Consider the following 71135-nt stretch of genomic DNA (forward strand, 5'->3'; position numbering starts at 1 on the left):
TATTGATTGATTGATGTATAATGGTCAATTTTGTCTGAACCTTATATACAGTATACACATTGATTTAAGAAATGGCTTTGTTTTCTATTTAACCCAAATACAGCATGCCAGGAGAAAAAATAAAATTCAGAAAACTTTTTTCTTCAATTAACGTGTCTCAGATTTTAATTTAATAACTTCTCAGTGCAGCCTCTCTTTCTTGACTTTCTCAAAATTGACCTCTTTGAAGAAGCCAGTGAGTGGTGCTCTGGTTCTGTGAGAAATGGTGGAGAGCTTACCAGATTTGATAAAACCACTTGAATTTAGCAATAAGTGGCTTTCAATAAGTGTTGGTTTCTTTATTTAATAAGCTGTAAATCAGTCTAAAATCTTCATTATTAAACTCTTCCTGCTTAAAAGAAAATCTATAGAATTTTTATCACTCATTATTGGACCTTCCTTGACCCTTTTCATGATAAACAAGTTCTCAGAGTGAAAAACAAACAAACAAAAATCTACAATCCCTTTCACACTATATTGTCCATACTAAAACACACACACACACACACACACACACAATAGTACTTTTTCTTTGTTGCTGTTTCATGTTGAGATTTGTAAGAAAACAGGGGACAACTTTCATGAATGCAGAATTATTTCAGACCCTCAACCACTATAAATTTTGGTGAAGTTACATTCCCAGAAATTTAAAGTGGGAAACAAACAAATGATCCACAGAAATAGTGGTGTAGCCATCACTGTGAGTAGAATACTGGGGCTACATTCATGTTGGTTTCTAAAGATAGTGACATCAAGGTTGTTGTTTGGAACTGGGGACCCTGAGAAAGAAGATACCTACCAAGAAGGACTCCTGGTGGCTAAATGGACTCAAATTTATAAGACAGACCCTTGCAGCCATTTCTTTGGGATGAGGGGGACTCACCAGGAGGGCACTTCAAGGAGAAGACTGCACTGAACTGGCTGCCTGCACTGTGTTCCTGCATCTGAGCCAGCCCTTAGAAAGGAGTCCCTAGAATATATTTCAATCTTTAAGACTGAGGCTTTCCCCATTCATTTGGAAATGTGCACTTATATCCTTATCAGCATTTTCACTAACCAATCAGAGCAGCTCCATTCTGACCAATCAGGACAGTGCTTTTTGGAGCAATCAAACTTTGAGGACTTGGAGTCTTCTCTTGCATGAGAATGAACCAATCCGAAACCAGGGGTGGGGACTTCTCTCTATTTAAGCCAGCTCTTTCTGGTTCTGAGAGCACACTTTCTCTTTCCACTCAAGATTGTTTCCTGGAGAAACAGGAAGAGGAAGATGGAATGGAGCAGGTGGAGCAGACCAGAGCAGAGCAGAGCTTGCTAGCCAGAGAGGGCCACCTTGCCCCCTGCTGCTTCATACTAGTAACTGAGCTGCATCACAATAGAACTGTTTGCACTGAGTAAAGTTTCCTTCTTCACTGCACCCTAAATTGGGGATTCCTGGTGGCATTGAACTGGCATCAATGACCATCAGCTGACAGGACTGTTTTATCTTATACTGGAGGTCCCTCCCTATCTCACAAAACGAAAACAAATGCACAGAAAAACAAAACCAATTTGGAGTATACTGAGATTCAGAGGGGCTAGTTTGCCCTCTAAGAGGTGATACATTATGTCATCTCAATGATTCACACTTAGGCAAGAACTAAGCCATCAGGTCCTTGCCAGAGATCTGAGTTCCCTAGACTCAAAAAGGTGCTCATCTCCTGAGTAGTCCACCCTCATCTTGGCTTCTACTGGCAGTGCCCAGACTCCTGCTGTGTCCGCCCTGCTGCTCCACCCCGCTTCTTCTGCCACTCTGCCCCATCACCCTGCCCTTCAGCGCTGCCCTTCTCTTCCCTCAGGCCCAGAGCTGCACCCACTTCAGGGAAAGCTTTCGCTGTGGGCATTGTTAGATCAGGAGCCCTCCCAGGCTGCACCCACCTCAGGGACTATTTAAGGGCAGTGCTTGCGCTGTGGGCATTTTCAGATCCCTAGCCACTCCCAGGCTGCACCCACCTCAGAGATTATTTAAGGGCGGTGCTTGCTGCTACAGGCATCTTCAGATCTTGAGCCCCTCCCAGGCACCAGCCAGCAAAGGGTGAGGTCAGGGCACCAGGCCCATTAGGGAAGTGGGACTGAGCTGGTGAAAGCTGCCCAGGGCTGGGATTTGCTAGCTGCCTACTCCTCGCTCAGCCCTGGCCTTTGGTGGCCTGGGTATCAGCAGCCCCTGCCCTTTCACTGGGATTGCTACCTGCACTGCTCATCTGAGCAGGAGGCGACACTGGAAACATCTTCCACCCCATCCCCTAGCCTGCTGGCCTGCAATGGACTGGAGGCTGCCTTGTGGCTGGAAGCCAGAGCCAAGCCTGAGATCATAATATTTTTATTTCTTTCTCCATTTCCTGCCTCCCTGAGCAGTTTGAGACAGTTTTTAGGCAGCCCAGGAGGCATAGCTTTTCATTGCTGTGGAGGGAGGGAAGGAGACAGGAAGAGAGGGAGGGAGAGAGAGAGGGAGGAAAGTATGGATGGAGGGAAGAAGGGAGGTATGGAGGGAGGGAGGGAGGGGAGGCCAATGTGACCCTAGAGATTACTTTCCAATAACAACAGTAATAACTCCATGTATTACTTACAGGGAAGCAGCAGCACAACTATCCTTCCTTGCCCATCTCTGTGGAAACAAGCTCTGAGAGAAGTCAGGATTGGTAAGCAGGCTTCTGGGCTGAGGAGGAAGGCCAGTCACCAGCGCCTGAGGGTGTCAGAGAGGATGCTTGTCCCCTGCTCCTGGTGGGCTGCACCCCGACCCTAAGGCCCGTGCTGGGTTTTCAATCTCTCACTTCCTATACCAGCCTCAAGATTTGGGACACTTCACCTCTCTAAACATTAGCAACTGAATCTTGAAAATGAGGAAAATTGATCACTTTGCTGAAACTTGCTTTAATGGGGAGTTGGTAGCTCTGATTTTCTAGTAGAAAATTATCATTTCTGGTAAAGGGTGGGAAATGTGTGTGCTCCCCCGCTGAGTAGGAAAGGCCCAGTCCTGGCTGCTGAGTCTGCAACGCAGCGCCCTCTAGGATCCCTGGGTCCTGTCCCAGGTCGCTGATGGATCCTTGTCCCGTTCCCACCTGTGAGCTCATGGGACAGTGCTCTTGCCCTCCTGAAAAAAGGAAAGGAAGTACAAGTTTCGGGTATTTCAGGGCGAGGAAGACGTGGAGGAATGTCATTGCCTAATTTGCTGGTGTGCTAGGCCTCTGTCCTGTGTTGTAGCCTCACCATGGAGCAGCTGAGCTTGGCCAACACCCGGTTCGCAGTGGACCTCTTCCGCACCCTGAAGGACAACAACCCCTCTGGGAACATCTTCATCTCCCCCATAAGCATCTCCTCAGCGCTGGCCATGGTCTTTCTGGGGACCAGAGGCACTACCGCGGCACAGATGTCCAAGGTCAGCAGAAACTAACAAAAGGAGTCTGGGTTCCCTGTGCATCCCTACTAGGAAGGCGTGCCTTTGAGCTCTTACAGGGTGATTTAAACACTGTACTTGTGTGTTCCACAGCTATACAGGACGAGGCCAGACTTCCAGAAAAGCCCCAAGAACAGTTCATTTATATGCAGGCTTTCACTCATGATTGAGTTCTTACTGAGCACATACTATGTGCCAGGCACTGTTTTGTGTTTGACTGAGGATACAGCAGTGAAGAAAGCTACGAAAGCCCCGGTGGTGTGCTGCTTCTGTTGCAGTGGGCAAATCTTTGAAGGCACCTCCTCTCAACTCAGATTTTTCAGTTTCTGCTTTGCATGCAACCCGCAAAGGGCGGTGCTTGCGCTGTGGGCATTTTCAGATCCCTAGCCACTCCCAGGCTGCACCCACCTCAGAGATTATTTAAGGGCGGTGCTTGCTGCTACAGGCATCTTCAGATCTTGAGCCCCTCCCAGGCACCAGCCAGCAAAGGGTGAGGTCAGGGCACCAGGTCAGCAAAGGGTGAGGTCAGGGCACTATATAGACATTAATAAATGCCTGCTATATAATGTTACGTTTCAGCACAAAATAACACAGGGAATGCACCACAGTGGAGAAGTTGGCGGTGTTGCCTTTTAGAGGGAACAGGGCACCATGGGATTATATACTGCTGAGGCCTAGCCCGGTGCCTGGCACAAGTGCCTGTGTGGGTAGGAGGGCCTGAAGGAGAGGAAAGAAGTGAGGTACGGCCGTTGCAGGGACAGGGCCAAGCCCTGGGTGGTAAGGCAGGTCCCTGTTACAGCGAGAAGAAGCAGTAATGCCTGACCTTCCACACGGCCTTCATGGGTGTGGGGCGCACCACTGTGCTGTGTGGTCTTTGGTGAATTCTGAGAGGGGAACTCTAGCTCTCCCTAAGTAGGGGAAATATTACAAGGTGCCAGTAACTGGGGAAGGTCCAGCCTTGGATTCAAGTTTATCCATCTGTTCCAGCTCCAAATCTTTTATTTCCTCATTTTATGAAAAACCAATGGTCGTTACCACTGCAGACATGAAAGCATTTTTATATTTTCCAAAACCCACTTTTCATTTTACCCCCTGGTAATAATGGTTAGTTGCTTCTTGCAGGGTAATGTCAGCTTGTATTTTGAGGTTTATCCAGGGACTGTATTACCTCAGCAAAAAATAGTTTTAAGGGTTCCCTGCTTTTCCATTAAAGCAGATCTATCATAGCAACTGTGCAAATATTCCCTATCTTGGTGAGTAACTGGACTTTGTACATTGCGTAAGTTTATTCTTTGTGTGTTAAAATAAGGAACCACCCAGGACTCATAAAACCATAAAAGGATTCTTGATTTGTAACATGAAAATTAAACTTTTGCTGAATGTTAAGTTTATAGATGTTATTTTTAAGTTACTGACAGTGTAGTTTAAAAATCCCCTCAATTCTGTAATATCTTTGTGCTCCCACATAGGGGATGATTCTTAATTTTACTGTTTATTTCTGAGAACTTTCAGTAAAACTCTCTTTGATACAGAATTTATATATGAATATACCAGTTATGGTTTTCTTTGGAGAAAAAGCAGACATAGGTAGATATTTAGCCTATTACCCACTTACATTCATGGGACTATTATTATAAAAAGAAGTGATATAAAAAGAGCTTATAATGTAATTATGTTTCACAAAGCTATAAATTTTAGATTCTCTATTCTTTTGTTCTCCAATGAAATTTTAATAAAGTATTGGGCTGAGATTATTAATAATTAGTAATAAAAACATTAATTTAATTTATAGAAGCAAATGTCAAGGAATCCGTTTCAAAATAAATGGCTTTAGAAAGAATGTTTTCTCTATTTTAGACTCTTCACTTTGATGCGGTTAAGGAGATTCATTCCAGTTTTCAGAGTCTGAATGCTGATATCAACAAGCGGGGAGCTCCCTATATTCTGAAACTTGCTAATAGGTTATATGGAGAGAAAACCTATGAGTTCCTCCCTGTGAGTACTTTACATTCACATTCTAAAACTCACGAAACAGTGCAGACATTTTCCAGCACAATCAAGTCACAGAAGTCAGTTTTTATTTTTATAAACATTCAGAAAACAATACAGAATTTAAACATATGACAGTATCCCCATTAATGATTCAATTTCATTTGATAGTCTTCACAGGAAAAGATTGACCCTGGCTGTTTTATTAAAGCAAGAGTGAATTCTATAATTCACTTCCAAGAACAATCAGTGTATACTTACTATAAAAATGTCACCCAAAGGTTAGAAAAGAATTGGTAAATTTTATACAACACCAACACAACTGAACTGTACACTTAAAATGATAAGGTGGTAAATTTAATGTTATGTGTTTTTTACCATTATGCAAAAAGTATAAGGGTTAGCATTTTTTTGTTACAATGAAATTTATATCTTTTAGGACAATTTCTATTGTTTTTAAGGATTTTAGAAAACCATTTCTGTATGTAGTAGGAGTTATTCGTGGGTTTTTTGTTGTAGTTGTTTTGTTTGTTTGTTTTTTAACTTTTTAATTTTAAACAGGAGTTCTTAGCTTCAACCCAGAAAATGTATGGTGCTGAACTGGCCAGTGTAGATTTTCAGCGAGCCTCTGAAGATGCAAGAAAGGTGATAAATGAGTGGGTCAAAGGGCAGACTGAAGGTAAGAGAGTGGGCCGAATGTAGTCATTCATTACACACTGGGTGTTCTTTTCCTCCTTCCACTTTCCCAGCCTGCAGATGATTCCCTGCCCTTTTCCTCTGTCCTCACCCTCTCGCTGGGGCTAACCTCTGCCACTGCCCAGTGCCAGACAGATTTTAAATGTGAAAATTCCTCAAAGTGGAAACTTCAACATGCTTTCATTGAAGCAGCTAAATATTTTCCCCATAAATTCACAAAACCATATTTTAAAATTAAAACTAACATTGAATGTAGGATAAAAAGGATAAAGCTTTGAGGAAAACGCATCCTGGCCAGATTATGGAAAAGAATCCTATACAAAGAAGCCTAATATGCTAAGTGCCTGGTCATCCAGTCAGTCGTCTATTCAACCAATCAAAGTGTAATATGCTAATGATATGCTAAGGCCACTCAACCACTCACTATGATGTGCACTGACCACCAGGGAGCAGACGCTCCAACTGGTTGTTTATTTTGCTGCTGGGGTCCAGCCGATTGGGACTGAGGGAGACAGGCAAGATACACCCAGGAAGCCTCTCCCAGTCCCTTTCTGGCTGGCCAACCTCCCAAATCCCTCCCTAGCCCCGATTATGCATCGGTGGGGTCCATCGGCTTGGCCTATGTCCTCTCACAATCCAGGACCCCTTGGGAGATGTCAGAGAGCCAGTTTTGGCCTGATCCCGCTCAAAGCAGGGGCTGCCCCTTGGTGATCATTGAGCTCCCACAGGGGGAGTGCCACTCAGCTAGAAGCTAGGCTCACAGCTGGTGAGTGCAGCGGCGGTAGTGGGAGCTTCCCTTGCCTCCACAGCAGCGCTGGGAATGTCTGACTGATGGCTTAGGCCCACTTCCCATGGAAAGCTGGGGGTCCCTAAGCCAGCAGTCGGACATCGGACATCCCCCGAGGGCTCCTGTACTGCGAGATGGCGCAGGCCAGACTGAGGGATGGAATTTGGTGCACTGGGCCTCTAGTCTGTAATAATAGAAGCATAATATGCTAATTAGAGCAGACGACCTTCTGGAGACCTGCCGGGTGAAGCTGTGGTAGTGAGGACTGAGGCAGCCACAGCAGCAGGGGCCAAGCACCTTGCACGATTTTCATACATGGGGCCTCTAGTATTCTCATACTTGTGACACAAACTGCTGTGGCCTTAAGTGTTTTGGCAAATGTCTTGTCTAAGCTGTCGGGGTGGCTCCATCTCAGCTGTTTTCCACGACAACTCTCTCTAACCTCGTCAAGATCTGAGTCAAGGCATCTACCCAACACCGGTCTCCCATCCAAGGCATGGCCATGCTGTGGTCACAAGGGAACTGGTGTTTCAGAGGCCTAACTGTCCTCGCCTTCTGATATCTGTTAAAATAGTTTCTGTGAGAGCAGCTTCCACTTGGAGGCTTTGAAGAAATGACTTATTTAAAAATCATTTTCATTAAGAAATATTTTTTATGCCTGCCAAAGAATGGCCATTCACAAAGAAGGCTCATTGTTTCTCATATAATGCAGAGAAGACTGTTCTGTTTTTAGCTTTTAAACCCTTTAGTTGGTTTATTTTACAGTTAAAACACACTGGTAGGGCATTCCTAACTTAATACATTAATGGGAATTAAATAAAAAGTATGAATATTTATTGCATTTCAATGCAATTCAAAAATGGAATACTGATATGTGATTTTTTTTAAAAAAAACTTACTTTATTTCTTTAGGGAAAATTCCAGAATTGTTGGCTGCAGGCATGGTTGATAATATGACTAAACTTGTGCTAGTTAATGCCATCTATTTCAAAGGAAACTGGCAGGAGAAATTCAGTAAAATGGCCACAATTGATACACCTTTCAGATTGAATAAGGTGAGATGATGTAATTACAAAATTGCTCTTTGCTCTAAGAGAATGCAGATAATAATGTGAGTGACTTGGTTTTTTCGACTATTCAGAAAGACACAAAAACAGTGAAAATGATGTATCAGAAGAGCAAATTCCCATTTGGCTACATTGAGGACCTTAAGTGCCGGGTGCTGGAGCTGCCTTACCAAGGCAGGGAGCTCAGCATGGTCATCCTGCTGCCAGATGACATCGAGGACGAGGCCACGGGTCTGAAGAAGGTAATGGCTCCCATGCTCATGCTTCATGTTTCCGTCTGACACATCGGTTCTGCCTGTGTGTATGTTGTGTGGTAGTGGCCCATCAATGTTTGCTACTCTGAAGCCCTAAGATTAGCTTTTTTTTTTTTTTAATATATTTTATTGATTTTTTACAGAGAGGAAGGGAGAGGGATAGAGAGTTAGAAACATCGATGAGAGAGAAACATCGATCAGCTGCCTCCTGCACACCCCCTACTGGGGACATGCCCGCAACCAAGGTACATGCCCTTGACCGGAATCGAACCTGGGACCTTTCAGTCCGCAGGCCGACGCTCTACCACTGAGCCAAACCGGTTTCGGCCCTAAGATTAACTTTTCAGCAACTGTCAGTGAACAGTTGTGGCGGGGGACATCTAAGGATCTATATTAAATTTAACATGTCAGTGGCAGCTCACAGAAATGTTCTTAAATGAACTTTAGAGAAAAGTGCAGTAAAATTAGAATTGTTTTATTGAAACCAATTTATTAAAATTAAGATTCCCAAAACATTTAGAGTAGGTAGCTTCATCTTGTACTATGACATCCTATTATTACAGTGCTCATTCTCATCACAATTCATATAGATTGTGAATTAAATTTCTAAGAGCTACATGGTAGAAAAGACCCATATGAAAGCTAAGCCTATTTTATGATATGAACTTTGTATGATGTTTCTATTTTATTTCAGTTAAAGGCAAAGACATTTCTTGTCAGGCTAGGACTAGGCTAAACTGTGAAGATTATGTTTTTTCTTTAGTGTCTCTAGCCTACTGTGTGGTTTTTCTCTACCCTCTCCCTAACCAAACTGTTATCAGGAAGAGGTCCAATATTAATTATTTGCATGTATAAAGTCTGTACTAAAATCAGTATGTTCCTTCTTTTAATTGTATTTTCATATTTGTCTCTTCCCTGATTATAAAGAGAAATTCTCCAGCCTCACAAAAGAGATAATCAGCATCAGTAGAACAAGTGGAATGATGGGTCCATTCTAGTCCAATAGTAGTAGTGATATGGTAATATAATAGCTGACATTCTTGTGGCAATTACTGTGTGCCAAGTGCTTTGCATACATTAAGTCATTTAATGCTCACAATAGTGCCATAAGAGGTAATATTATTAACCCTCTCCCAATTTTAGATGAGGAACTAGTCCCTTTTTTTTTTTTTTACCCAGAAGCTAAATCTATTAGAGATTTCTTCAGCACAGTGAGTTCACAGAAAACCACAGTGATCAGTAGGGTTCAGAATAGAAGAAACAGAAGAATACTTTTGAATTTTACCTTGCACCAATCAACCAGTTAAAGGAATAACAGCCATCATGGCCTATCACAGTAATCCAGTGTGGTAGGGGTTTAGGAAAACCTGGGTGGATGGATGGGTGGGTGGGTGGATGGATGGGTAGTTGAAGCATCTAATGTCCAAAGTCCCTGTTACTTGGGCCCTTGATGGCTTGGAACAGAGCTCTGTTCTATTATCACCAATTGCTGAAAAGAAATGAAATCCTCCAAATGGAATCTATTTTGGCACAAAGCATGAAAGAAACGAATTAGCAACTGATAACATGAGTCCATTCATGTAATTAATGTTTATTACCTTGCTTATGTGAAATAGTTCTCACCTCTTCTTTTGCCCATTCTCATTTCAGATCGAAGATCAATTGACCTTAGAAAAACTGCATGAGTGGACCAAACCTGAGAATCTCAGTTCCATTGAAGTTAATGTCCACCTGCCCAGGTTCAAGCTGGAAGAGAACTACAACCTCAACTCTCACCTGGCCAGCCTGGGTATAGAGGATCTCTTTAATAGCAAGTCTGATCTGTCTGGCATTTCAAGAGCCAGAGATCTTTTTATATCAAAAATTGTCCACAAGTCTTTTGTGGAAGTAAATGAGGAGGGCACAGAGGCCTCGGCTGCAACAGCTGCAATTCTCATGGGTTGCTCGCTTATGCCAGTAGAAAATGTTGTGGCTGACCATCCATTCATTTTTTTCATTCGACACAATCCCTCAACTAACATCCTGTTCTTAGGCAGACTTTCTTCTCCATAGAGACTGTGGAAATCCAAGGCCAAGCTCACAGCTTCATCACTGGCCCTTTCAATGGTGATAGTTTTCATATATCTTCTGCAACAAATCTACCATCCCAAAACAAATCTCTAACTTCCTTTGTAATGTCAGCTCTGTTGGCTGTTTACACCCATTAACTTTGGCATAGGTATCTATTTTCCTTTCTTTATATTGAAAAAGTTAGTGATTGCTTTTGAATGCACCAAGCAGATATGTAGATTCTTGACAGTGTAGTAAACTAAGAAACTGCTGTACTTTCTTGATAGCCATGAGAAAAATTATAATACTGTAATTTATTTCACAGATAGATTTCTGGGAGCTATGATAGAGAGACATTCATTGTTGAAGGGAGTCTTAAAAACAGACATTTAATTGAAATATAGGAAAGAGCCCAATAAAGGGTTGGATTATGAAGATAAATTTGCCTTGGCCAGTGTTTCTCACCCTTTGTTCTAAAGGATTGGTATTCTATTATAGCCCCTCTGATTTCAAACTAGTAAAGAGCTTATTTTCCATTCCACCTGGTTTGTAGTTTGTGTGGGATCACAAGGAATGAAGAAGTAAGTGTCTTATCTTAAAAGATGCCATGAAACCACAAAAAGAGAAGTGTAGTAGGAGAGACTGTTAAGCAAGAGCGGGAGCAAAGAACACACTGTTACCAGCTTCTTGTGTGTTTTCTGATAAGGGCTCCTGATTTCCATCGTCTAGTCCAGACTGTGATAGCAATGGGATGGCTTTATGCAATGCTGGATGGGGCAGGGGCTCTTTGATCATTACAAACCTTAGTCAAATGCACTCCTTGGAATGGGGCTTGAAATGCTGCATTTTCATGCTCCCACAAAGCTGGTGGGCTGGCTAATAATGTTTCCTAAGATTCTGCTAGCCGGACTGATCTCAGTCCTCTTCCTGTTCCTATCTGAACTCAGAAAAGACAGGACTAATGGGGTTCTTGGACTGACAATACTGACATCCATGATGATAGTAAGTGAATCCATGAAAGAAAAAGATTTTAGCAAATCTGTTGACAAGCTTTCCTTCCTTTTTTTTCTTGAAATACTCACAGTACTGGTTCCTACAATATTCAAGGTTCTCTTAGCTATAGGAAAAACAAGAAAAGCAAGTCATTGCATTCTGTAATCCTTCTCTTTGGGCTCTTATGCTAAAATCTACTCAGTGATTTAGAGTACATTGTGCTAATCAGGTAGAAACTGAACTGCCTGGTCCCATGCAACTCTGCTCAAATCCTTCTCTTTATATATGAGAGAACAGGCTAGTGGACTATAAATAAATTATTGAAGGTTAAAACAACTAGTAAATTTCAGAGCAGAAACTAGAATTCAATAAATATTTTATGTGGAGAACATCTAATTCTTGTAATGGTGAACTAGGTAACTCAGACCTTTTAACACAACCAAAAAACCAAACCGAGCAAGCATGAGCCCAAAGGCAAGGGAGCTGCCATGGTTATGAAGTACTCAGCAATCCGGTGTAAATTGGTGACTACAGAAACTGGGGCCACTTTTCCTCCAGGGGCATTTCCCAATCCAACAGGGTAAAAGGGCATGGAGCAGGGATTTTGATGATGTTCAAGGCCCGGCTGGCAGAATTTTGGCCTGTCAAGTATGGGGACTCCATTGTGACCCTGTGCTTTCATTTGGCAACATAAGAACTACACTCTAGGAGTATGACTGAAGCAGCTCAGAATGTAGCCCTGATGTAAGTCCTTGGAAGTCCCCCAAATTCCAGTCCCTTGAATTGGATTACATCTATTCTGGTTTGCTGCTATCCAGAGGCATATGGAAGAAGCAAACAAAAATCATCCCTAGGGGAAGATTACCCATAAAACTCAAATCCTACATAATAAAAGTCTAATATGCAAATTTCCCCCTCTGGTGGTGGTTCAACCAGGAGACGGAGAATTTGACCGCTCGCTATGTCATGCGCTGACCACCAGGGGGCAGCATGGAACATGGTGGGCATCGGCCATGTGGTGCTGGCAGCAGGCAGTAGTGGAGGGGCTGCTGCCCAGATGGGCCCCAACGTGAGCAAGAGCGAGACCATGGTGGGATGTTGGAGCAGGTGAGTGTTCGGCACCAGGCCAAGGCAGGTGCGACCAGCTGAGGTGGCAGCGGGCAGGACCGCCACCCGGCTCCCAGGTGCTGAGGGAAAAAGGGCAAATAGCAATATTAAAATATTTATTCTAATTATTTCCCTTTCAATGTGCAGGAGTCTGTGCACCAGGCCACTAGTTATTTTTATAATCAGCTTTTTAAACTACACTATTTAGCACATAATCAAAGATAAGTGGGATGGGTGAAGAGCTATGACAACATGAATAAAAATCAGGACGAAAAAACAGATAGTGCAAACAGAAGTACAGGGGTTCTAAATATTGGAATAATCACACACAAATTATAAAACAACACTTTTATCAAATTGATAAAAACCAAGGTTAAACATTTCAGCAGATAACTAAAAATTTAAAAGATACTGCATATTTGAATAAAAATGAAATAGAGCCCAGCCAGGTATGGCTCAGTGTTTGAGTGCTGACCTATGAACCAGGAGATCACGGTTTGATTCCCAGTCAGGGCACATGCCTGGGTTATGGGCTCGACCCCCAGTTGGGTGTGTGCAGAAGGCAGCCAAAAAATGATTCTCTCTCATCATTGATGTTTCTAGTTCTCTCTCCCTCTCCCTTTCTCTCTGAAATTAATTTAAAAATATTTTTTTAAAAAAGAACAAAATGAAATAGAAATCCTAGAACTCAAAAATATAACACATGAAAAACTAAATAGATAAATTTATCAACAAATTCAACAGAAAAAAAAAGTGAATTGTCAGACCAGAAAGAATTACCCATAATTTCTTCCAGAAAGACAACTATAATGAGTAAAGCCTAGAAAGACAAAAGAATGGAAAACATAAAAGGAAGGATAAGAATAGTCAAAATAGTAAGAAGATGTTTAACAGGAAAACATAAGGCAAGAGACAATATGCTGCGGGATAATATTTAAAAATCTAACACTCAAAATGTGTATTCTAAAACTTACATGTAAAAACATCAATTCACAGATTTTAGAAATCCTACTTATCCTCCAAGCAGGATACTACAAAGAAATCCATCTCTACTCACATTCCAGTGAAACTACAGAAAATCAAAGAGATAATCATGAAAGAAATAAAAACAGCCAAAGAAAAAAGACAAAGTATCCTCAGAGGAGCAACAGTTAGAAGGACAATACATAAATCAAGAGAAATTATGAGAATCAGAGATTATAGACTGATTTAACATGCTGAGAAACACCACCCAAAACTCCTGCCAGTCCAGAATTATTCCATACCCAGGAAAAATAGTCCTTAAGATATATTCAGACAAACAAAAACTGAGAGAGATTAGAAAAAAAATTCTAGAGAATATTATTTATGCCAAAGGAACATAAGAGTTGTAAGGAAAGAACAAGAGCAAGAAAAAATCCCTCCTATCTAATAAAGAGGGAATATGCTAATTTGGTTTCTCTTCAGATTGCATAAATCTCACCTTTTACTAATTGACTACCCCTCCCTCAAAGATGGCAGCGCCCAGAGCCAATAGGAGGCAATATGCTAATTGACTGCCCCGCCCTCAAAGATAGCAGTGCCCACAGCCACAAGATAGCAGTGCCCAGTCCCCTCAGCCTTGCCAGGGCGGAAGGCACGTGGCCTGGCTGCACCACGTGGCTTGCCTCAGGAGTTCCCCAGTCCCCTCAGTCCCCCAGCCAAGGCCAGCCTAAGGCGTAGGCAAGCTGTGGATGGCGGCTGCCCAGCTGCCCAGGTCCGCCTGAGGCTCAGGTAACCAGGGCCGGCTGAGGCTTGCGTTATGGGCAGTGGCAGCAGCAGAGGTGTGATGGGGCGTCGCCTTCCCCTGATTGCTGGGTCACCTCCCGCCCCTGAGGGCTCCCGGATTGTTTGAGGGCAGGCCAGGCTGAGGGACACCCCCTCCAGTGCATGAATTTTCATGCACCAGGCCCCTAGTTTAAATATAAATTTAAATAAATATTGACCATATAAAACAATAGTAATGTCTATAGAATTTCAAACATACACAACAATAAAATAAATGATACCTTTGATGTTGGGAAAGAAAAATAGAGGTAACATTTCTGGAGTCCTTACATTTTCTGTGAAGAGAATAAAAGTACAATTACCAACACTAGCTGCTTAATGACATTTTGGTCAACAACAGAGTACATCTACCATGGTGGTCCCACAAGATCATAACGGAGCTGAAAATTTCTTATTGCCTGGTGATGTTGTAGCCACCATAACACTATAGTGCAAGGCATTACTGATGTGTTCGTGGTGACGCTGGTGAAAACAAACCTACTGCACTGCCAGCCATAGAATAGTACAGCATATACAATTATGCACAGTACATGATATTTGATAATGATAGTAAATGTAGTTATTATATTATAACGTTTATCATTATTTTAGACTGAGTAATCTTTCTATTTATGAAAGCACAATGTTCTATAAAACAGTATGCACTGTTACAATGGCAGCAGCCTCATACATTTTGTGTTTATTGTGTTTCTTGATGGAATCATTTTCTCTTGTGCTGGACTTAACCTCATGCTGTTTTTTACAGTAACATGCTGTACAGAGTTTTTGCCTAGGAACAATAGGCTACACCACATTGCCCAGGTCTAGAGTAGACTGTACTGTCTAGGTTTGTGTAAGTGCACTTTATGATGTTTGCACTACAACAAACTTGCCTAACATGTTTCTTAAAACATATCCCAAAGGTAGGTGGCACATATCTGTACAATTATATTGGACTAGAGGCCCAGTGCACAAAATTCGTGCATGGGGGAGTCCCCTCAGCCCAGCCTGCACCCTCTCCAATCTGGGACCCCTCGGGGGATGTCCGACTGCCAGTTTAGGCTCGATCCCAGTCGGACATCCCTCTCACAATCCGGGACTGCTGGCTCCTAATTGCTCACCTCTCTTCTTGCCTGATCACCCCTATCTGCGCCCCCACCCCCCCGCCGGCCTGGTCACCCCATGCAGCCCGCTACTCAGTCATTTAGTTGGCCCTCACTAAACCCCTTCCCGGCCTGGTTGCCCCATGCAGCCCACTGCTCAGTCGTTTGGTCATGCCTCACTAACCCCTCTGCTGACCTGGTCACTCCATGCAGCCTGCTGCTCAGTCCTTTGGTCGGCCCTCCCTAACCCCTCCTCCAGGGTCTCTGCTCTCCAGGTGACTCTTCCATGCACATCGCCTCCCCTTTGTCGGGGGTCACCCCGTATAGAGCCCTGTTCCCTCTGCTGCCACTTTCTGGCCTCTCCTCTGTGTTCCTGGGACCCTCACAATGATGTCCGCCCCACCTCATCTCTGTGCTGAATCGCCAGTTTCCACTCACAAATCCAAACACTGCCGGTCCATCCCAACTCATTCATCAGCACACACTCATCCCGCGGGTCCTCCTTTCTGAGCGTGGAGCCTGGCCAGACCACATTGTGAGCCCAGGCAGGAAGGAATCCTGGCCAAGACTGGGGGACCAGGCTGTGTGGGTCAGGGGGCAGAGTGAAGGGACACCTCCTCTGGGGAGGAAGCAGCGCCCCCTGAGCATGTGGTGCTTGAGCCATCTACCTGGGAACAGGGGTCAGGGGTCAGAAGAGTGTTTTCCAGGGCTCAGGGGCGCCCTGTGGGGCTGGCAGGCTTCAGGGGGCAGCGTGGGGCGGCAGCAGGAGGCTGCTCCAGGTGGAGTAGAAGCCATTTCACTAACGGAGCTTTGAGCTTAGCAGTTTGATCTGCTGCCACTACCATACTTAGCCAATTACCTTAAGGTTTGGGCTTACTTTGGGGATGGACAGGAACAGTAAATAGATTTTCCTTTCACTGAAATATGTGTGAGCTATAAGATTTTTTAAAAGTTTACTTCAAAATTGACCCGTATCAGGGCCATAGCACTGCGGGGTATTGAAGCCACCTTGTCTTCATTCTCCGGCTCCAGACCCTGCTTCATGGATGCTGTTTCTGAAGCAAATGGCACCTTTGTCCTCCACCTTTTCAAGATGCTGTGTGAAGACAACCCTTCTCACAACGTGCTCTTTTCTCCTGCCAGCCTCTCCTGGGCCCTGGCCATGGTCCTCCTGGGGCAAAAGGGAACACCGCTGCCCAGATTGCCCAGGTCAACTGCCTCTCTGTGGCCAGGGCACTGGATGCCTGAGTTCTCAGGTGTTCTGCTCTGTTGTCTCCCAGCCTCATGCCTCAGGAGGAAGATGCAAAGGCAGGGCTGTGGTCTCTGTCCCTCAGATTTTTAGGAAAAGTTTCCCATTGATAACCTGGTAAAATGATCAAAACTCTTTCTATCACTTTGTCTTTATTAAAAAAAATGATAATGAAATCATTTGACATCTAAGCAGCTGAGATTTAATCTCATTTCTGGAATAAAAGACTGTGAACTATACTTTTCTTTGGTAAAAAAGGATAGATTAATATCTACCTCAAGTCACTGACATACCAACTTGCTGTCCTAGGTCAGGAAGGGTGTGAACAGAAATATGCAAAGAGGGCGAAAGGCATGTACCTATTACAGGTACAGACTTCGTAACTGCTAGTTAGGTGAGTTTAACAAATACTCAGTAAACATCTGAAAATGATGAAAGTTTCCTTTCTGTTTGTTCCCAGGGGCTTTTTAAGGTGGGGCGGGGGGAGGGGGGCAGGAGCCGGTGTCTGAGGCAAGTCCTACAAGCTGGCATCATAGCTGAGCTCCTGGCCAAGCACACACCTTCACTGTAGACTGTTGGTCAGTGGGGCTCTGTTTTCATATGAGGTCCTTCTCCTTGAGAATCCTCTTCAGTACAATCACTCATTTAAATCCCTTTCCAGTGCATGGGACGCAGGGGCGCAGGTATATGGTGTCCTTTAAACCTAGTGAGGTTTCCTGTGTTTTAGGCAAACCAGGCGGAGAGCCTCACAGGAGTGGTTAGAGCACCCAGACCTTCTGGTTTCCACACCAGAGCTCCTGACCCTCCAGTGCCCCAGGAGACAACGAATGGGAATCCAGAATTAGCTTTGGATTCCATTTAAGCTCTCAGAGACGCACAGTTATTCCCAGGATTACTGTATTTTGGCCATTTCTCTTCAATTTTTTTTAACACTTTAATTATATTTTTGGCTTTAAAATTCAGGGCTATGTTTTCTTCTACTGAGTGCATACTTATGGTTTTCCTGGGATGCAAGATTTAAAAAGAACCTCTTTCTGGACCCCTCTCATCCTTTTCATTTTTTCCTGTTGCTCATGTTCTAATAGATCAATTTAGGCAGAATAGCCAACTCCTTTACTCCCCTTTCACGTGTTCTCTCTTCTTCCCACCTCCCCTCCCTTTCTTTCTCTCTGTCTTTTCCCCTCTGATTCTTCCCTCCACCCAATGAGGTGGTGTTTCTCTAGCAATTAATGTAAAAGCTATGCCCTTTAAAGGGAAATTTAGTGGAGCATTTTGAGACCAACAAGAGAATATTGATCATTTTAAGTTATGTTTCCACAGGCACTCTCCTTGAGCACAGAGAAGGACATTCATGTGGGTTTCCAGGCCCTTCTTGCAGAAGTGAACAGACCTGGCTCTCAGTACCTGCTCTGATCAGCCAGCAGGCTCTTTGGAGAAAAGACATTTGAATTCCTCTCAGTAAGTTGAATCAGCAGAACAAGAAAAGATGTATTCAAAAAATAGAGTCTGAGAGAAAGACCCTAGAAACTTACGGTAAACACTAGAGGCCTGGTGCATGAAATTCGTGCATGGCTGGGGTATGTGTCCCTCAGCCCAGCCTGCACCCTCTCCAATCTAGGATCCCTCTCACATTCCAGGACTGCTGGCTCCCAACCACTTGCCTGCCTGCCTGCCTGCCTGATTGCCCCTAACCACTTCTGCCTGCCAGCATGATCACCCCTAACCACTCCCCTGCCAGCCTGATCAACGCCTAACTGCTCCCCTGCTTGCCTGATTGCCCCTAATTGCCCTCCCCTGCCAGCCTGATCACTCCTGACTGCCCTCCCCTGCAGGCCTGGTCCCCCCCAACTGTCTTCCTCTGTAGGACTGGTTCCCCCAACTGTTCTCTCCTGCAGGCCAGGTCCCCCCCAACTGCCCTCCCCTTCAGGTCTGCTCCCTCCCAACTGCCTTCCCCTGCAGGCCTAGTCACCCCCAACTGCCCTCCCCTGCAGGCCTGGTCACCCCTAACTGCCCTCCCCTGCTAGCCTGGTCCCCCCTAATTGCCCTCCCCTGCTGGCCTGGTCACCCCCAAATGCCCTCCGCTGCAGGCCTGGTTGCCCCCAGCTGCCCTCCCTTATGGGCCTGGTCCCTCCCAACTGCCCTCCCTTGCAGGCCTGAGTCCCTCCCAACTCCCCTCCACTGAAGGCCTGGTCACCCCTAACTGCCCTCCCCTGCCGGCCATCTTGTGTCCACATGGGGGTGGCCATCTTTGACCACATTGAGGCAGTCATCTTGTGTGTTGGAGTGACAGTCAATTTGCATATTACCCTTTTATTAGAAAGGATACTTCAAAAAATTCATAGTTCTCTAAGTGTACCTTGAGTTGTTTAAAATGTGACTAGTTCTAAAAAATGCATTTATCTGTTTCTGGCTATTCATGGCTTAGTGCTTACCCACTTATAAATTCTGATATTATCATATCTAGTCAAATAAGATATAGTCACTTTATGAGATGTAGGCTGTTTTTCATAAAAAGATGGAGTATTCAGATTCTTTGGGAGACTTGCTGATATTTGCTTTAGGAATGCAGCCTCGTTACACACTTTTGTCTCCAAAGACCTTTCAGGAGTCCTGTCTTCATTTCTGTCACGCTGAGCTGGAGCAGCTTCCCTTGGTCGAAGCTGCAGAAGGGCCCGGGAGTCATATCTACACCTGGTGTCAAAGATGACTGAAGGTCAGCACCCATGCACCACCCGCACCTCCTCCCCCTTCGCTTCTCCTCTTCCTTCACCTCTTCCTCCTTCTTCCCCTCCTCCTCCCTCTCTTCCTCCCAGTCCTGCTCTTCTCCCTTCTTCTCATCCTCACCCTCTTCTCCCTTCTTCCCTCCTCTTCCTGCTCCTCTGATTTTACTAGTGTTGCAGATGGTCAGAGTGATGTTGATGGGCTGGGCTGCGTGGCATATTTGAACTTTATTCACTCATCAGGGTTCCAATCCCATGCTCAGGTTTTCAATAATAGAGACTAACTTTTGTCCATTCTCTCAGGAACTTATTTGACTGATGTAAAGATCTGAAGAAACCCATAGGCCCCATTTTCTTTTTTGTAACTTACACTGAAGCATACTTGGTCAGTGTCTCTCACATGCTGTGTGAATCCATCATCTCTGTAGCAAGGACACTGATGGTCAAATCTTCCCTGAGTCGTGCACTTGGGCTCCATCACCACTGCCTTCACTGGAGAGAGGCCCTGGACTGCTCTTTGGAGGATTAGATAAAAGCCTCCATTTAACCAAGTGTGACAACCAAGGCCCCTCCAGCCCACCTCTCAGTTCTTGCTTCCTTGTTCTCCTGCCTGGTGCAGTGTTTTTCCTTGAGTAATGCAGGAGACTTTCACCGCCATCAACTCTGTGGATGTTCCTGGAGCACTGGTGATCATGAATGCACCTCATATGCATTGTTTTCCATTTCTGAATGTAACAGTGCAAACTCTGCAAATATGAAAAAGAATGTTTGGCTTTTGACAAATAATCAAGGACCTGCCAATAAATGTTATCAGGGCTTATTCATCATGCCTTGATAAAAATCAACTGGATATATTCTTTCCTTTTCCCAAAAGGCAAGATTCCTAACCTGTTACCAGACAACTCTATTAAAAAAGAGACCAGGCTGCTTCTTGTCAACGCCATGTGCTTCAAAGGAAGATGGAATGGACCCTTCCAGAAAACATGCACAAAGGAAATGTCTTTTAAAATAAGCCAGGTGAAGAAGCTTTCAAAAATCTTGCTAGTTTGATGAAAAAATTGAATGGGAAATTTTAATTTTGTGAAAGCATGAATGATTGGTTAAAATAGTCAAAACAACACATTCCTGAATGGAATTTTAAACTCAGTAAAAAAGAACTAGAGGAAACAATATTTTTTTACATTTCATTCCTCATCCTATTGTCTCTGTCAATTTTTATACATTCATTGCTGCCACCTATTTCTGGAAACTTAAGATATTTCTTCATGTGCAGGTTGTTAAATAGAAAGCAAAAATCAACAACACACAGGTGTTAAGGAAATGTGATACTTGTGTGCATTGAGGTATAGAGGGAGTGAATGTGAAAATATATTCATTAAATCATGTATTTTAAAACTGAAGTATAGACTTGACTTGCTGTTAAGTAATGTGTCATTAACTGTAAATTATTTATAAATTGCTACTATTATAACAACTAAGACTTTAGTCTTGCATTGAAATATAATAACCTCAATAAGGGCAGACACTGAAATAGTTTGCCAATCCTGAAATCCCTGAAAAATACCATTTCAGAAAATTGGAAATGTGTTCAGGTAATATCCCCCTCTTTTGTCTTTTTTGGATAAGGTGTACTTTAAATAATCAGCTCTCTTGTTGCAAAGCAAGGAGTGGAAAACTTTTCTAGCATTGACTTTAGAAAATATGTTAATTTTTATAGTAGATGGTCTGTAGCAACTTTAAAATTTCAGTTTAATAAGTCTAACACGTCCACTAACTTCTGCATGCATATACCTTTCCATAATATAGAAATCACCTCCCGGTAGTAGAGTATCAGACTTGGGAAAATTGAATGTAAATGCATGAAGACACATCTGGTTCTGGGTACTGGCTAAGAGACTATTTTCTGACAGGGCAGGTCCATCTATATTGCAGTCACACTGCTGGGAAAGTAGAAGTTTCATCCCACTTTTTCATAAACCCTTTTTCTAAGTAGATAGAATCCTTTGATCACATTGTTTTCTTAAATATATTTGCAGAGCAAGGAAAATCTGGCTTGTTCCTCTGGAAAATGCAGATTATCACACTGATCTTGCTGAATTACACATCTTCTCATGGGGCTGCCACACCTGCTCACAGCAGATGCCTTGCCATCATGACGGAAGGAGTGGGGACTTTCCAAGTGCTCCCTAGAGCAGGGATATTGTTTCCCCCATGGCTGCGAAGCACGCTCCTGGAGTCTGCGCTCATCTGGGAAGGTTATTGCCTTTTCCACCCTGTGCTTTTCCTTCAGGTTCCTCTGTTTGTTCCCCTCAGGAGGAGCAGAGGCCCGTGCAGATGATGTTCCAGGAGGCCATGGTCAACCTCGCCTACATAAAGGAGGTGAAGGCCTGGGTGCTGGAGCTGCCCTATGCCAGCGAGGAGCTGAGCATGCTCATTCTGTTGCCTAAACACAATGTGGACCTCAGCCAGGTGAGGTGAGCCCAGGGACACCCTCCTGCCCTTCCTCACAGGATAGAGCTCTCACCGGTTGTGTCTGGCTTTTAAGCCAGTGACTTGGGCCACAGGCTGTGGAGCACGGTGTGCAGCAGTGGGCTTTGGACTCTACCTGCTACTCAAGACCCACTTCTTCAGTATGACCTCTCCCAATTATTACCTCCCCCCACTCCCCTTTTCTCCTCTCTGAACTGGGGATAACAAGAACATCTGCCTGAGCGTTTTGATGAGGATAAAGTGGGGGTGATCCACGGACAAGCTTAGCACATTGCCTCGTACGATAAGCCCACTTGAAATGGGTCCTTATTACTGTCCTGATCATTGTTGTTAGCAAGGAGTATATTTTAAAGAGTAAGAGCCTTGTCTTTATTCAGAACCTGAAGCAGTGGGTGGGAACAAGCTTAGGCATTAAGGTAAGGAGGGGGAAGCCAGGAGGGCGGGGCAAGCGCTCAGGGCACAGAGCCAGGGACAGCCCCCACTGGCACTCATCCACCCCCCCCCCCTTGTTTTCTGTGAGCATGGGTCCTTGGGTGAGAGGATCCACCGCTGCCAATAGGCTGTGGCCCAGCACCTGGGTGGGCGATGTCCCGTGTCCTGAGGGCTGAGTGATGGGGGCTGCAGCCCTTGGTTCTGCCTGTGTCCATCTCCTGTGAAGCTGCTTCTCCACAAGGATATGGGTTCCCTGAGCTGACCTTTCCCTCTGGGGGCCCTTTATTTGTCAATCTTGCTGCTTCACAGCAATGTCTTCTCATCTTCAAGAATAAGCACATTCCCAGCTGGTGTGACTCAGTGGTTGAGCGTCAACCTATGAACCATGAGGTTATGGTTCCATTCCAGGTCAGAGCACATGCCCAGGTTGTGGGCTGCATCCCCAGTATAGTGTGTGTAGGAGGCAGCCTATCAATGATTCTCTCTCATCATTGATGTTTCTCTCCCTCTCTTCCTCTCCCTTCCTCTCTGAAATTAGTAAAAATATATTTTTTAAAAATAGAAAAGAATCGGCAGAGTGAAAAGAAACAAGTGCACAGTCAGCTGGGCATTGACTCTTGTTGGGATGAGAGCACACCTCTCAGAAGTCCTGGGAAGGGGAGGGCAGCCTGGTCTCGGTACCTCTAGGTGGTTGGAGATCGCCCCTGCTTGGTATGGCAGCCACATGTGTAACAGCACAAGGGTGCCCCGGCCCGCGGGGCAACAACGAGGGCACACAGGAACCACCTAAGAGAATGAAACAAACAAGGAACTCGAAGAACGGAGGCAAGACAGGGTTCTGATCAAGCCTCGTTTTTTATTCGAACATTGCGGTATATAAGCACTCAGGAGGGGAGGGGTAGGATAAGGAGTTGCCATGGGATGATTGGTTGGGGACTGGGTATCTGTCCTAGCTGATTGGTTATTCTGATGTGGGAGGTTCTCCTGGCCCTTGGCGCGCACGGGCTTCTTTGGCGCGCGCAGGCTTTCTTTGTTCTTGCTCAATCAGAAAGTAAGGCTGACCAAGAAGTGAGACCGAACTCTGCCTTTATAGATCCCGGCATCTCCTCCCTTTCTGTTTTTAAGTGGGAGTGGGCTTTAACCGAGCGAGGGAGTAGTGACCCGGCAGGCCAGAGAGCCTTCCCTGCAGTGGCTGCGCCTGTCTTAGGTCGGGAGACTCGGGATACCTGGTTTAACGCCTGCATTACCCGTCATTGGCCTAACTGAATCGCTCTGATCCAGTGCCTGTCTTAGGTTGCAGGTAGGGCCTATAGAAGAGCCCCTCAGCGTATGCCGTCTCCTCTTACCCGTCATTGGCTGCCAGCCAAGCTCACCAGGGCTTGCTTCATTAGAGAGCATCCGAGTAGGATGCGGTATGGGCATCTCTGTTGGCCATCTAAGAGAAAAAATTTGATAGATACCAACCTCTATGTAAGCTAGGTATACTCTCAGGGAAAACCAGAGGGGGTCGAAAGATTATGGGACCTTCCCTGCACTCAGCTCGGTGCCCATACCTTTCTCCTGGAGGGGAGTAGGTAAGCATTCCTCTGGTCATCATGCTGTCCCCGTAGGGAGGGAGCACTGGTAGAGGTCATAGTCCTGTTCACGGTCAGCCTCAGCTAAGCGGTGATAATGTACTTGTATGGGTTTGGCTATGAGGGAATCTATTTGTTGTTTGATAAAATGTGTGAGCCTTCTAAAGGCCCATGGTCCAAAAGCAAGGAGTAGGAGTAGACCAACTAGAGGGCCTAGGATAGAGGGTAATAGGGTTGAAAGCCAGTGGGGGGGGGGGGGTGTTAAACCATCGTTCTACCCAATCTTGATTTTGTTCTCTTAGCTTTCGCCTTTTCTCTAATCTATCTCTAACTTTTGTCAGTGAGTCTTTAATAACCCCAGAATGGTTAACATAAAAGCAGCATTGTTCCTCTAAGGCGGCGCAGAGGCCTCCCTGTTGTAGAAGAAGTAGATCCAGGCCTCGTCGGTTTTGGAGTACCACCTCGGCTAGAGACGTCATGGATTCTTGTAGATGAGAAATGGCACCTTCTAGACTTTTGATGTCCTCATCGATAGCTTCTTGTAATTGGTTGTAATATTGATTGGAAAGAACAAGAGAGGTTATTCCGACCCCTGTACCCGTGGCGCCGAGGCCTAAGAGGGTGGCCACCGTGAGGGTTGTAATAAGTTCCCTTTTCTGTCTGAGGGAAGGATCAGGGGAGGCATTGTCGGGGAATAACGAGTGGGAAAATTGTTCATCACTAAGATAGGATACTTTAGGAACTAAGGAAACTTGTACACAAAAGGAGTTACTGAGGAGGGGGGCATAGATGCACTGTGTCAGGCCATCACTGCAGGCCCACCATGTGTTATTGTTAGGAATTAAATATTCTTGATTATTCTGAGGGGTAATTATTTGATTACAGAGGTGCCGATGTGAAGTAGGCACGGGCCCTAGGCAGAGTCCCTATCCAGAGACAGCCTGGAGTGTTATTTTTCCCTGTCCACTGTGTTGCCAACGGCATTGAGTAATGTTCTGAACAATGGAGTAATTGTTGGACCTTGCTAGGCCTTCATAGAAGGGAGGGATGGCGGAGAGACACAACCAACAGGACTGGGTGATATTGGGGTTAGATTGGTTTAGGGTGTGGAAGGTAGCAGAGAGTAAGGATAACATAGAGTCCTTGGTGGATGGAGGTCTAATGGGAGGCAGTGTGGGAGCCAGAGCTGTGGGGGGAGTATTGGAGTTTGTTTTGGTAGGTAGTGGTTTCAGAGAAGGCTTATTCTTGTCAGCTAGGGGGATAGCTAAGTTAGGGCCGATACTGACCGGGGGTGTGGATGGCGTGGCTCGTAGTTTAATAGTGAGGACACCTCCATAGTCTGTCCCGGAAAGATATTGTCTAATTCCAAAATCTACTCTGGAAGTCCAGCCTGAATAAGTTTTGCCTTTATCTGTGAAGGTAATGAGGAGTCTGTTGCAGGGTTTTTGTGGCGTCTTTGGATTATGACCTTTAAGTAGATAATTATCGCAATTATTTATGGTCTGGGGATCTCTGGAGAAAATTACAAGGGCATCAGGCCTTGGATTTAACCAAGGTGCCTGTGATTCGCATCCCCAAGGTGCACAAAAGTGGGATTCAGTGCCTCCACATTGTCTAATTTTTGCTCTATTACCTCGGGTGCTGGGGCAGATGTAAAAATCTACCTTGCCTTGACTACAGGGGTTCCTGGCAGGCCCTGGTTCCATAATATCCATGAGATTGAAGTTGAGAGTGGGGAAGAAGGTGTTCAATGGGACAATGCGTGTGGTGGAATATAGTACTTTACCGTCAATATATGAGGTGACAGACCATGTTTGGTTGAAGGGTTGATGACGACAGCAGCTGACAGAGGCGATCGTTAGGAGGATGATGAGGGATGTAGCCATTGGGTGATAAATCTACTGTCTTTCTGGATCCCAGCAGGGGCAGAAAAGGTTGCCTCCTGGAACAAGCCTTGGGTCTCGGCGGCACTCGTAGAGGGCAGTGATAAAGATGATAAGCAGGAGAAGAATGATGATGACCCAGACGTACCAAAGCATTTCCAGCGGTCACTTCTCAGTCTGGCTAGGCGTTGTATTTTTCTGTGTCTTACTCCGATCTGTCTCACGGCGGGTGGGACCGTGGCGATCTAGTGCTGAGTCTTCATTCGTGGGTCCTCGTGGCGACTCTTGGGGGGGGGGGGGTGCCTGGCCAGGGCTTCTCTGGTAGACGTTCTCGTCGGGGGTCCCCAGGGTGCTCCACGTTGGGCGCCAATTTGCCCCGGCCCACGGGGCAACAACGAGGGCACGCAGAAACCACCTAAGAGAATGAAACAAACAAGGAACTCGAAGAACTGAGGCAAGACAGGGTTCTGATCAAGCCTCGTTTTTTATTTGAACGTTGCGGTATATAAGCACTCAGGAGGGAGGGGTAGGATAAGAAGTTGCCATGGAATGATTGGTTGGGGACTGGGTATCTGTCCTAGCTGATTGGTTATTCTGATGTGGGAGGTTCTCCTGGCCCTTGGCGCGCACGGGCTTCTTTGGCGCGCGCAGGCTTTCTTTGTTCTTGCTCAATCAGAAAGTAAGGCTGACCAAGAAGTGAGACCGAACTCTGCCTTTATGGCTCCCGGCACAAGGGCAAGATCTCACAACCCTCCTGGTAAGTAAAGGTGCCTCTAGTCCTGTGTGACTATCAGCACCCACCTATAGGAGAAGGAAGGGCATGTGAATGCTTCTGTGTGCATATTTATATGTGCTGAAGTACGAATTCTAAAGGCAAACTCTGGTCTTTCAGGTGGAAAAACAACTCACTTTTGAGAAATTCATAGCCTGGACCAAGCCATCCCGGATGAGGAGCACTGATGTTGAAGTTTTCCTTCCAAGATTTCAGCTGGATGAGGGCTATGACATGGCCCCTGTGCTTCAGCGTTTGGGAAGAGCTGATGCCTTTCAAGGGGCAAAGCTGACTTTTCCTCAATGTCAGTCAGGAAAGAGCTGTTTCTGACCAACGCTGTGCACAAAAGTTTTTTGGAGGCGAATGAGGAAGGCACCGAGGCCGCAGCTGCCTCAGACATGGACACGGCCATCAACTACTGTGGTGTTGTTCCGGCAAGATTCTGTGCAGACCATTCCTTCCTTTTCTTCATCAGGCACAACAAAGCCAACTGCATTCTGTTTTGTGGCAGGTTTTCCACTCCATAAGGGGGGCAGTTACTGTGCCTGTGAGCATTTCCCTCTTCCTATGTCCTCAAATCTCACTCTACAGCTCAGTCAATTCGCAGGGCAAAGGTGGGGGCAGAGTCCTCATCTGGCTGAATGATTGGCCATGCCTCTCCACACTCAGCTGTCCCTATACTAACCACTCATTATGCCACTTAATCAATATTATAGGGCAATAGACTTCAGTGGTCACTGTTGTATTCATAATACATGCCAGACCCCATAGGATGGCATGCAAAGTTTTCCTATATGGCTCCAGACTTATTTCTCACTCATTCCACTGGCAATGAATTCTTGTTTCATTGTGCTCTGTCTTGTACTCGCATCTTGTCACATACTTGCCTTAGCCAAACTGCTTCCATGGCAGTATATGCTGTAAGCTGTGGTTACTGTTTCATACTTTTTCTGGTGCTTGGACTTCTTAAGAGGTTTCTATAGTGTACATTTTTATTTTATCTTTTATTGACACTCACTGATCATCAAGTATGTGCCAACAGGAAGTGGGGACATAAACATGTGGAATCCTTTGACACCTCGTCATTCTTACCTGCGCCCCAATTATATAGCTTTTATGTCAACCTAATTGGACAAACTGATGTTATTAAACTTATCATGTGAGCCCCTTGTAATTAAACACCTCTCTTCATGTTATTGTGTTTCTCCAATGACAACTCTAACAATAAAAATAATATTCAACTCTTAAAAACTCATTTCCAATGTCATCTTCTGCAAGAAATTATTCCTTTTCTGTATAACCAGATGTGCATCTTTGACCTCTCATTAGATACAAGAAAGGGCATTTCTCTTATGGTAGTTGCTTTATTTATTGATCATCTCTGCTCTCTAACTAGACTTTAAGGTCATCAAGGTTTGAGACAATATTTTGCATATCTATGTCGCACTTATAGTGCATGATAAGTAATTTGGTCATAGATGAGCTCTGTAAATATTTAAAATAAATATTTGTATTGATTTCAGAGAGGAAGGGAGGAGAGAGAGAGAGAGAGAGAGAGAGAGAGAGAGAGAAATATCAATGATGAGAATCACCCATCAGCTGCCTCTTGCACACCCCCTACTGGGGATCGACCCCCAACACAGGCATGTACTCCAACCAGGAATAGAGCTGTGACCTCCAGGTTCATGGGTCCATGTTCAACCACTGAACCACACCGGCTGGACTGTTTTCTATTCTTTTGGGTATATATTAGGAGAGAATAGCTGGGTCATATGCTCATTCTATGCTTAATGTTTTGAGGAATCACCAAACCACTTTCCACAGTGGCTGACACATTTTACACCCACTGGCAAGGTATGAGTGTTCCAACATCCCTGCAACATTTCCAATACTTGTTATTTTCCTTTTTTAATTTTTTTAATTTATGGCCATCCTAGTGGGTGGGTGTGGAGAAGCATGAGACTTGGTTGGAAAGTTTGTAAGGAGGCTACTTGGAGAAAAGGGAAGTGTATGGAAGGCCGCCCACCCTGTTTATCAGAATTCTGACTTAGGGGAGTGCCAAAGGTGGCACCCCTAATTATTCCTTGTCCTTTCCAAACAAGTCTGTGTATGTGCAGACCCCCTGGTGTTTACTGGAATCCTTATACTTAATCTTTGGGTGTCCTTGCTTAAAGCACACTGCAAACACACGTGTCCTCCCAAGATTACTTACCCTCTGATTGTATCTAAAAGATAAACTTTATCTCAAACTGCTGCTACAATAAAAGCCTAACGAGGCAGGCAATCAAGGTTGTCTGGTTCCTTTAGCCAGGCAGTCTCTTAGCCCTCTTTCACAGGAAATAGTTGTGTTGGAGTAATCCATTCATCTGTCAGAGTCTGCTGGTCAGCCCTGGCAAGGGTGGGAAGTGGTATCTCAATGTGGTGTGTGTGGTTGTTTTTTATGTAATTCTTTTCATTGTGTGTTTTATTTGTCTTTCCCTCATGAGTAATAATGTTCAACATCTTTGCATGTGCTTTTTGGTCATTTGTATATCTTCTTTGGAGAAAAATGTATTCATGTCATTTATCCATTTTTTATTGGGTTTTTCATCTTTTTGGTGTCACTTTTTTGTCAATGGGTACTAGGCGCTCATCAGAGATATCATTTCAAATATTCTCTTCCATGCTTTAGGATGCCCTTTGATCTACAAAAGGTTGTAGTGTCCAGTGTATCTATTCATTTTTGTTGGTGCTCATACTTTTGGTGGCATATCTAAGAATACGTGGCCAAGGTCAAAGTCAAAAATATTTACAACTAACGTTTTTGTTTGAGGATGTTATTATTATAGCTTTTATATTTAGAATGTTAATCCATTTTGATGTACATGATGTGAAGTATCAGGGTCCAAATTATTTTTTTATATATGGGATATCCAATTGTCCCAGCATCTTTTCCATTTTTTTGTTGAAAAAGGTGTGGACAGTAGACAGAAAGGAACAAGGTAAAATATTAATATGCATATATGAGAATCAAAAGAGGATACTTAAAGGGGTTTCATGAAATCCACTGGTGATAGATTAGGGAGGTGGAAGAAAGCAGAGCAAGGAAACCTCTGGGATTGGATAAAAAGTAAAACTAATAGCCCTGCTCAGGGCTCCATTCCAGTAAGGGGTATACAGGAACAATGAATCAGTGATTCTCTCTCATTATTGATATTTCTCTCTCTCTCCCTCTCCCTTCCTCTCTGAAATCAGTAAAAACATATTTTTTAAAAAAAGAAAAGTAAAACGAATAGACATATACTTCCTTTACCTTGATGGGTACAGGATAGCTAACAATTAACATTTACAGCACACAGAGATGGTATTCGGGGAACAAGATAACAATGAGGGGTTCTGTGGTCTGTGGTCTGTGCTCTGGTCCATAGGTTTTGCCCTGAGGGGTCTAGAAAAGATTACTCTGTCATTGCAAAGGTATGTTATCATAGATGCAAAAATAGAATAAACAGGTTACTCAAGGTAAAGATTGGCCTTTGTCAAGGAAGCTACAGGCCCAGGATGTGACAATTCACCATGACCAAATTTTAGTTAGGATTTTTTTTTAATATTTTTTATTGATTTCAGAGAGGAAGGGAGAGGAAAGATAGAAACATCAATGATGAGAGAGAATCATTGACCAGCTTCCTTCTGTACGCCCTCCACTGGGGACTGAGCCCGCAACCCAGGCATGTGCCCCGACCAGAATCGAACCCGGGACCCTTCAGTCTGCAGGCCGATGCTCTATCCACTGAGCCAAACCTGCCAGGGTAGGAATTTTTATGTTCATACCATTCTGTGTGGTAACTTCTTGTCTCTGAGTTTATACTGCCCACCATACTGGCCTCACCTGAACTTGTCAGGTATAGTACGCGGCTACTTTTTCCTCTACACTGTGAATGACATATAAGTAAAGGATTGAAGTTTATGCGTACCAAAGAGAAACACTGTGTCATTCTACACTATTAAACAACACTCCTGACACCAGTATGAGGGTTTTTCCACACCAAGTAGTTTTCTAATTCTCAAGACACTGACTAGTTGTTCTACAAGTCAAGTCAGTTCTGACACTAACTGCCGGAGTTAGTTCAGACCCCACAGATTAAGGGTTCAGTCTCATGAGACTTCTCCCATTTCAGATGCCAATTGCAAGTTTGTTTGTCATGTGTACTTCTGACTGACCAGCTTAAATGGGATTCCCACACCTTCTCTGTAGGCTCAATAATTTGTTAGAATGTCTCAGCACTCAGGAAAATGCTCTACTTTCTCTTATTAGTTTTTTATAAATGACAAACTCAAACAGCTGGTGATAGATACATAGGGCCTGGGGGAAGGTTGCACAGAGCTCCCACATTCCTCCACATGCAACACACTCCCAGCACCTTGACGTGTTCACCAACCTGGAAGCTTGTCATTTTGGAGTTTTCAGGGAGGTTTCCTCACGTAGGCATGATTGATGATTAACTCAGTCTGTAGCCCCTTTTTCATTGGTAGGTACAGGATAGCTAACAGCATTTACAGCACATAGAGATGGTATTCAGAGAACAAGGTAACAATGAGGAGTTCTGTGCTCTGGTGCAATAATTGTGCCCTGAGGGGTCTGGAAAAGGAGATTCCTTTGACATTTCAAAGGTATGTTAAGTTAGATTCAAAAAGACAATAGACAGGCTCACTTAAGGCAAAAATTGGCCTTGGTCAAGGAAGCTAAAGGCCTAGAATGTGACTACCCATCATGATCCACTTTCAATTAGGAGTTTTTATGTTTAGACTATGCCAAGTGGTTACTTTTGATCTCATAGTTTGTAGGGTCATCATATTGGCCTCCCCTGAGCTGGTCAGGGTTAGGATGTGGCCACTTTCATCCATGGAGTTGAAAGGAATTTTAGAGACAGGAAAGGCCGTTTTCAGGAAGGGGGATCCTTGGAAGTAGAAGACATACATAATGGGTAGAGACAGCTCCTAGTCACCAGATTGCTTCTCTTACACTCACAGAGGACAGAGCAATGTTACAAGATAAGGGGTCGGAGAAGGGGGGTGGGGGCACCGAGTGAGCTATGAACATTTGGAACTAATACCATGTAAGGAATAAGGAGAAAGTATCCAATTAGGAAAGCATGGCAGACATAAATTAAGGAAGAGTCCAATTAGAAAGTATCATGTTCAGACAAAGAAGTTACCAGCATATATAAACCAATAGACAAAGAAACTCAGGGGACTAGATTTTTTCCATTAGAGAGAGAAAGCAGGTTTCCCAATTTGGGGACCCCTCCCCAGAGGTAGTTTGTATAAAATTATAATAAATTTCTACACTTTTGCCTAAAAATCTTTTAGTTTGAGAATTTTATTCTTCAAACTTCGTAGGACAAGAACCCACAATGAGATTTTGAGCTTGCCGAATTCCACATCTCAGAGTGAAGGGATTATGTCCTTATATGAGCACTGATTTTAGGTATTAACTACATGGACCTGAAATTAGTCCCTAAAAAAATACATTCTTCCAAAACTGAATCAGTAAGAATCAGAAAACCTGAATAGGCCTATAATATCGATGAAATAGAAGCAGTAATAAAAATAATTCCCAGCAAACAAAAGGCCTTGTCTATATGTCTTCACAGGGAATTTTTATCAAACCTTCAAAGAAGAACTAACACCTATACTCCTCAAACTATTCCAAAAAATCAAAGAGGAAGAAACACTTCCAATCTCTTTTGATTAGCCCAGCATTGTACTAATTCCAAACCAGATAAGCACACTACAAAGATAGAGAATTATAGGCCAACTAGAGGTTCAGTGCACAAAATTCTTGCACTGGGAGGGGTGTCCCTCAGCCTACCTGCACCCTCTCCTATCTGGGACCCCTCAGACATCCCTCTCACAATCTGGGACTGCTGACTCTCAACCATTCACCTGCCTGCCACCCTGATCACCCCTAACCACTCTGCATGCCGGCCCTATAGCCCCCAACTGCCCTTCCCTGCTGGCCAGGTAACCCCCAACTGCCCTCCCCTGCCACCCTGGTTGCCCCTAACTGCTCACTCCTGCTGACCTGGTCTGCCCCAACTGCCCTCCCCTGCAGGCATGGTCCCCCCAACTGCTTCCCCCTGCCGGCCTGGTCAGCTCTCACTGCCCTCCCCTGCAGGCCTGGTCCCCCCCAACTGCCCTCCCCTGCAGGCCTGGTCACCCACAACTACCTTCCCCTGCTGGCCATCTTGTTGCAGCCATCTTTGACCACATGGGGGTGGCCATCTTGTGTGAGGGTGTGAGGGTCAATTTGCATATTACCTCTTCATTATATAGGACATCCCTGATGAACATAGATGCTAAAATCCTCAACAAAATATTAGCAAGTCAGACCCAGCAATCCTATATAATAAAAGGCTAATATGCTAGGTGTCCAGTTGACCGGTTGACCTTTCAACCAATCAAAGCGTAATATGCTAATGATATGCTAAGGCCACTCAACCACTTGCTATGATGTGCACTGACCAGCAGGGGGCAAACAGTCTACCAGTCGACCAGTTGCTATGACGTGTGCTGACCACCAGGGGGCAAACGTTCCAACCGGTAGTTTACTTTGCTACTGGGGTCTGAATGATCGGGACTGAGTGAGAGAGACTGGGCCAAACATGCCCTGGAGCCCTCCCGAGGTCCCTCCCCTGCTGGCCAACCTCCCGTGTCTCTCCCCGGCCCTGATCATGCACCAGTGGGGTTCCTCAGCCTGGCCTGCACCCTGACACAATTGGGGACCACTCAGGGTATGTCAGAGAGCTGATTTCAGCCCGATCCTGCAGGCCATGCCTAGGGACCCCACTGATGCACGAATTTGTGCACCAGGACTCTAGTATATTAAAAAGATCATTACCATGACCAAGTCGCATTTATCCCAGAGATGCAAGGTTGGTATAATATTTGCAAATCAATAAACATGTTACATCACATAAACAAATTGAAAGACAAAAATCACATGATTATATCAATAGATGTAGAAAAAGCTTTCAACTAAATCCAATAACCATTTTTGATAAAAACCCTCAGCGAAGTGGGAATAGAGGGAGCATGTCTCAACATAATAAAGGTCATATATGTCAAACCTACAGCCAACATCATACTCAATAGGCAAAAACTGAAACCATTTTCCCTAAGAACAAGAACAAGACAAGGATGTCTACTTTCACCACTGTTACTCAACATAGTACTGGAAGTTCTAGCCACAGCAATCAGACAAGAAGAAGAAATAAAAGGCATCTAAATTGGAAGGAGGTTGTAAAACTCTCATTATACACAAATGGCATGATATTGTATATAGAAAACTCTAAAGACTCCACCAAAAATTACTAGGTTTAAAATGAATTTGGCAATGTAGCAGGATACATAATTAATGCCCCAAAATTGGTGGCATTTTTATACACCAGTAATTAATTCTCAGAAAGATAAATTAAACAAACAATACCATTTATCATTGCAACAAAAAAAATAAGATACTTAGGAATAAATATAGCCAAGGAGGTAAAAAACTGTACTCGGAAAATGATAGGACATTGAAAAATGATAGAAAAGATATAAACAAGTGTTCATGGTTTGATAGAATTGACATCATTAAAATATGCATACTACCCAAAGCAATCTAGACTCACTGCAAACCCTATTAAAATACCAATGGCATATTTCACAGATCTAGGAAAATACTTTAAAAATTTATAGGAACCAAAAAAAGACCCTGAATAGCCACAGCCATTTTGATAAAGAAGAACAAGTTTGAGGAATCACAATACCAGATCTCAATTATACCACAAAGCCACTGTACTGAAAACAGCCTGGTACTGGCACAAGAACAGACGTATAGACCAACAAAACACAGACCCCAGAAATCAAACCAAGCCATTACGCTCAATTAATGTTTGACAAAGGAGGCAAGAGCATACAATGCAGTCAAGCCAGTCTCTTCAATAAATGGTGTTAGGAAAATTGGACAGATACTTTCAAAAAAGGTACACTAGACCCCCAAACACCAAACACAAGAATAAACTCAAAATGGATGAAAGATTTAAACATAAGTTGTGAAACCATACAAATCCTAGAAGAAGCCATAGGCAGCAAAATCTCTTGTAGCAATATGTTTATGGATACATCTCCTAGGTCACAGGAAACTAAGGAGAAAATAAAAAAAAATGGGATTACATCAAAATAAAAGCTCTGCAAAGCAAAAGAAATCACCCACAACGTGAAAAGGGAGCCCACTTCATGTGAGAACATATCTGGCAATGATACATCTGATAAAGGCTTAATATCTCAAACACATAAGGAACTCTTACAACTTAACAAATGGAAGACAATCCAATTGAAAAATGGGCAAAGGACCTAAATAGACACTTCTCCAAAGTGGACATACAGATGGCCAAGAGACATATGAAAATGCTCAGATGCAAATTAAAACTACAATGAGGTATCACTTCACACCTGTCAGAATGGCTACCATCAACAACTCAACAAATGACAAGTGCTGGCAAGGATTTGGAGAAAAGGGAATCCTAGTATACCGCTGGTGGGAATGCAGACTGGTACAGCCATTGTGGAAAACAGTAGGGAGTTTGCTAAAAAAAAAAAAAAAAAAAAAAAAAAAAATTAAATATGGAACTACCATTTAACCCAGTCATTCCACTTCTAGGAATATATCCCAAGAGACCCGAAACACCAATGGGAAAGAATGTATGCACCCCTAAGTTCATAGCAGCACAATTTACAGTAATTGAGATCTGGAAATAGCCCAGGAGTCCATTGTGGATGAGTGGATAAAAAAGCTGTGGTTTATTTACACCATGGAATATTATGCAGCAGTAAAAAAGAAGAATCTTTTACCTTTTGAGACAGCAGGGAGAGACCTGAAGAGTATCATGCTAAGTGAAATGAGTCAGTCAGAGAAAGACAAGTATCACATGATCTCACTCATATGTGGAATCTAATAAACAAAATAAACTGACAAATAAAATAGATCTAGAGACATAGAAGCATAGAACACACTGTGGTATCTTAGAGGGAATGTGGGGGATGGTGGGTTGGTGGGTGGGAAGAGATCAAACAAAGAACTTGTATGCAAATATGCATAACCCAAGGACACAGACAATAGGGTGGTGAAGGCCTGGGGCGGGCTAGAAGGGGTTAATAAGGGAAAAATGGAGATATATGTAATAGTTTCAGCAATAAAGATTTAGTTTAAAGAAAGAAGCTTATCAAACCACCCAAAAATATTTTAAAAAATGAATAAAGTGGTAATTAAGGTAAAACAAGGTCACATGGGTGGGCCTTAACCTAATATGAGTGATGCTTTCGTAACAAAGAGGAAATTTGGACACAGACACAGCAGGAAGACCACATGAGGACATGGCCATCTACAAACCAAGGAGAGAGGCCTCTGAGGAACCAACCTTACTGTCACCTGGATCTTGTACTTTCAGCCTCCAGAACTGTGAGAAAATAAATTTCTGTTGTTTAAGCCACTCTGCAGCCACAAGAAACTAATTCAGATTCCAGGAAACACAGTGATTTCTTTTGGATTTTTAAAATGCAAACAAGTACCTAAACTGCAGAGATGATTTTCTCTTTATCCACATCATGTAAATATTCTGGGTCAAGATTATATTTCTGTAAGTTCAGATCTTTTGCCTTCCCCTTTTGATCATGTGTTTGTGGTCATGTTGATGTGAGAAATGTCCAAACTATTAGAAAATTTTTGTAAGAGTTTATTGGAGCTAAAAATGACAATTGCTAGAAAGCAAGATCTCAGATGCTTCAGAGAATAATAGTTTGCAATTTTTTTTATACATTTGGAATAAAGGAAGGAATGTAAGGAAGATTACATAAAGGTGGGAGAAAGCAAGGCAGGGATCCATTATAGGATAGTTAAGGTTATGTGTTCACTTGAGGGTGGTTACCCCTTTGAGGGATATTACTTCCGGTATTTCTAAGACATGTTAACATAGATGCACAAAAACACAGAGAGGGTTAGCTTAAAACCTTTCACTAAAGAAATTATGGCTCTGGGCCATAAATGTCCACCTTTGTCTGCCCTATTAAAAAATTATGATAAGATCACTTGTGAGGTTACCTCCCATAGAACTCCTCTTGTATACATAGTCATCTGGTTTCAATTACATCTGCTTCCTTTTGGAAGTAGAATAAATGGGTGAGATGATATATCAGCAGCTCAGGTTCTTCTGTCCTATGTACAGGAGGTGCAGGCCCAGTTCCTGCAGCTCCCCATGTGGCTGGGAAGCTGAGTGCGATCATTCCCCTCTCTGACAACAATGTGGATTAAATGTCATGAGTCATCACTTGGAATTGTGCTACCTGTTCTTGGGGGTTAGAGACTATTCAAAAATTAAATACAACTACCCTCTTGTCAGAGCAAGACTTAGTTGTTTTCTGGGATATTAGGATCCTGGTCTTACGGAGGGGAGGGCCTGATTTGTCTGCACAGCTCTGGGGTGTCATTTACATTGAATGTGTGTTGGGCATGTTATCCCTAGATGTGGGTATCTTCTGGCTCTGCTCATCCTCTGGATTAGTCCTGAAGCATTATTGAAATGTGCTCGAAACTGTGGGAAATGTGAAGGTCACCAGGAATTGAACAGGTGACCTCTTAGTACATGGGACAACTCTCAACCAACTGAGCCCCACTGGTCAGGCTGTATATATGATTTTTATAACAACTCCAGGCCATAGGCAAAGCAGGGACCATGATCTTTATTTACACATGAGGAATTCAGGCCTGCCTGGCCTGGCTCAGTCCTTGAGCATTGACCTATGAACCAGGAGATCACAGTTTGATTCCTGGTCAGGGCACAAGCCTGGTTGCTCGATCCCAAGTGGGGAGGTGTGCAGGAGGCAGCTGATCAATGATTTTCTGTCATCATTGATGTTTCTCTCTCTCTTCCCCTCTTCCTTCCTCTCTGATTTAAATTAAAAAAAAATTTAAAAAGAAGAATTCAGGACAATAATGTTTACTAACTTGCCCTAGAATTTATATGCATAACCCATGGACACAGAAAATAATGTGGTGAATGCTTGGGGAGGTTGGGGGCTGGGTGGAATAGATTAATGGGGGGAAAGGGGGCATCTATAACACTTTCAACAATAAAGATAAATTTTTAAAAATTGCACAGATAGTAAGTGGCAGAACTCAGGGCTAAAATTTAGGTGTCTGATTACAGAGAGAGACAAACAAGAGAGGAAGGTGGAGGTTAAGCTGAAAAACTCAGAAAAAAGACTAAGGAGCTGAACATCCACTAGGGTGTTCTAAGACAATGGTGTGGAAAGGAAAACAGGAAATGGTAATCAAAGGGACAGAGAAGCGATGAGGACCAAGGTGTAAGGGCTGGAATCATACTGCCTTTGTACTTAACTCCAGCCTCCTTATGGTCAATGGTGAAACATAACCTTGAAGGCTGGACCACTATTAATTCTTGTTTTTCCAAACCTCACCTGATTCCTGATATGTTAATCAAAAGTGCACTATGAATGTTTATTGTAAAAACCACTGAGGCCCTGGTTCAGAGGATGATCCAGTAACTGGACAAAGGTGGTGTGGGTGTGGGTGTAGAGGTAAGGAGGGCCTGAACCTGAAGTGGAAAGCCAACTTGATAGTGCTTTTGTTAGCATACGTAGCTAGTTATTAATAAAGGAAGGGAGCAAAGGGAATCAGACATTAATAAGCACAATAAACTAGGGGGCAGAACCTCCTTGGTTCCTGAGGAAGTTACAGCTTCACACACTCCCTAGGGAAACCCGCCATTCCGAAGATCACTGGGAGAAGGGATCTTACATAATAAAAGGCTAATATGCAAATTGACTGAACATCACAACAACCGGTCTCTATGATGTGCACTGACCACCAGGGGGCAGACGCTCAACATAAGAGCTGCCCCCTGGTGGTCAGTGTGCTCTCACAGGGGGAAGCCAGGCTCACAGGTGGCAAGCGCAGCAGCCTTGGCAGGAGCCTCTCCCACCTTCGTAGCAGTTGGACATCCCCTGAGGGCTCCCAGACTGTGAGAGGGCCCAGGCCAGGCTGCGGGACCCCCCTCAGAGTGCATGAATTTCATGCACTGGGCCTCTAGTAGAACAATAAAGGAGCAGGTGCATGTGCAATAGGAGCCAAGATGGTGACCAGAGAGGCTGTCAGTGTAGAAAGAGTGGTTTGGTTAGGGCATGGACCCATCAGAAACCTAGAAAGCTCAGGAAGTTGACTGGTTATTTTGAAAAAGCACCTGGTCCATCCTAAACCAAAGGTAATATTATCAGCTTAACAAAGAAGCCCTTCCACTTCTCACTCTCACCCGATAGATGTACTCGTCCCATTTGTCCGCATGTTTTCTCCATAGCAGCCATGTGGGACTAGCAGCTGCCAGCAGCCCCAGTGGCTGTGGGACTCGGAACTCAGTCCCCAGCTGAAGTGCAGCTGGGAACACTGGCTAAGCTATCCTGATGGTGAAAAAGACTGGACTGGACTAAAACCTTGGCCTGGTGCAAAATTCTGGACACTGGCCCTATTTCTGGGCCTGATGAAGGTAAGATTGAACTTTTCCCATGGAGGAACAGAGATGGGACATTGGGAACCCAGGGGAACGCCTTTGACTTTGCATTCACAATCCTCCCTGTGGGTCTCCTGGAATGCTTTCCTTGGGAATCAGCAAGGACCCACCTCCACTGACAACACTTTGTTTGCTCAAGAAGACAGTGTGTTTTGACCAGAAAGCTGCCTGTGGTCAATTGTAGAAAACATAATTAACCAAACTATTTCTTGCAGACCTTGAGTCAGAAGTATCTTTTTTTTTTTTCAGTTGCATGATTTAAAAAAAAAATAAAATAAAATAAAAGAGGGAGAAAGGGAAGAAGGGAAAGAGAAAGCAAGGAAGGAAAGGAAGAGGGAGGAAAAAAGGGAGAGACATGGAGGGAAGGTGGGAGGGAGGGAAAGATGGGAAGAAATTCCAACTATCACCCTTGGTTTGTTGACTAAATACAGATGAGCCCTAAAAAGGGGAATTTTTCATGTTCCTTTCTTCCACTTCAGCAGTAATCTCTCCTCCCACCTCAGGAATGAAATTCTGGGCTCTGTGCATGCCCTCATGCAAACAGAAAAGTAGTTTATAGCCTCTTGTTTATATTTGTTGTTCCTTGACACACATTTTCGGGAAGACCCACCAGACTTCCTGGCTGGATTGGGTCCCAAACAATTTACTTATATACCCCCCCTTTTCCCTCCCGTTTCTTTTTTTAAAATGTATTTTATTTATTTTTTACAGAGAGGAAGGGAGAGGGTTAGAGAGTTAGAAACATTGATGAGAGAGAAATATCTATCAGCTGCCTCCTGCACACCCCCTACTAGGGATGTGCCCACAACCAAGGTACATGCCCTTGACTGGATAGAACCTGGGACCCTTTAGTCTGCAGGCCAACACTCTATCCACTGAGCCAAACCAGTTAGGGCTCCCTCCAATTTCTTATAGTGAGTGGTCTGTACCAATGAGAGGGTCATTTAATTCCCACCCACTGAGCTGTCTGATCTACAGGTAGATGGCACCCAATTTGTCCAAAACTGAAGAAGGGCTTGGCACAACATGTGTTTTTCGTTTTTATCAATAATTGGTGAATTAACACTTCTCCTTGTAAAAGATAAACAAACAGAGCCACTTTAAAATGGAGTTGGAGTGGACACCCCAGAGGCTCACATGTCTTACAACCTCAAACCTTTAAAATGCTATAATAAGGCAGAATAACCTAAAGCTGCAAAGAAACAAGAAAGTAGTGTAAACCTCAAAAAGAAATATATCTGTTGAGCCCGGCCTGTGTGGCTCAGTGGTTGAGCATTCACCTCTGAAACAGGAGGTCACAGTTCGATTCCCAGTCAGGGCACATGACCTGGTCGTGGGCTGGATCCCCAGTGTGGGGTGTGCAGGAGGTACTTTCAAAAGTACCTTTCTGGCAGTCAAGCCACAAAATGTCGTGTCACAAAATGTGGCAGAAGGGCCAGCCCTAGGAAGAGGGGCAGAAGGACAGTGATTTGGGCAGCCTCATGGCCACACCTCAGCCACTGGCTTGTGGCACATCCAGCCTGGCCTTTTGCAGGTGACCCAAGTGGGAAGGGTCAGAAGCAATGACACAAAGTGCTGCACCCTCTCTGTCCCTCCCCACAACACACAACAGGAAATAGTATTTGGGGATGGGAGGGATAAGAAGAAGATACTTTGGCTGATACAGCTGAGGTCACATCTTTTTTAAAAAATATATATTTTATTAATTTTTTACAGAGAGGAAGGGAGAGGGATAGAGAGTTAGAAACATAAATGAGAGAGAAACATCCATCAGCTGCCTCCTGCACACCGCCTACTGGGGATGTGCCAGCAACCAAGGTACATGCCCTTGATCAGAATTGAACCTGGAACCCTTGAGTCGGCAGAGCAATGCTCTATCCACTGAGCCAAACCGGTTAGGGCTGAGGTCACATCTTTAGAACCCTTTTATTTTCTTCCTTACTAATCTTTGGATTTTCTCCAATTTTTATTGTGATATACATGCATATAACATAATTTTTACCATCTTAACAACTTTAAGCATACAGTCCAGAGACATTAAGTATATTCATATGGTTGTGCAACCATCACCACCATCCATCCACAGAAATATCTTCATCTTGCACAACTGAACCGCCCATTAAACACTAACTCCCCATCTCCCCTTCCCAGCACCTGGCAACCACCCTTCTATTTACACTTTACAGTCTATTGTCTCTGTGAATTTGACTGTTCTAGGGACCTCATAAAAATGAAATCACAGAGTATTTGTCCTTGTGTTATTGGCTTAGTTCACTTAGCATAATGTTCTCAAGGTCCATCTAGGTCATGGCATGTGTCAGCATTTTCTTACTTTTACCATTCCATTGTATGTATACAACACATTTTGTCCATACCCTTCAGAGGACACTTGGCTTGCTTCCCCTTTTTTGGCTATCATGAATGATGTTGCTTTAAACGTGGGTGTACAAACATCTCTTTGAGACCCTGTTTTTAATTCTTTAGGGTGTATACTCAGAAGTGAAAGACCTGGGTCAGATGGTACTTCTATATTTGAGTTTTTGAGGAAGCTCCTTGCTGTTTTCCATAGCAGCTGCATTATTTACATTCCCACTAAGAGTGTACAAGGGATCCAGTTTCTTCCAATTCTCGCTAGAGACCCTTTTGTTAAAAGATGTTTGTGCAGCTAACTGCTCATTTTTCAATGATCTTTTCTGCAGAACCTCTCTTCACATCACCTCCCACCCTCACCTTCCAGCAAGGCAGTTCCCTTTTGCTGCTTCCCCAAACCAGCCCAGAGCCTGCAATCCCTCGCCCTCCCTCACCTTCCAGCAAGGCAGTTCCCTTTTGCTGCTTCCCCAAACCAGCCCAGAGCCTGCAATCCCTCGCCCTCCCCAAAACACTGAGCAGTACAGCCATACCAAGTTCTTTATGTAAGATTGTGGAGCACGACTTCTGCGGACTCACCTGTCTTCCTCAGGCCCCTAACTCTAACTCAGCATCTAATAGAGTTCAAAGGTGCCCTTGTGCTCTGAGGAGGATCTCTTATTCTGTGGACACTTCAAAAACATTCCAATGTTTGTTTAGCCAAGTAACCAGCCTCTCTTTGAAGATTATCTACCGGTATATACATAAAGTAAAAATAGATTCTTACCCCTACTTTCCTAGAAATGCATTATGTGTTTAATTTTAATAAGTTAGGTGTCGTTTTTTTCCTTGAAAATTCAGTTGGCTCCCTTATGGTATAAATTGTTTGGCCATTTTATTATAGCACAGACTTTTGGGACCAAGTTTTGTTTTCATTTTGAGATAGAAGAAAATATACTAAGAAGAAAGCGTTTTAGCACTTCAAAATTACTCAAATAGCAGACAACAACTGGTGACAGGCTCAAAGGTATAGGCTAAAGTCTTTGCCAAGAAGATGAGAAATTCTTTACTGTCTGCTATACAGCAATCACTAACTAATAAACTATTTTTTAAAAATATTTTTTTTATTGATTTCAGAGAGGAAGGGAGAGGGAGAGAGAGCCAGAAACATCAATGATGAAAGAGAATCATTGATTGGCTGTCTCCCGCACACCCGCTAGCCCACAATCTGGGCATGTACCCTGACCGGGAATTGAACCGTGACCTCCTGGTTGATAGCTCAAAGCTCAACCACTGAGCAATGCTGGCTGGACAACTAACCAACTATTTTAAATCAACTTAAACCAGTTGTGGGTTATGAGAAACTCAAATATTCTTTAACTTCAACTCTATTTTGACCTGTCACTTATAACTCAACACCTGCCTATAGGGCCCAGGTGGCTGATGGTAGCTTACAGCAGGGAACTTGGGGACCTGGTATAGTTTCCAGGCCTTGAAATACCAGACAACAGAGCTGGTGGGTAGAGGCCACTTATCTTGGGCCTCAAAGTTAAACTGCTGAAATTATTTTCTAATGAGATTATATGTAAAATCACAGAGATAGATACACTGAAAAGCTGTACAGAAAATACTAACATACAAAAAATTGTAAAATATAAGCATATATATATATATATATATATATATATATATATATATATATGGCTAAGCAACTATCCAACTATCGACTGGCCAGTAAATATGATGTGCACTGACCACCAGGGGGCAGATGCTCAAATGCAGGAGCTGCTGAGCTGTGGTGACTTGACAGTGGAGGTTCTCAGGTGATGCACCTTGGAACCAGAGAGGAGGAAGCCAGATTTCTTGCGGGCCCTGTGATTCCACCAGGCTATGGACCCCACCTGCCAGAGAGACTCTTCTCACTCCACAGATGCCCTTCAAGCTGTGGTGCCACCCCAGGTGCAGCTGGTTGGGGAGGGACCACAGGAGGTTGGCTCCAGGGTGTGCCTGGCCTGTCTCAACCAGTCCCGCCCCACCAGCTACCTTCTAATTAATTTCTTTTGAATGTGCATGAATCTGTGCACTGGATTTCCATAAAAAACTATATAACTACATTTTATAAATCCTCTAGTTAGCTTGGGGATTGCACAACAATATTGCACTGCAGTTTAAAGAGCATTCATTTGTTAAATATAAAATTTTAAAACATATCATAATGTTTGGCATTTCATTATTTTCCTATTAAACCAGGACACTGAAAAAGTTAGATTGGTTGAATTTTTCTGAACCCCTGCAAGGCCCTACTTCATGAACAGAGAACTGCAATGCTATAGCCCTGGGTAATTACACAGAGAAGCAGTGCAGGCCTGAGTGGTCAACACATCTGGACCCTATTTTCCAGCTGGAAAATGAGCTCATGCATTAAAAACTCAGCAAGAAGAGCAAGGCAGGTACAATGGACAATGAAGGTGAAGCATAGTAACCTCCATCTTGTATAAAAACTACTGTTTGAAATTCTCTATTATTGTTAAATAGTCCTGGTTGCCCCTAGCTGCTCTCCCCTGCCAGCCAGGTTGCCCATAACTGCTCTCCCCTGCCAGCCTGGTTGCCACTAACTGCTCTCCCCTGCCAGCCATATTGCCCATAACTGCTCTCCCCTGCCTACCTGGTTGCCCCTAACTGCTCTCTCCTGCCGACCTGATCACCCCTAACCACCTCTGCCTCGGCCCCTGCCACCGTGGCTTTTTCCGGAAGGACATCTGGAAGGATGTCTGGTCTAATTAGCATATTACCCTTTTATTAGTATAGATGCCTGTATTCCTCTATCCTTTTCAATTTCTTCTCATTACAGCAGTCCCTTTAGCATTTCTTGCATTGCTGGTTTGGTGCTAATAAACTCCTTTAGCCTTTATTTTTCTGTGAAGTTCCTAATTTCACTTTCAATTTTGAATGATAGCCTTGGATAGAATAGTTTTGGATTCAGTCCCTTGCTTTTCATTATTTTGTATACTTCATGCCACTCCCTTCTGGCCTGATGCATTTCTATTGAGAAATCAGCTGACAGTCTAATGGGAGTTGCCTGGTAGGTAACTTTCTGTCTCTCTCTTGCAGCATTTAAGATTCTTTCTTTGTCTTTAACATTTGCCATTTTATTTATTTTTTTTTTAAATATATTTTATTGATATTTTACAGAGAGGAAGGGAGAGGGATAGAAAGCTAGAAACATCGATGAGAGAGAAACATCGATCAGCTGCCTGCTGCACACCTCCCACTGGGGATGTGCCCGCAACCAAGGTACATGCCCTTGACCGGAATCGAACCCGGACCCTTCAGTCCGCAGGCCGACGCTCTATCCACTGAGCCAAACCGGTTTCGGCAACATTTGCCATTTTAATTATGATGTGTCTTAGTGTGCTCCTTTTCAGGTTCAGGTCGATGGGGACTCTGTGCTTCCTGGACTTGTATGACTTTTTTCTTCCCCAAGTCATGGGAGTTTTCTGACATTATTGCTTCAAACAGGTTTTCTATTACTTTATCAACTTCTTCTCCTTCTAGTACCCTTATTATGCAGATGTTGCTTTGTTTCATGTTGTTTCCTTAAACTCTCCTGCTGCTTTTTAATTATTTTTTTCCTAATTGCTGCTTTGATTGGGTGTTTTTCTACCTGTCTTCTAACTCACTGATTTAATCCTCAGCTTCTTCTAGTCTACTGTTGAATCCTTCCAGTGTGTTCTTTATTACAACTATGTCATTCTTCATTTCCTCTTGATTCTTACTCCTGTTATATTTCTCATTCAGCTCCTTATAATTCTCATTAAGTTGCTTGCAATTCTCACTCAAATGTTTGATCATTTTTATAACCATTACTTTGAATTCTTTATCTGACAAATTACTTGCCTCCATTTCATTTAGTTTATTTTTTGGCAATTCCTCCTTTTCTTTCAATTGGGAGTTTCATTTCTTTGTCTCTCCATTTTTACTGTCCCTTTGTACTTGTTTCTATGTATTAGATCAAACTGCTATGCCCCCCAGATTTTGTGGGGTGGTCTTATTGTAGTAGGTGTTTTATGAGACCCAGTGGTGCAGTCTCTTAGATCTCCTGAGACAGATGCACTAAGAAAGACACTTACTTTAGTTAATAGCGTTCTGCTGTTGTAGATGAGTTTTGAATGTTATTGTCCTGTTCGTGGATGGATTCTCTTCTTAGGCTGGCTGGCTATGTGGCTCAACCCCAACCACGTCTTGCAAGTTGTTGTGGAGATGCTGACCAAAGAGAACAAAATACAACAAGACAAAACAAAAAACTGTAGAAACAAAACAATGATGTAGACAAGACCTTTATAGCACCAACAAAAACAACCAACAAAGGAGTGAGAATTTGGAAAGAGAAAAGAGAGCAAGAATGATAGGAAAAAAGAAAAAAAGGTTTGATGTGAAAACAAACAAACAGAAAAGCACAAACAAAAGCAACAAGAAAATTGGGGCGGGAGGGTGGGGCAGAATATGTAGTTGCAGTGCTGAAATAAAGAAAATAAGAATAAAGAATTAGAGGAATAAGGGAAGGAAAATGGTTTATAATAAAGGAGGGATAAAGGAAATGCAAAGACAAGAAAAAAGGTTGGCAAAGGAAAATAGAGGAGAAAGTATTTAGACCTAAAATAAGAAAAAGAAGAAAAATGTGAAAGCAGGAGAAAGGAAAAAAAGGAAAAATTGTGTAGTAAAAAAAAAGAAAGAAAAATTAAGTAGGAAAAGGGAAGAGGAAAGTTAGATGTATGAATGAAACAACAGAGACTAGAATAAGAACAAATCAATGAAGTAAATAGATAAAGAATATACATTTGAAAGAGACCAAAGGTGATTGTGGGATGGAGGCTCTTCCTTTACGTCTGCAGGTAAACCAAGATGGGCACTTATAAGTACATCCAGGAGCTATAGAGGAAGAAGCAGTTGGATGTAATGCACTTCCTTCCCAGGGTGCGCTGTTGGCAGTACTGCCAGCTCTCTGCACTCCACAAAGCTCCCCACCCCACCCAGCCTGACAAAGTACACCAACTGGGATACAAGGCCAAGCAAGGTGATGTCATATATTGGACTAGAGGCCCAGTGCATGAGATGCACGCACTGGCGGGGTGGGGGTCCCTCTTGCAGACTGGGAGCCCTGGAGGGATGCCCAAGGGGAGCAGGCCTAAGCCGTCAGTCGGACACCTTAGCGCTGCTGCAGAGGTGGGAGAGGCTTGCGCCACTTCCGCTGCACTCTCCAGCCCAGCCGTGAGCCCAGATTCTGGATGAACAGCACTCCCCTTATGCAAGTGCACTGACCACCAGGGGGCAGCTTCTGAGTTGAGCGTCATAGCAACTGGTTGTTCTGCCATTCAGTCGATTTGCATATTTACCTTTTATTATACAGGATTAGTGTGCATTGTGGTGGTCGCAAATGCCCTGTTCCAATGAGTGCATCCTACTGCTAGCCTGTTCATCATGGTGGTAACCAGCTAAGGTTTGCTTGAAGTCTTCAGTCTGTTGCTGAGGAGTGCTGGAAGCCACTGTGGGGCTCTGAGAGTCCTGAATTCTTACTGGGTTGGTGAATATTCCACATACAAATTTTTTGAGGTTCTCTTCATTGCTCATTTCCATAAGGCTATCAGAAGAAATCCTGACACCTAATGGATCACCAAACCAGTCCACAAGCACAGGGAGATGCGAGGCCTCACATCTGCAGGCCCAAGAGCTGTGGCCTTGGGAAGGGCCACAAGCTCCACCATACTATACTATTGGTGGTTGTCACCGTGCAGCTTGGAAAAAGCATAATAGTCTCCAGCTCCTCCATTACTGCTAATATAAGTAATGTTTGTAAAATTCTTACCTAATTAACAACTTAGGACAGGAAAAAAAAAAGACAATAAATTTAAAAAGGGGGAAAAAAGAAAAGAGAAAAACTAAGAAAAATAGAAGAGAAGAAAAAAGGGAGGAAAAAAGAGAAAAGAAAAAAGTTAAAAACAAAGAAAGTGAAGTGCCCTTTGTTTCAGCCAAGTTTTTAATGCCCCATGGGAACTCACTTTGGATCCCACTCTTCTGCCAATTCTGGGCTTCCTGTTAGGTACTTAGCTGCTAACCACTGTCAGGCACTGTCTTTTGGCTTTCAGCAACCTGCTTGAAGCTCCAAGCGACCCACCCGTCCACTGCTTGTGTCTGTCTGCACAGGCCATGGCTGCAAGCAGGAGGGGCCTATCTGTCCTCTAAAGTAGGTTTGTTAGCAGCATGGAGCCCAGAGCTGGGTTCCCAAACTTCCCCTGGTTCCCTATGCTCCGCCTCTGCCCACCTTTGCCTGTCTGCCAGCTGTCAATCTTACTCAAAAGTCTGTTTCTGAAAGGGCTTTAGATTGGGGAAGTGCTGTTTGGCTTTCAGGGAATAAGTCAGGTACTTTTTCCTGTGTCAGAGTTACTCCTCTGAGACTGGCCCAAACTATTACTCTGCGCTTGGCTGGACAGAGATTGTATGGAGACCAATGGGGTCAGCTGGGAAACTGGAGTTTTTATCATTCTGATTCTCAGAATAGTGAGGTGGATGGCCCCTCCTCCAATTCAGTCACTGAGGACTTCTTGAGACAGTTCAGACCCACAAGCTTGGCCTCTGCCTTTGTTTTCCCTGAAAAGCTCAAAATGCAGGGTGTAGCATGCAGGGCTCCTGAAGATGAGGCAGGATGTATTACCTGCTTTGGGGTTACTGGGAGCAGGGCTAGCTCCTCTCAGGAAAAATGGCCATTTCAAAACTGCATGTGAATGACCAAATGCTGGACTCCTGGCTACTGCTTGTCCACGTCTCCCTGTCCTGCTTCCCACCCCAGCCTGACCTCAAGCACCTCATGTCTTTGCCTCCCTCCCTGCACCAAAGCCTCAGGTGAGTAGCTGCAAATGAAAATTCCTGTGTTCTGGGTTTAGAAGGAAAAACAAAAACAAAAACAAAAAAACAATCCTCCCTTCCTCTGAATCTGCAGCTTTCTCTCTCATCAACTCTGTTCTGCTGACTCCAGACTCCACTGTGGCCAGCAGCCCTTTGCCTTTCACTACTAGATGTTATATGTGCTGGGGCTTGGCTGTGGTGCTCTGGGCTGTGGAGGCTGTGAGAGGAGCTCTTTCCTCCCTCAGCCTGAGGGTCTGCCAGGTCTGAGAGCTGGTATGGCTCCTCTCACCACCTCGACCTTCCTACTGGTCTCCAGGTGTTTTCTGCCATCCTATCTAATAAAAGAGTAATATGCAAATTGACCATCACTCCAACACACAAGATGGCCGCCCCCATGTGGTCAAAGATGGCCACCCCTGCCGAAACCGATCATTGTCCCACTAATAGATGTGGAAATGCTCTGAAAGGTTGGAGCTAATCACTCATTGTTTAGTTGAGACATTGGTAGTTGAAGCAGCCTCCACCTGTTACTCCTATGTAAATTTCTGTTATTGGAATTTCCTGCCTAAAGGTTATGGGCGTATCCCATAGTCTCAATAAAAGGGATTGCAAGGCCAGAGCAAAGGGTAGTCCTTCCACTAGAGTTGGGCTTCCGCCTGGCCCCCAATATTTCCAAATTAATACTTTTCCGAGTCTCTTTTCATTTGTGTGCAGCCTTCTCCAGAACCCGAACCCTGAACCGGAACCCTGAACCACGCGGGACGTGAAAGGGGTTCCCACACACCCCCATGTGGACACAAGATGGCCTGCAGGGCCAGGGGGGCAGTTATGGGCGATCAGGCCATCAGGGAAGGGCAGTTAGGGGGGACCAGGCCTGAAGGGGAGGGCAGTTGTGGGGGACCCAGGCCTGCAGGGGAGGGCAGTTGGGGGGGACCAGGCTGGCAAGGGAGGGCAGTTGGGGGCTATCATGCCCACAGGGGAGGGCAGTTGGAAGCAATCAGGCCCGTAGGAAAGGGCAGTTGGGGGCGACCAGGCCTACGGGGAGGGCAGTTGGGGGAGACCCAGGCCTGCAGGGGAGGGCAGTTGGGGGCAACCAGGCCCACTGGAGAGGACAGCTGGGGGGATCCAGGCCTGCAGGGGAGGGCAGTTGGGTGGGGACAAAGCCTACAGGAGAAGCAGTTGGGAGGAACCAGGCAAGCAAGAGTTAGAAGTTAGGGGTGACCAGGTTGGCAGGGAAGGGCAGTTGGGGGTGACCAGGCCCACAGGGGAAGACAGTTGGGGGTGATCAGGCCCATAGGAAAGGGCAGTTGGGGGCAACCAGGTCCGTGGGGAGGACAGTTGGTGGGGGGACCCAGGCCTGCAGGGGAGGGCAGTTGGGGGGGACCCAGGCCTGCAGGGGAAGGCAGTTGGGGGGGACCAGGCCTGCAGGAAAGGACAGTTGGGGGAACCAGACTTGCAGTGGAGGGCAGTTGGGGGGGACCAGGCTTGCAGGGGAGGGCAGTTGGGGCTCAGGCCTGCAGGGGAGGGCAGTTGGGGGGGCAAGGCCCTCAGGGGAGGGCAGTTGGGGGCAAGCAAGCCTGTAGGGGAGGGCAGTTGGGGGCAACCAGGCCCGCAGGGGAGGGCAGTTGGGGGGGACCAAGCCTACAGGAGAGGCAGTTGGGAGGAACCAGGCAAGCAAGGAAGAGAAGTTAGGGGTGACCAGATTGGCAGGGAAGGGCAGTTAGGGGTGACCAGGCTTGCAGGGTAGGGCAGTTAGGGGTGACCAGGCCAGCAGGGGAGGGCAGTTAGGGTCGAACAAGCTGGTAAGGGAGGGCAGTTAGGGGTGACTGGTCCAGCAGGGAAGGTCAGTTGGGGGTGACCAGGCCTGCAGGGGAGGGCAGTTGGAGGTGACCAGACCTGCAGGGGAGGGCAGTTGGGGGCGAACCAGGCCTGCAGGGGAGGGCAGTTGGGGGTGATAAGGCCTTCAGGAGAGGGCAGTTGCGGGAGACCACACCTGCAAGAGAGGCAGTTTGGAGGAACCAGGCAAGCAGGGGAGAGCAGTTAGGGGTGACCAGACTTGCAGGGGAGGGCAGTTAGGGGTGACCAGGCCAGCAGAGGAGGGCAGTTGTGGGGACCGGTCCCACAGGGGAGGGCAGTTGGGGGGACCAGGCCCACAGGGGAGGGCAGTTGGGGGTGACCAGGCCCACAGGGAGGGCAGTTGGGGGCGACCAAGCTGGCAAGGGAGGGTAGTTAGGGGCGACCAGGCCTGCAGGGGAAGACAGTTAGGGGCAACCAGGCTTGCAGGGTAGGGCAGTTAGGGGTGACCAGGCCAGCAGGGGAGGGCAGTTAGGGTCGAACAAGCTGGTAAGGGAGGGCAGTTAGGGGTGACTGGTCCAGCAGGGAAGGTCAGTTGGGGGTGACCAGGCCTGCAGGGGAGGGCAGTTGTGGGGGACCAGGACTGAAGGGGAGGGCAGTTGGAGGTGACCAGACCTGCAGGGGAGGGCAGTTGGGGGCGAACAAGCTGGTAAGGGAGGGCAGTTAGGGGTGACTGGTCCAGCAGGGAAGGTCAGTTGGGGGTGACCAGGCCTGCAGGGGAGGGCAGTTGTGGGGGACCAGGACTGCAGGGGAGGGCAGTTGGAGGTGACCAGACCTGCAGGGGAGGGCAGTTGGGGGCGAACAAGCTGGCAAGGGAGGGCAGTTAGGGGTGAACAAGCTGGCCAGGGAGGGCAGTTTGGGGTAACCGGTGCAGCAGGGAAGGGCAGTTGGGGGTGACCAGGCCTGCAGTGGAGGGCAGTTGGGGCGACCAAGCTGGCAAGGGAGGGTAGTTAGGGGCGACCAGGCCTGCAGGGGAAGACAGTTAGGGGCAACCAGGCTTGCAGGGTAGGGCAGTTAGGGGTGACCAGGCCAGCAGGGGAGGGCAGTTAGGGTCGAACAAGCTGGTAAGGGAGGGCAGTTAGGGGTGACTGGTCCAGCAGGGAAGGTCAGTTGGGGGTGACCAGGCCTGCAGGGGAGGGCAGTTGTGGGGGACCAGGACTGCAGGGGAGGGCAGTTGGAGGTGACCAGACCTGCAGGGGAGGGCAGTTGGGGGCGAACAAGCTGGCAAGGGAGGGCAGTTAGGGGTGAACAAGCTGGCCAGGGAGGGCAGTTTGGGGTAACCGGTGCAGCAGGGAAGGGCAGTTGGGGGTGACCAGGCCTGCAGTGGAGGGCAGTTAGGGGAAACCAGGTTGGTAGGGGAGGGCAGTTAGGGGTAATCGGCCAGCAGGGGAGCAGTTAGGCTTGCAAGGGAGTGGTTAGGGGGTAATCAGGCCTGCAGGCAGAAGAGGTTAGGGGCAATCAGGCAGGCAGGAAGGTGAGCAGTTGGGAGCCAGCAGTCCTGCATTGTGAGAGGGATGTCCAACTGCCCTTTTAGGTGGAATCGGACCTAAATTGGCAGTCAGACATCCCTCGAGGGGTCCCAGATTGGAGAGGGTGCAGGTTGGGATGAAGGAAACCCCCCTCCCATGCACAAATTTCATGCAGCGGTCCTCTAGTTCCTTTATAATTTTACAGAATTTACCAGGCAAACGAAAAATACACAGGAGTACCAGAGATACAGGAAAAACCCATTTATTTTCAGCTGTTCCACATATACTAGTACAGTGACTCAGGGGAGACTGTTTCTCTCCAAATCCTGAGCCCCCCAATATGGAGGAAGTTCTCCCTTTATATCCCTTTGGTTTCTTTGTCCCCCAAATATGGATGGGCCTTCCAGACCTGTCACGGGCTTTGCAAAAAGCCCCGTGTGTTAGGATGGGGGTCATGAGACCACACTTAAAGGCCTGGCCTGGTGCCAGCACTGATAACCCCCTCTGGGGGTTGTATATTGTTCATGGTTTGTGGCCTCTGTAAAATGGGAGTACTTAGGTAAAGAGGTCTTACAAGACCAGATTATGAAGAAAGGAGCGGTGACTTAATTATAGGCTATCAAGGATGTACATTAGGTTACTGACACAGATTCAGATTGCTAGCCCCCCAAAATAAGCCTCCTCCTTGGCTGGACCTCAGTTGGTAATTCCAGGTGAATGTTCTCCAATTTAGTTGTATTTCTAGTCTCGCCCTGGGATGAGGTGCATGGCATGTATGCCTATTCGGCTGTCATTTTCCAACCCCAGAACAGAAATTTAAAATAGCTGAGATTAATATGCTAAGGGCTGTAAGGGAGAAGTGGACAGCTTGCAAGAAGAGATGGGTAATGTCCCAACACCCATTTTTGAAAAAAGCTCTCAGCAAAGGGGGAAGAGAAAGACCGTATCTCAACATAATAAAGGTCATACATGACAAACCTACAGCCAACATCATACTCAATGGGAAAAAAATTAAAACCCTAAGAACAGAAACAAGACAGGGATGTCCGCTCTCGCCACTCTTATTCAACATAGTACTGGAAGTCTTAGCCACAGTGATCAGGCAAGAATGAGAAATAAAAGGCATCCAAATTGGAAAGGAGGAAATAAAACTCTCATTATTTGCAGATGACATCATATTGTACTTAGAAAACCCTAAAGATGTCACCAAAAAAATACTAGATTTCATAAAGGAATTCAGCAATGTAGCAGGTTACAAACTTAACACCCAGAAATCAAAGGCATTTTTATACACCAATAATGAATTCTCTGCAAGACAAACTAAACAAAGAATCCCATTTGCCAATGCAACAAAAAAATTAAGATACTTTGCTGGGGTGTTATCCTGCATCTGGAAGGGTTCAGGAATCTGGAGAAGGGGCTGTGGTGAATTAATAAAGAGACTAGACATGAAATATAAATTTGGAAAGCATTCTGGGGGGCAGCCAGAGGAGACTTAGCTATAGTAACCAAGTTCTCCCTGAATCTCCATACCCAGGGCTTTTTATTCACACATTTTGGCCTATAGCAAAGCAGATATACATATCAAAGGTAAAGTTTGGTAAACAGTAAGATTATCAGGTTGGTGGAACTGCCTTTGGCTGTTCAGCTGTTTGGCCAGCAGCAGGTAATAACAAGTAGATTTTCAGGTTTGGGGAAATGGCCTCAGCTGTATGGCAGCAGGCAATAACATGTATCTTCAGCCCTCCTGAAACCTCAAAATTCACCAACCTTTTGATGAACATCTTGCATGTATGACCTGCTGGAATTAGCCCCCAGCAATACTTAGAAATAAACTTAACCAAGGAAGTAAAACTAAGGATAGTTTAAGTGACTTTTGACTATAGCAAGTGTAACAACACCTATTAATGCCTGCTTGGTATTTTCTCCTTCTAATGGATTTTATGAATCCAGCTGTGGATCTGAGACAAATGAATCCTGCATCTTCTTTATTCTGTACCTTGAAGCAGTGATTGATGTGTCACCAGAGTGAGAGTAGATAGGAAAGGATTTGAGCACAAGCCACTGACCAGAGTTAGGGGTAAACATGCTGGATGACACAAAGGGCCCCAACTAGCTTCCAACTTATTAATCCTGTTGGGTATGTGTGCAAGGAGGGGGAAGGAGAGACAGGAAATAGAACAATCACTAATGTTTAACTTTTTTTAAAAAATATATTTTTATAGATTTCAGAGAGGATTGAAAAGGGAGAGATAGAAACATAAATGATGAGAGAGAATCATCTATCGGCTGCTTCCTGCATGCCACTACTGGGTATTGAGCCCCAAACCAAGGCATGTGCTCTAATTGGGAATCAAGCCACAACCTTTTGGTTAACAGATCAATGATCAAACACTGAATCTCACAGGCCAGACATGTTTAACATATTTTGTTGCTACTATTTAATAATTACAGAAAAATAATAAATTATATGCACAACTCAATGCACTATGACAAAACTAGTACACTTGTGTAACCATGGATGAAAAGAAATGGCACATTATCAGTACTCCAGAAGCCATTCCCACTGTTAAAAATGGACCCAGAATTTGTCCTAATCAGGTATAGTAAGACATTTGACATGGAAATGGTTGTCACAAGGAGGAATATATATTCACAGATCCCTAAAAATTGGAAGCATTCAACACCACACCACATGGGACCTGGGAAGCACCCAGTGTGCCAGGAGGCATGCAGGAGTGAAGGAAAAGCCTTCTGGAATTCTTGCAGGAAGGAATGGGCATGGCAGGATAGGTACACTAGGTTTAAATTAGACAGTATAAATAATTTGGGGGCTGTGAGCTGCCTACAAAAGCAGTCTCTAGTGGTTTGGTACCTGTGTAGGGGTAGTTTAGAGTAGGGGGACTATTGGCTTTGCCTGTAAGGGTTTGATAAAGGAGATATTTGAGAGTGTGGTCACTGAATTTATATCAAAGGTACACTCAACGGGGAACCAGGGGGCCATTTACTTTCTCTGGGAATTAGCGCTGGTAGAAGTACTCTCTCCAAAATCAAGGCCCCAACTACCAGAGCATGGAGAACACAGAAAATACAGTCAGTACAATCCCCCTTGCTCTCCAAAAAGAACTCTCCCCTGACTTCAAACCTTATGGGTTAGTTCTGCCTGTTTTTGAACTTTCTATAACCAAACCACACAGCTTTTTGTGGCTGTTCTTTCATTTAACAGTGCAGCTGTGAGATGCAGCCATGTTCCTGTGCATTGCTGTAGTTTGCTCATTTTTATTACTGTTTATTATTCTGTTGTATTTATTAGACTGTTATTCTGCTGATGGGCATTTATGTGGTTTCCAAATGTGGGTGTAATACAAAGCATGTTGTTATGAACATTCTTGTACATGTCTCCAGGAGCACGTGTTCACTCACATTTCACTCTGGGAGGAAATTCCTGGATGGGAGCTCGGGTAAGCATGTGCTCATTTGGTAGATATACCCTACCTTCCTGAGTGAGTAAGTATCTCTGAGCTTTGATTGTGGCCATTTATATTTTAAATTCACAAGGAGAACACTCCAATGTTATTTGACAGAACAGTTACGTTGCCTCAACTCTAGACAGTAAATGTATTGATTGATTGATGTATAATGATCAATTTTGTCTGAACCTTAAATACAGTATACACATTGACTTAGGAAATGGCTTTGTTTTCTATTTAACCCAAATACAGCATGCCAGGAGAAAAAATAAAATTCAGAAAACTTTTTTCTTCAATTAACGTGTCTCAGATTTTAATTTAATAACTTCTCAGTGCAGCCTCTCTTTCTTGACTTTCTCAAAATTGACCTCTTTGAAGAAGCCAGTGAGTGGTGCTCTGGTTCTGTGAGAAATGGTAGAGAGCTTACCAGATTTGATAAAACCACTTGAATTTAGCAATAAGTGGCTTTCAATAAGTGTTGGTTTCTTTATTTAATAAGCTGTAAATCAGTCTAAAATCTTCATTATTAAACTCTTCCTGCTTAAAAGAAAATCTATAGAATTTTTATCACTCATTATTGGACCTTCCTTGACCCTTTTCATGATAAACAAGTTCTCAGAGTGAAAAACAAACAAACAAAAATCTACAATCCCTTTCACACTATATTGTCCATACTAAAACACACACACACACACACACACACACACACACACACAATAGTACTTTTTCTTTGTTGCTGTTTCATGTTGAGATTTGTAAGAAAACAGGGGACAACTTTCATGAATGCAGAATTATTTCAGACCCTCAACCACTATAAATTTTGGTGAAGTTACATTCCCAGAAATTTAAAGTGGGAAACAAACAAATGATCCACAGAAATAGTGGTGTAGCCATCACCGTGAGTAGAATACTGGGGCTACATTCATGTTGGTTTCTAAAGATAGTGACATCAAGGTTGTTGTTTGGAACTGGGGACCCTGAGAAAGAAGATACCTACCAAGAAGGACTCCTGGTGGCTAAATGGACTCAAATTTATAAGACAGACCCTTGCAGCCATTTCTTTGGGATGAGGGGGACTCACCAGGAGGGCACTTCAAGGAGAAGACTGCACTGAACTGGCTGCCTGCACTGTGTTCCTGCATCTGAGCCAGCCCTTAGAAAGGAGTCCCTAGAATATATTTCAATCTTTAAGACTGAGGCTTTCCCCATTCATTTGGAAATGTGCACTTATATCCTTACCAGCATTTTCACTAACCAATCAGAGCAGCTTCATTCTGACCAATCAGGACAGTGCTTTTTGGAGCAATCAAACTTTGAGGACTTGGAGTCTTCTCTTGCATGAGAATGAACCAATCCGAAACCAGGGGTGGGGACTTCTCTCTATTTAAGCCAGCTCTTTCTGGCTCTGGAAGCACACTTTCTCTTTCCACTCAAGATTGTTTCCTGGAGAAACAGGAAGAGGAAGATGGAATGGAGCAGGCAGAGCAGACCAGAGCAGAGCAGAGCTTGCTAGCCAGAGAGGGCCACCTTGCCACCTGCTGCTTCATACTAGTAACTGAGCTGCATCACAATAGAACTGTTTGCACTAAGTTTCCTTCTTCACTGCACCCTAAATTGGGGATTCCTGGTGGCATTGAACTGGCATCAATGACCATCAGCTGACAGGACTGTTTTATCTTTTACTGGAGGTTCCTCCCCACCTCACAAAACGAAAACAAAAGCACAGAAAAACAAAACCAATTTGGAGTATACAGATGAGATTCAGAGGGGCTAGTTTGCCCTCTAAGAGGTGATAATTATGTCATCTCAGTGATTCACACTTAGGCAAGAACTAGGCCATCAGGTCCTTGTCAGAGATTTGAGTCCCCTAGACTCAAAATGGTGCTCATCTCCTGAGTAGTCCACCCTCATCTAGGCTTCTACTGGCAGTGCCCAGACTCCTGCTGTGCCCGCCCCGCTGCCCCACCCTGCTCCTTCTGTCGCTCCGCCCCAGCACCCCGCCCCCCAGCGCCGCCCTTCTTCCTCTTCCCCTACCGCCCCCCAACCCCGCCCCGTTCCTCCTCCTGCCGGCCCAGAGCTGCACCCGCGCAGGGACTATATAAGGGCGGTGCTTGCCACTGCGGGTATTGTCAGATTCCAAGTCCCTCCCAAGCAGCCAGCAACGGGTGAGGTCCGGGCACCAGGCCCATTAGGGAAGTGAGACGGAGCCGGTAGGGGCTGCCCAGGGCTGGGATCTGCCAGGTGCCTACTCCTCGCTCAGCCCTGGCCTTCAGTGGCCTGGGTACCCGCAGCCCCTGCCCTTTCTCTGGAATTGCTGCCTGAACTGCTCATCTGAGCAGGAAGCGACACCAGAAACATCCCCCACCCAACCCCCTAATCTGGGGCGCAAGGGCCAGCTGGCCTGCCATGGACTGGATGCGGCCTTGTGGCTGGAAGCCAGAGCCAAGCCTGAGATCATAATATTTTTATTTCTTTCTCAACTCCCTGCCTCCCTGAGCAGTTTGAGACAGTTTTTAGGCAGCCCAGGAGGCATAGCTTTTCATTGCTGTGGAGGGAGGGAAGGTAAGAGGAAGAGAGGGAGGGAGAGAGAGAGGGAGGAAGGTATGGAGGGAGGGAGGGAGGGGAGGCCAATGTGATCCTAGAGGTTACTTTCCAATAACAACAGTAATAACTCCATGTATTACTTACAGGGAAGCAGCCAGCACAACTATCCTTCCTTGCCCATCTCTGTGGAAACAAGCTCTGAGAGAAGTCAGGATTGGTAAGCAGGCTTCTGGGCTGAGGAGGAAGGCCAGTCACCAGCGCCTGAGGGTGTCAGAGAGGATGCTTGTCCCCTGCTCCTGGTGGGCTGCACCCCGACCCTAAGGCCCGTGCTGGGTTTTCAATCTCTCACTTCCTATACCAGCCTCAAGATTTGGGACACTTCACCTCTCTAAACATTAGCAACTGAATCTTGAAAATGAGGAAAATTGATCACTTTGCTGAAACTTGCTTTAATGCGGAGTTGGTAGCTCTGATTTTCTAGTAGAAAATTATCATTTCTGGTAAAGGGTGGGAAATGTGTGTGCTCCCCCGCTGAGTAGGAAAGGCCCAGTCCTGGCTGCTGAGTCTGCAACGCAGCGCCCTCTAGGATCCCTGGGTCCTGTCCCAGGTCGCTGATGGATCCTTGTCCCGTTCCCACCTGTGAGCTCATGGGACAGTGCTCTTGCCCTCCTGAAAAAAGGAAAGGAAGTACAAGTTTCGGGTATTTCAGGGCGAGGAAGACGTGGAGGAATGTCATTGCCTAATTTGCTGGTGTGCTAGGCCTCTGTCCTGTGTTGTAGCCTCACCATGGAGCAGCTGAGCTTGGCCAACACCCGGTTCGCAGTGGACCTCTTCCGCACCCTGAAGGACAACAACCCCTCTGGGAACATCTTCATCTCCCCCATAAGCATCTCCTCAGCGCTGGCCATGGTCTTTCTGGGGACCAGAGGCACTACCGCGGCACAGATGTCCAAGGTCAGCAGAAACTAACAAAAGGAGTCTGGGTTCCCTGTGCATCCCTACTAGGAAGGCGTGCCTTTGAGCTCTTACAGGGTGATTTAAACACTGTACTTGTGTGTTCCACAGCTATACACGACGAGGCCAGACTTCCAGAAAAGCCCCAAGAACAGTTCATTTATATGCAGGCTTTCACTCATGATTGAGTTCTTACTGAGCACATACTATGTGCCAGGCACTGTTTTGTGTTTGACTGAGGATACAGCAGTGAAGAAAGCTACGAAAGCCCCGGTGGTGTGCTGCTTCTGTTGCAGTGGGCAAATCTTTGAAGGCACCTCAACTCAGATTTTTCAGTTTCTGCTTTGCATGCAACCCGCTACTCATTAATAAATGCCTGCTATGTAATGTTACGTTTCAGCACAAAATAACACAGGGAATGCACCACAGTGGAGAAGTTGGCGGTGTTGCCTTTTAGAGGGAACAGGGCACCATGGGATTATATACTGCTGAGGCCTAGCCCGGTGCCTGGCACAAGTGCCTGTGTGGGTAGGAGGGCCTGAAGGAGAGGAAAGAAGTGAGGTACGGCCGTTGCAGGGACAGGGCCAAGCCCTGGGTGGTAAGGCAGGTCCCTGTTACAGCGAGAAGAAGCAGTAATGCCTGACCTTCCACACGGCCTTCATGGGTGTGGGGCGCACCACTGTGCTGTGTGGTCTTTGGTGAATTCTGAGAGGGGAACTCTAGCTCTCCCTAAGTAGGGGAAATATTACAAGGTGCCAGTAACTGGGGAAGGTCCAGCCTTGGATTCAAGTTTATCCATCTGTTCCAGCTCCAAATCTTTTATTTCCTCATTTTATGAAAAACCAATGGTCGTTACCACTGCAGACATGAAAGCATTTTTATATTTTCCAAAACCCACTTTTCATTTTACCCCCTGGTAATAATGGTTAGTTGCTTCTTGCAGGGTAATGTCAGCTTGTATTTTGAGGTTTATCCAGGGACTGTATTACCTCAGCAAAAAATAGTTTTAAGGGTTCCCCTACTTTTCCATTAAAGCAGATCTATCATAGCAACTGTGCAAATATTCCCTATCTTGGTGAGTAACTGGACTTTGTACATTGCGTAAGTTTATTCTTTGTGTGTTAAAATAAGGAACCAACCCAGGACTCATAAAACCATAAAGGATTCTTCATTTGTAACATGAAAATTAAACTTTTGCTGAATGTTAAGTTTATAGATGTTATTTTTAAGTTACTGATGCTGATAGTGTATTTTAAAAATCCCCTCAATTCTGTAATATTTTTGTGCTCCCACATAGGGGATGATTCTTAATTTTACTGTTTATTTCTGAGAACTTTCAGTAAAACTCTCTTTGATACAGAATTTATATATGAATATACCAGTTATGGTTTTCTTTGGAGAAAAAGCAGACATAGATAAATATTTAGCCTATTAACCACTTACATCCATGGCACTATAATTATAAAAAGAAGTGATATAAAAAGAGACCATAATGTAATTATGTCTCACAAAGCTATAAATTTTAGATTCTCTATTCTTTTGTTCTCCAATGAAATTTTAATAAAGTATTGGGCTGGGATTATTGATAATTAGTAAAATAAGTATTAATTTAATTTGATAGAAGCAAATGTCAAGGAATCCGTTTCAATATAAATAGCAGCAGAAAGAATGTTTTCTCTATTTTAGACTCTTCACTTTGATGCGGTTAAGGAGATTCATTCCAGTTTTCAGAGTCTGAATGCTGATATCAACAAGCGCGGAGCTCCCTATATTCTGAAACTTGCTAATAGGTTATATGGAGAGAAAACCTATGAGTTCCTCCCTGTGAGTACTTTACATTCACATTCTAAAACTCACGAAACAGTGCAGACATTTTCCAGCACAATCAAGTCACAGAAGTCAGTTTTTATTTTTATAAACATTCAGAAAACAATACAGAATTTAAACATATGACAGTATCCCCATTAATGATTCAATTTCATTTGATAGTCTTCATAGGAGAAGATTGACCCTGGCTGTTTTTCTAAAGCAAGAGTAAATTCCATAATTCACTTCCAAAAACAATCAGTGTATACTTACTTATTTATGAAAATGTTAGCCAAAGGTTAGAAAAGAATTGGTAAATTTTATGCAACACCAAAATTACTGAACTGTACACTTAAAATGATTAAGGTGGTAAATTTAATGTTATGTGTTTTTTACCATGATGTAAAAAGTATAAGGGTTAGAATTTTTTTGTTACAATGAAGTTTATGTCTTTTAGGACAATTTCCATTACTTTTAAGGATTTTATAAAACCATTTCTGTATGTAGTAGGAGTTATTCGGGGGAGGGTTTTTTTGTGTTTTTTGTTTGTTTGTTTGTTTGTTTACCTTTTTATTTTAAACAGGAGTTCTTAGCTTCAACCCAGAAAATGTATGGAGCTGAACTGGCCAGTTTAGATTTTCTGCGAGCCTCTGAAGATGCAAGAAAGGTGATAAATGAGTGGGTCAAAGGGCAGACTGAAGGTAAGAGAGTGGGCTGAATGTAGTCATTCATTACACACTGGGTGTTCTTTTCCTCCTTCCACTTTCCCAGCCTGCAGATGATTCCCTGCCCTTTTCCTGTGTCCTCACCCTCTCGCTGGGGCTAACCTCTGCCACTGCCCAGTGCCAGACAGCTTTTAAATGTGAAAATTCCTCAAAGTGGGAACTTCAACATGCTTTCACTGAAGCAACTAAATATTTTCCCCATAAATTCACAAAACCACATTTTAAAATTAAAACTAACATTGAATGTAGGATAAAAAGGATAAAGCTTTGAGGAAAATGCATCCTGGCCCAAATTATGGAAAAGAATCCTGGGTCCATCACATCCACAATGACTGGAAGCTCAACCACACAGAAGTCAGTCCTGCAGTCAGGGCTGGGTTGCCTTAGCGACCCAGCACTGACTTCTATAAGTGAAAGCATGGTGACCCAGCACTGACTGCTGAGGGGGCTGCAAATCAGGCCTGGAGAGTGGCCTGAAGAGAGAAGCAGGGTCTGATCCATAGCCTCTGTGGCAGCTGTTGATCAGCACTTGCCTCTCTATTTCTCTCTGGGCCTGGCCAGCAATTGCACCTCCATTTCTCTCTAGGCCTCCACCAGGAATGCTGATCAGCCCCGCCTTTCTGATCAGGCCCTGTTGATAGGCCCAGAGATGCTGACTGGCATAGAAACGGACCAATCAGAACCAAATCTGGGTGAACTGTGAGGAACTGATGACTGCCTAGGAGGCAGAGCTTTTGATGATGACTGGCATAGAAACAGACCAATCAGAACCAAATTGGCTGGCAGAGGAGGGCAGTTGGGGGCAAGATAAGGCCTGCAGGGGAGGGCAGTTGGGGGTGAGATCAGACTGGCAGGGGAGGGCAGTTAGGGGTGATCAGGCTGGCAGGGAAGGGCAATTGGGGGCGAGATCAGGCCAGCAGGGGAGGGCAGTTGGGGCAACCATGCTGGCAAGGAAGTGCAATTGGGGGTAAAACCAGGCTGGCAGGTGAGGGCTGTTGAGGTCGAGATCAGGCCGTCAGGAGAGGGCAGTTAGGGGCAATCAGGCAGGCAGGAAGAAGCAGTTAGGAGTGATCAGGCAGGCAGGCAGAGAGGTTAGGGGCAATTAGGCAGGCAGGTAGAGGCAGTTGGGGGTGATCAGACAGGCAGGCAGGTGAGTGGTTAGGAGCCAGCAGTCCCAGATTGTGACAGGGATGTCCGACTGCTGGTTTAGGCCCGATTCCACAGGGATCAGGCCTAAACCAGCAGTCGGACATCCCCCAATGGGTCCCCGATTGGAGATGGTGCAGGCTGGGCTGCCCACCTCTGTGCACAAATTTTGTTCATGGGGCCACTAGTCCTATATAATAAAAGCCTAATATGCTAAGTGTCTGGTCATCCAGTCAGTTGTCTGTTCAACCAATCAAAGCATAATATGCTAATGATATGCTAAGGTTACTCAACCGCTCACTATGATGTGCACTGACCACCGGGGGGCAGAAGCTCTGACAAGTAGATTAGCTTGCTGCTGGGGTCCGGCCTATCAGGTCTGAGTGATATGGGCCAGACACGCCCTGGCACCCTCCTGAGGTCCCTTCCTGGCTGGCCAACCTCCCACATCCCTCCCCTGCCCCACGGAGGGACCTCAACAGTGCACAATTGGGGCCAGGGAGGGATGTGGGAGGTTGGCCAGCCAGGAAGAGACCTCAGGAGGGTGCTAGAGCGTGTCTGGCCCATATCACTCAGACCTGATAGGCCGGACCCGAGCAGCAAGCTAACCTACTGCCTAATGCCTGAAGAGCCAGTTTTTGGCCTGATCCTGCTCAATGAAGAGGCTGCCCTTGGTGGTCAGTGCATTGCCACAGGGGGAGCACCACTCAGCCAGAAGCTGGGCTCATGGCTGGTAAGTGCAGCAGCAGTGGCAGGAGCCTCTCCTGCCTCCATGGCAGCACTAGGGATGTCCGACTGACGACTTAGGCCCACTCCCTATGGAGAGTCGGGAGTCCCTAAGCTGTCAGTTGGACATCCCCTGAGGGCTCCCGGACTGTAAGAGGGTGCAGGACAGGCTGAAGGACCCCCCTGCTCCCCTGCGAGTGCACGAATTTTGTGCAATGGGCCTCTAGTCTATAATAATAAAAGCATAATATGCTAATTAGACCAGACAACCTTCTGGACAAAGCCACGGTGGCAGGGACTGAGGCAGCTGTGGCGGTGGGGGCGAGCCACTTGCACGATTTTCATACATGGGTCCTCAAGTATTCTCATACTTGTGACACAAACTGCTGTGGCCATAAGTATATGGCAAATGTCTTGTCTAAGCTGTCGGGGTGGCTCCATCTCAGCTGTTTCTCCACCACAACTCTCTCTAACCTCGTCAAGGTCTAAGGCAAGGCACCTACTCAACACCTGTCTCCCATCCAAGGTGTTCGTCATGGCTATGCTGTGGTCACAGGGGAACTGCTCTTTCAGAGGACTAACTGTCCTCGCCTTTGGATATCTGTTAAAATAGTTTCTGTGAGAGCAGCTTCCACTTGGAGGCTTTGAAGAAATGACTTATTTAAAAATCATTTTCATTAAGAAATATTTTTTATGCCTGCCAAAGAATGGCCATTCACAAAAGAAGGCTCATTGTTTCTCATATAATGCAGAGAAGATTGTCCTGTTTTTAGCTTTTAAACCCTTTAGTTTGTTAATTTACAGTTGAAACACACTGGAAGGGCTTCCTTAACTTAATACATTAATGGGAATTAAATATAAAGTATGAATTTGAATTGCATTTCAATGCAGTTTAAAATTGAAATGCTGCCAAAACCGGTTTGGCTCAGTGGAAGAGCGTCAGCCTGCGGACTGAAAGGTCCCAGGTTCGATTCCGGTCAAGGGCATGTAACTTGGTTGCGGGCACATCCCCAGTAGGAGGTGTGCAAGAGGCAGCTGATCGATGTTTCTCTCTCATCGATGTTTCTGACTATCTATCACTCTTCCTTCCTCTCTGTAAAAAATCAATAAAATATATTTTTTAAAAAAAATTGAAATGCTGATATGTGAATTTTTAAAAAAAAAAAAAACTTACTTTATTTCTTTAGGGAAAATACCAGAATTGTTGGCTGCAGGCATGGTTGATAATATGACTAAACTTGTGCTAGTTAATGCCATCTATTTCAAAGGAAACTGGCAGGAGAAATTTAGTAAAAAGGCCACAACTGATACACCTTTCAGATTGAATAAGGTGAGATGATGTAATTACAAAATTGCTCTTTGCTCTAAGAGAATGCAGATAATAATGTGAGTGACTTGGTTTTTTCAACTATTCAGAAAGACACAAAAACAGTGAAAATGATGTATCAGAAGAGCAAATTCCCATTTGGCTACATTGAGGACCTTAAGTGCCGGGTGCTGGAGCTGCCTTACCAAGGCAGGGAGCTCAGCATGGTCATCCTGCTGCCAGATGACATCGAGGACGAGGCCACGGGTCTGAAGAAGGTAATGGCTCCCATGCTCATGCTTCATGTTTCCGTCTGACACATCGGTTCTGCCTGTGTGTATGTTGTGTGGTAGTGGCCCATCAATGTTTGCTACTCTGAAGCCCTAAGATTAACTTTTCAGCAACTGTCAGTGAACAGTTGTGGTGGGGGACATCTAAGGATCTATATTAAATTTAACGTCAGTGGCAGCTCACAGAAATGTTCTTAAATGAACTTTAGAGAAAAGTGCAGTAAAATTAGAATTGTTTTATTGAAACCAATATATTAAAATTAAGATTCCCAAAACATTTATAGTAGGTAGCTTCATCTTGTACTATGACATCCTATTATTACAGTGCTCATTCTCATCACAATTCATATAGATAGCGAATTAAATTTCTAAGAGCTACATGGTAGAAAAGACCCATATGAAAGCTAAGCCTATTTTATGATATGAACTTTGTATGATGTTTCTATTTTATTTCAGTTAAAGGCAAAGACATTTCTTGTCAGGCTAGGACTAGGCTAAACTGTGAAGATTATGTTTTTTCTTTAGTGTCTCTAGCCTACTGTGTGGTTTTTCTCTACCCTCTCCCTAACCAAAATGTTATCAGGAAGAGGTCCAATATTAATTATTTGCATGTATAAAGTCTGTACTAAAATCAGTATGTTCCTTCTTTTAATTATATTTTCATATTTTTCTCTTCTCTGATTATAAAGAGAAATTCTCCAGCCTCATAAAAGAGATAATCAGCATCAGTAGAACAAGTGGAATGATGGGTCCATTCTAGTCCAATAGTAGTAGTGATATGGTAATATAATAGCTGACATTCTTGTGGCAATTACTGTGTGCCAAGTGCTTTGCATACATTAAGTCATTTAATGCTCACAATAGTGCCATAAGAGGTAATATTATTAACCCTCTCCCAATTTTAGATGAGGAACTAGTCCCTTTTCTTTTTTTACCCAGAAGCTAAATCTATTAGAGATTTCTTCAGCACAGTGAGTTCACAGAAAACCACAGTGATCAGTAGGGTTCAGAATAGAAGAAACAGAAGAATACTTTTGAATTTTACCTTGCACCAATCAACCAGTTAAAGGAATAACAGCCATCATGGCCTATCACAGTAATCCAGTGTGGTAGGGGTTTAGGAAAACCTGGGTGGATGGATGGGTGGGTGGGTGGATGGATGGGTAGTTGAAGCATCTAATGTCCAAAGTCCCTGTTACTTGAGCCCTTGATGGCTTGGAACAGAGCTCTGTTCTATTATCACCAATTGCTGAAAAGAAATGAAATCCTCCAAATGGAATCTATTTTGGCACAAAACATGAAAAAAACTAATTAGCAACTGATAACATGAGTCCATTCATGTAATTAATGTTTATTACCTTGCTTATGTGAAATAGTTCTCACCTCTTCTTTTGCCCATTCTCATTTCAGATCGAAGATCAATTGACCTTAGAAAAACTGCATGAGTGGACAAAACCTGAGAATCTCAGTTCCATTGAAGTCAATGTCCACCTGCCCAGGTTCAAGCTGGAAGAGAACTACAACCTCAACTCTCACCTGGCCAGCCTGGGTATAGAGGATCTCTTTAACAGCAAGGCTGATCTGTCTGGCATGTCAAGATCCGGAGATCTTTTTATATCAAAAATTGTCCACAAGTCTTTTGTGGAAGTAAATGAGGAGGGCACAGAGGCAGCAGCTGCCACAGCTGGAATTGCCAACTTCTGCATGCTTATGCCAGAGGAAAATTTTGTGGCTGACCATCCATTTATTTTTTTCATTCGACACAATCCCTCAACTAATATCCTATTCTTAGGCAGACTTTCTTCTCCATAGAGACTGTGGAAATCCAAGGCCAAGCTCACAGCTTCATCACTGGCCCTTTCAATGGTGATAGTTTTCATATATCTTCCGCAACAAATCTACCATCCCAAAATCTCTAACTTCCTTTGTAATGTCAGCTCTGTTAGCTGTTTACACCCATTAACTTTGGCATAGGTATCTATTTTCCTTTCTTTATATTGAAAAAGTTAGTGATTGCTTTTGAATGCACCAAGCAGATATGTAGATTCTTGACAGTGTAGTAAGCTAAGAAACTGCTGTACTCTCTTGATAGCCATCAGAAAATTTATAATACTGTAATTTATTTCACAGATAGATTTCTGGGAGCTATGATAGAGAGACATTCATTGTTGAAGGGAGGCTTAAAAACAGACATTTAATTGAAATATAGGAGAGCAGCCCAATTTATGAAGATAAATTTGCCTTGGCCAGTGTTTCTCACCCTTTGTTCTAAAGGATTGGTATTCTATTATAGCCCCTCTGATTTCAAACTAGTAAAGAGCTTATTTTCCTTTATCTACCTGGTTTGTAGTTTGTGTGGGATCACAATGAATGAAGAAGTAAGTGTCTTATCTTAAAAGATGCCATGAAACCACAAAAAGAGAAGTGTAGTAGGAGAGACTGTTAAGCAAGAGGGCGGGCAAAGAACACACTGTTACCAGCTTCTTGTGTGTTTTCTGATAAGGGCTCCTGATTTCCATCGTCTAGTCCAGACTGTGATAACAATGGGATGGCTTTATGCAATGCTGGATGGGGGAGGGGCTCTGTGATCATTATAAACCTTAGTCAAATACACTCCTTGGAATGGGGCTTGAAATGCTGCATTTTCTTGCTCCCACAAAGCTGGTGGGCTGGCTAATAATGTTTCCTAAGATTCTGCTAGCCAGACTGATCTCAGTCCTCTTCCTGTTCCTATCTGATCTCAGAAAAGACAGGACTAATGGGGTTCTTGGACTGACAATACTGACATCCATGATGATAGTCAGTGACTCCATAAAAGAAAAAGAAGATTTTAGCAAATCTGTTGACAAGCTTTTCTTCCTCTTTTCCTTGAAATACTTACAGTACTGGCTCCTACAATATTCAAGGTTCTCTTAGCTATAGGAAAAACAAGAAAAGCAAGTCATTGCATTCTGTAATCCTTCTCTTTGGGCTCTTATGCTAAAATCTACTCAGTGATTTAGAGTAAATTGTGCTAATCAGGTAGAAACTGAACTGCCTGGTCCCATGCAACTCTGCTCAAATCCTTCTCTTTATATATGAGAGAACAGGCTAGTGGACTATAAATAAATTATTGAAGGTTAAAACAACTAGTAAATTTCAGAGCAGAAACTAGAATTCAATAAATATTTTATGTGGAGAACATCTAATTCTTGTAATGGTGAACTAGGTAACTCAGACCTTTTAACACAACCAAAAAACCAAACCGAGCAAGCATGAGCCCAAAGGCAAGGGAGCTGCCATGGTTATGAAGTACTCAGCAATCCGGTGTAAATTGGTGACTACAGAAACTGGGGCCACTTTTCCTCCAGGGGCATTTTCTAATCCAACAGGGTAAAAGGGCATGGAGCAGGGATTTTGATGATGTTCAAGGCCAGGCTGGCAGAATTTTGGCCTGTCAAGTATGGGGACCCCATTGTGACCCTGTGCTTTCATTTGGCAACATAAGAACTACACTCTAGGAGTATGACTGAAGCAGCTCAGAATGCAGCCCTGATGTAAGTCCTTGGAAGTCCCCCAAATTCCAGTCCCTTGAACTGGATTACATCTATTCTGGTTTGCTGCTATCCAGAGGCATGTGGAAGAAGCAAACAAAATCATCCCTAGCGGAAGATTACCCATAAACCTCAAATTCCATATAATAAAAGTCTAATATGCAAATTGCCCCCTTGGGTGGTGGTTCCACCAGGAGTTCTCCTGGGAGACCAGGAGTTCGACCGCTCGCTGTGACATGTGCTGACCACCAGGGGGCAGTGTAGAACACGGTGTGCGTGGGCCATGTGGCACTGGCAACTGGCAGCAGTGGAGGCGCTGGCACTCTGATGGGCCCCGAGTAGTGTGTGAGCAGGACCACTGTGGGATGGTGGAGCAGGTGATTGGGAGGCACCAGGCCAAGGCAGGTGCGACCAGCTGAAATTGAGGGGGGCGGAGCCTCCGCCTGGTTCCCAGGTGCTTAGGGAGAAAGGGCAAATAGCAATATTAAAACATTTCTTCTAATTATTTCTCTTTCAATGTGCATGAATCTGTTCACCGGGCCACTAGTTATTTTTATAATCAGCTTTTTAAAATACACTATTTAGCACATAATCAAAGATAACTGGGATGGGAGAGCAGCTATGACAACATGAATAAAAATCAGGATGAAAAAAATATAACGCAAACAGAAGTACAGGGGTTTTAAATATTGGAAAAATCACACACAACTTATAAAACAACACTGTTTTATCAAATTGATAAAAACCGAAGTTAAACATTTCAGCAGATAACTAAAAATTTAAAAGATACTGCATATTTGAATAAAAATGAAATAGAGCCCAGCCAAGTATGGCTCAGTGGTTGAGCGTTGACCTATGAACCAGGAGATCACGGTTTGATTCCCAGTCAGGGCACATGCCTGGGTTATGGGCTCGAACCCCGTTGGGTGTGTGAAGAAGGCAGCCAATAAATGATTCTCTCTCATCATTGATGTTTCTATTTCGCCCTCTCCCTTTCTCTCTGAAATTAATTTTAAAATATTTTTTAAAAAAGAACAAAAATGAAATAGAAATCCTAGAACTCAAAAATATAACACATGAAAAACTAAATAGATAAATTTATCAACAAATTAAACAGAAAAAAGGTGAATTATCAGACCAGAAAAAATTACCCACAATTTCTTCCAGAAAGACAACTATAATGAGTAAAGCCTAGAAGGACAAAAGAATGGAAAATATGAAAGGAAGGATAAGAATAGTCAAAATAGTAAGAAGATGTTTAACAGGAAAACATAAGGCAAGAGACAATATGGTGCAGAATAACATTTAATGATTCAAAATGTGTATTCTAAAACTTTTATGTAAAAACATCAATTCACAGATTTTAGAAATCCTACTCATCCCCCAAGCAGGATACTACAAAGAAATCCATCTCTACTCACATTCCAGTGAAACTACAGAAAACCAAAGAGATGATCATGAAAGAAATAAAAACAGCCAAAGAAAAAAGACAAAGTATCCTCAGAGGAGCAACAGTTAGAAGGACAATACATAAATCAAGAGAAATTATGAGGATCAGATATTATAGACTGATTTAACATGCTGAGAAAACATCACCCTAAACTCCTGCCAATCCAGAATTATTCCATACCCAGGAAAAATAGTCCTTAAGATATATTCAGACAAACAAAAACTGAGAGAGACTTAAAAAAATTCTAGAGAATATTATTTATGCAAAAGGAACATAAGAGCTGTAAGAAAACCAGAGCAAGAAAAAATTTAAATATAAATTTAAATAAATATTGACCATATAAAACAATAGTAATAACTTCTGCAGAATTTCAAACATACAGAAAATTAAAATAAAGGATAACATAGATGTTGGGGAAGAAAAATAGAGGTAACATTTCTGGGGTCCTAGCATTTTCTGGAAGAGAATAAAAGTACAATTACCATCACTAGCTGCTTAATGACATTTTGGTCAACAACAGAGTACATCTACCATGGTGGTCCCACAAGATCATAATGGAGCTGAAAATTTCCTATTGCCTGGTGATGTTGTAGCCACCATAACACTATAGTGCAAGGCATTACTTATGTGTTTGTGGTGACGCTGGTGAAAACAAACCTACTGCACTGCCAGCCATAGAATAGTACAGCATATACAATTATGCACAGTACATGATATTTGATAATGATAGTAAATGTAGTTATTATATTATAACGTTTATCATTATTTTAGACTGAGTAATCTTTCTATTTATGAAAGAACAATGTTCTATAAAACAGTATGCACTGTTACAATGGCAGCAGCCTCATACATTTTGTGTTTATTGTGTTTCTTGATGGACTCATTTTCTCTTGTGCTGGACTTAACCTCATGCTGTTTTTTACAGTAACATGCTGTACAGAGTTTTCGCCTAGGAACAATAGGCTACACCACATTGCCCAGGTCTAGAGTAGACTGTACTGTCTAGGTTTGTGTAAGTGCACTTTATGATGTTTGCACTACAACAAACTTGCCTAACAACATGTTTCTTAAAACATATCCCAAAGGTAGGTGGCACATATCTGTACAATTATATTAGGTTTTGATAAGTCAAGGATGTATTTCGTACTAAGATAACCAAAAGAAGAATAGTGAAAGGGTTTATAACTTCCATAATAAACCAAAGAGAAAAAACACACAAAATTACACAATCAATCCAAAAAGGGGAAAGAAAAAAGATACACAGAACAGGAATGACAAATAGCAAAATATCACATTAAATCCCAAATATTTAAGTAATTATTTAAATGTGAAATGACTGGCCTTAGCTGGTTTGGCTCAGTGGATAGAGTGTTGACCTGTGGACTGAAAGGTCCCAGGTTCGGTTCTGGTCAAGGGCACTTGCCTAAGTTTCAGGCTCGATCCCAGTAGGGGGCATGCAAGAGGCAGCTGATCAATGATTCTCTCATTGGTGTTTCTATCTCTCTCTCCCTCTCTCTCTCTCTTCCTCTCTGAAATCAATAAAGATATATTTTTAAAAAATAAATGTGAAATGACTAAATATTCCAGTTAAAAGACAA

At 44.2% G+C, this 71135-nt stretch overlaps 2 protein-coding genes and 2 pseudogenes across 6 annotated transcripts; all 4 read left to right on the forward strand.

Moving 5' to 3' along the window:
• The first annotated feature begins 2660 nt into the window (after positions 1-2660).
• Positions 2661-10846, forward strand: LOC308242902 (leukocyte elastase inhibitor-like). Its single transcript, XM_080657684.1, has 7 exons — positions 2661-2714; positions 3277-3451; positions 5327-5464; positions 6020-6137; positions 7854-7996; positions 8083-8250; positions 9913-10846. The coding sequence occupies exons 2-7, from the start codon at positions 3284-3286 to the stop codon at positions 10312-10314; spliced, it is 1137 nt and encodes a 378-aa protein (XP_080513810.1). The 5' UTR covers positions 2661-2714; positions 3277-3283; the 3' UTR covers positions 10315-10846.
• Positions 10847-19903: 9057 nt separating this feature from the next.
• LOC308241150 (serpin B9-like) lies at positions 19904-26946 on the forward strand (annotated as a pseudogene). The gene is made up of 3 exons: positions 19904-19999; positions 21582-21737; positions 26540-26946. The product of its transcript is annotated as a serpin B9-like (transcript).
• Positions 26947-46266: 19320 nt separating this feature from the next.
• On the forward strand, positions 46267-47200 carry LOC308241151 (large ribosomal subunit protein eL15-like; annotated as a pseudogene). The gene is made up of 2 exons: positions 46267-46438; positions 46741-47200. The product of its transcript is annotated as a large ribosomal subunit protein eL15-like (transcript).
• Positions 47201-57110: 9910 nt separating this feature from the next.
• On the forward strand, positions 57111-66888 carry LOC308242901 (leukocyte elastase inhibitor-like). 3 transcript variants are annotated; one of them, XM_080657681.1, is made up of 8 exons: positions 57111-57222; positions 57748-57818; positions 58381-58555; positions 60242-60379; positions 60945-61062; positions 64146-64288; positions 64375-64542; positions 65965-66888. In XM_080657681.1, exons 3-8 carry the CDS (start codon positions 58388-58390, stop codon positions 66364-66366), a joined length of 1137 nt encoding a protein of 378 aa, XP_080513807.1. In that variant the 5' UTR covers positions 57111-57222; positions 57748-57818; positions 58381-58387; the 3' UTR covers positions 66367-66888. The 3 variants fall into 3 exon arrangements, with proteins under 3 accessions (XP_080513807.1, XP_080513808.1, XP_080513809.1); XM_080657682.1 differs by having other exon boundaries at positions 57190-57619; XM_080657683.1 differs by lacking the exon at positions 57111-57222 and adding an exon at positions 57248-57298.
• The last annotated feature ends 4247 nt before the right edge of the window (positions 66889-71135 follow it).

The sequence above is a fragment of the Plecotus auritus genome, assembly GCF_963455305.1.
Source record: "Plecotus auritus genome assembly, chromosome: 2".
Lineage (NCBI taxonomy): Eukaryota > Metazoa > Chordata > Mammalia > Chiroptera > Vespertilionidae > Plecotus > Plecotus auritus.

Coding starts and splice junctions, on each gene's coding strand:
- LOC308242902 (XM_080657684.1), top strand. CDS start 3,284: ATGGAGCAGCTGAGCTTGGCCAACACCCGGTTCGCAGTGGACCTCTTC. Junction 3,452..5,326: donor CCGCGGCACAGATGTCCAAG/GTCAGCAGAAAC, acceptor TCTCTATTTTAG/ACTCTTCACTTTGATGCGGT. Junction 6,138..7,853: donor GGTCAAAGGGCAGACTGAAG/GTAAGAGAGTGG, acceptor TTATTTCTTTAG/GGAAAATTCCAGAATTGTTG.
- LOC308242901 (XM_080657681.1), top strand. CDS start 58,388: ATGGAGCAGCTGAGCTTGGCCAACACCCGGTTCGCAGTGGACCTCTTC. Junction 58,556..60,241: donor CCGCGGCACAGATGTCCAAG/GTCAGCAGAAAC, acceptor TCTCTATTTTAG/ACTCTTCACTTTGATGCGGT. Junction 61,063..64,145: donor GGTCAAAGGGCAGACTGAAG/GTAAGAGAGTGG, acceptor TTATTTCTTTAG/GGAAAATACCAGAATTGTTG.